General features: G+C 37.3%; 12 non-coding genes across 12 annotated transcripts; all 12 read right to left on the reverse strand.

Moving 5' to 3' along the window:
* Positions 1 to 5,691: 5,691 nt before the first annotated feature.
* Positions 5,692 to 5,773, reverse strand: Trnas-gcu (transfer RNA serine (anticodon GCU)). Its single transcript has one exon. It is a non-coding gene; the product is annotated as a tRNA-Ser (tRNA).
* A 2,017-nt stretch (positions 5,774 to 7,790) lies between these two features.
* Positions 7,791 to 7,872, reverse strand: Trnar-ccu (transfer RNA arginine (anticodon CCU)). Its single transcript has one exon. It is a non-coding gene; the product is annotated as a tRNA-Arg (tRNA).
* A 7,632-nt stretch (positions 7,873 to 15,504) lies between these two features.
* Positions 15,505 to 15,586, reverse strand: Trnas-gcu (transfer RNA serine (anticodon GCU)). The gene has a single exon. It is a non-coding gene; the product is annotated as a tRNA-Ser (tRNA).
* A 2,017-nt stretch (positions 15,587 to 17,603) lies between these two features.
* Trnar-ccu (transfer RNA arginine (anticodon CCU)) lies at positions 17,604 to 17,685 on the reverse strand. The gene has a single exon. It is a non-coding gene; the product is annotated as a tRNA-Arg (tRNA).
* A 3,425-nt stretch (positions 17,686 to 21,110) lies between these two features.
* Trnas-gcu (transfer RNA serine (anticodon GCU)) lies at positions 21,111 to 21,192 on the reverse strand. Its single transcript has one exon. It is a non-coding gene; the product is annotated as a tRNA-Ser (tRNA).
* A 4,127-nt stretch (positions 21,193 to 25,319) lies between these two features.
* Positions 25,320 to 25,401, reverse strand: Trnas-gcu (transfer RNA serine (anticodon GCU)). The gene has a single exon. It is a non-coding gene; the product is annotated as a tRNA-Ser (tRNA).
* A 3,424-nt stretch (positions 25,402 to 28,825) lies between these two features.
* Trnas-gcu (transfer RNA serine (anticodon GCU)) lies at positions 28,826 to 28,907 on the reverse strand. Its single transcript has one exon. It is a non-coding gene; the product is annotated as a tRNA-Ser (tRNA).
* Positions 28,908 to 33,034: 4,127 nt separating this feature from the next.
* Trnas-gcu (transfer RNA serine (anticodon GCU)) lies at positions 33,035 to 33,116 on the reverse strand. Its single transcript has one exon. It is a non-coding gene; the product is annotated as a tRNA-Ser (tRNA).
* Positions 33,117 to 36,540: 3,424 nt separating this feature from the next.
* Positions 36,541 to 36,622, reverse strand: Trnas-gcu (transfer RNA serine (anticodon GCU)). Its single transcript has one exon. It is a non-coding gene; the product is annotated as a tRNA-Ser (tRNA).
* Positions 36,623 to 42,491: 5,869 nt separating this feature from the next.
* Trnas-gcu (transfer RNA serine (anticodon GCU)) lies at positions 42,492 to 42,573 on the reverse strand. Its single transcript has one exon. It is a non-coding gene; the product is annotated as a tRNA-Ser (tRNA).
* A 5,870-nt stretch (positions 42,574 to 48,443) lies between these two features.
* On the reverse strand, positions 48,444 to 48,525 carry Trnas-gcu (transfer RNA serine (anticodon GCU)). Its single transcript has one exon. It is a non-coding gene; the product is annotated as a tRNA-Ser (tRNA).
* A 3,745-nt stretch (positions 48,526 to 52,270) lies between these two features.
* On the reverse strand, positions 52,271 to 52,352 carry Trnas-gcu (transfer RNA serine (anticodon GCU)). The gene has a single exon. It is a non-coding gene; the product is annotated as a tRNA-Ser (tRNA).
* Between the last annotated feature and the right edge of the window lie 19,737 nt (positions 52,353 to 72,089).

A 72,089-nucleotide genomic window follows, 5' to 3' on the forward strand; every position in this document is an offset into this window, starting at 1 on the left:
TTTCATATATATGGACAAAATATCCATTCACAAGTGTTGATGAATGAGTTTTGCAGTGAATATTATGTAAAAGTTATCGACGAGGATGGGACTCGAACCCACGCGGGGAGACCCCAATGGATTAGCAGATTATTTACACAACAACTGAATCTATCGCAAACATAATATCCTTTGAAATCAAATTATCTTGATTTATTAAAAAGACATATTCAGACGGTGAAGACAATCCAAAGATTTTTACACACCTGTCCCCTACATCCACCACAACCTTTATCCTCGTACACACGAGACAAATATAAAACATGGTCGGCCCTCATATTCCTGTTAAATATTATGCGGGAGGAATATTTGCTTCGAATCAATCGTTCTAAATAGAAATCACCCAAATATTGACCCAGATGGGTGAATAACAGTTCCAGTTAAAACTGATTGAAATGAGTTGTCCTTCATAAGAGCAGAGTGGCGCAGTGGAAGCGTGCTGGGCCCATAACCCTGAGGACTTCCGGTTATGACATCAGATGGAAAACACGTTTGATGATCGCTCCGTGAATTTTCAAGTTTTCTTCCTTTAATAGACATTTTTTCTGTTTTAAGTTGTTACAGGTACGTTTATTAGATTCGTGTGATCGCATTCATATAAAAGTTAGATATATTTTGTGTGTGGATAACTTTATTCACCACACAAAATACTATTTTCTGTGACAATGAATTCAAAGCCTGGTCGTGCTGCACGTGCAGCACAGGGAGCGGACTCAAATTCTAATGACATCAGTGGAATAGCTAGCAATAAGAATGGCATGTCGAGTAACATCGATAGACAGACAGGAGCTTCTCGTCGTTTTGGGAAAGAATGTACCGTGGTGATTGATGTAAAGGATGTGAAGAAAATAAAGGCAAGTGATATTATTAGAGGTGTAGAAGAATTAACCGGAGATATGTCGGTCTATGCAGTTGTGCCCAAAGGTGCAAATTTGTATGAGGTCACACTACCGAGCAAAGAAGTAGCATATAATGTCTTGTGTGGAATTGATATTGGAAGTGAACACTTTGATTGTACTCTCTTATATTCAGACACTATTATTGTGTCAATTCTTCATTTACCAGCATACATCACCGATGATGATATAAGTATGAAGCTCGGTGAATACGGAGTAGAACTTCTTTCTCCCATTCAACGCAGATATTATCCTGGGACTAGTGTGGCTCATGGGACTCGTTATGTCAAATGTAAATTTCCACAGCAGGTAAAATCCTTGCCTTACAGTCTGAAATTATATTTTGTTTCCGATCTCAGCAAATATTGTAGCTACATGGAGTGCATGATTTACTTCGAAATCTCTCAGAAACTTGTGCTGGATAGTGAAAAGAGATTATGTTTGTAGATGTGTGATCTTTCTGGTGTTCATTTCTTATATATAGACAAAATATCCATTCACAAGTGTTGATTAATGAGTTTTGCAGTGAATATTATGTTAAAGTTATCGTCGACGATGGGACTCGAACCCACGCGGGGAGACCCCAATGGATTAGCAGTTCATCGCCTTAACCACTCGACCACCTCGTCTGCATTACAGTGTGGTATACACAATTTATATACCCAGTAATATCTAAACCACATACATTATTTTTGTCACTCATTATTCAGTACCTTTGTGAAGAAAACCATTGTCATCAGATGGGGTAAGAAAGTTATTTTGCTCTTATTTACACAACAACTGAATCTATCGCAAACATATTATCCTTTGAAATCAAATTATCTTGATTTATTAAAAAGACATATTCGGACGGCGAAGACAATCCAAAGATTTTTACACACCTGTCCGCTACAGCCACCACAACCTTTATCCTCGTACACACAATACAAATATAAAACATGGTCGGTCCTCATATTCCTGTTAAATATTATGCGGGAGGAATATTTGCTTCGAATCATTCGTTCTGGATAGAAATCACCCAAATATTGACCCAGATGGGTGAATATCAGTTCCAATTAAAACTGATTGAAATTAGTTGTCCTTCATAACAGCAGAGTGGCGCAGTGGAAGCGTGCTGGGCCCATAACCCAGAGGTCCGTGGATCGAAACCACGCTCTGCTAATTCTTTTATTTCTTTATTTTTAAATTTAAAATATCATAACAGTAAATTATTATTTGCATTCAAGCCCGAAAATATCAAACCCATGTGCACTTTAGCGATATACTATATTTAGCTACAATGTAAATGCAACTAACGTAGAATTACTTTTATACTAATGGGTCAAAAGTAGGTCACTGTAACTTCACACTCTTCGAAAGACGTGATTTGTAGCACGACTTTGGATCCCCTATACTGCTATAGTAATAAGGGAACCCAAATCTGCAAATTGAATATGTGACGATATATTATGTTCCTCATTGTCACAAAGGGTTCAATATTAGATATCATTTTCAGTTAACTTAAAACAAATTGTCCCTCGGAATAGGTGTGTGACACAGTGCAAGCTTACTGGACCCATAACCAGAGGTACGTGGATCGATACCACCATCTGCTAATTCATTTCTCCGTTTATTTTTAAATTTAAGAATTCAGAACAGTAAATTATCTGCATTAAAGCACGAAAATATCAAACCCATGTACAATTAAGTTATATCCATAATTTAGGCACACAGTGAATTCAACTAAAGCAGCATTAGAAAATGGGTGCAACGTAACGTACTATAATTTTCCACTCTTCAAAGGACGTGTTTGTTCGTTTGCAATTGGATGCCTTACACTATTCAAGGAATAACGAAACGCAAATCAACATGCAGGAAATGTGACGATATACTAGGTCCCTCGTTGTCACAAAGGGTCAATGTAATCATTATTTCATCCTCTCTATATGTAATTGTAAAGATGAATTTTGGAACTCGAGCCATGCATACATTTGATTTTTTATGGCATTGTACCAAAATTAGAAGACTGTAGTCAGTGAGAGTACATATGTAAATGTAAAAGAAAAATAATTGTCAAGAAGGACAAGATGCAATCGTCGAAGGTTGATCTCTGAATAAATGTTTGATAAAATGACGTAGAAGTGAACCCTTGGAAGGTATGGTATCCAGGAAGAAGACCTTCATGCGTCCCACCACGACCACCACACACATCCTCCTTCTCAGCCCGCAACGAAATCAGCTTCAGAATAACTGATAGGTTTCAACGTTTTCTTAAGTTTGATTACTAAAAGTGTGATCCTGAAAGGTTTAAGATACAGACGTAATCTTGAATTAGGTTTCATGTAACAATGCCCATCCTTGCATTGCACAGATCCCTTGCCTACCTCTGTAAGTTCGACGTGAACGAAATTGTCAGCCTCACTTGCGATCCCATCCAATGGTGCAGATACGTTTTGACGCTAGACATGGTCCTACTATATTAAATACAGAAACATTATATTTTGTTTCCGATCTCAGCAAATATTGTAGCTGCATGGAGTACATGATTTACTTCGGAATCTCTCAGAAACTTGTGCTGGATAGTGAAAAGAGATTATGTTTGTAGATGTGTGATCTTTCTGGTGTTCTTTTCTTATATATAGACAAAATATCCATTCACAAGTGTTGATGAATGAGTTTTGCAGTGAATATTATGTAAAAGTTATCGACGAGGATGGGACTCGAACCCACGCGGCGATTAGCAGTCCATGGCCTTAACCACTCGGCCACCTCGTCTGCATTACAGTGTTGTATACACAATTTATATACCCAGTAATATCTAAACCACATGCATTATTTTTGTCACTCATTCTTCAGTGCCTTTGTGAAGAAAACCATTGTCATCAGATGGGGTAAGACAGTGCTTTTGCTCTTATTTACACAACAAGTGAATCTATCGCAAACATAATATCCTTTGAAATCAAATTATCTTGATTTATTAAAAAGACATATTCAGACGGCGAAGACAATCCAAAGATTTTTACACACCTGTCCCCTACAGCCACCACAACCTTTATCCTCGTACACACAATACAAATATAAAACATGGTCGGTCCTCATATTCCTGTTAAATATTATGCGGGAGGAATATTTGCTTCGAATCATTCGTTCTGGATAGAAATCACCCAAATATTGACCCAGATGGGTGAATATCAGTTCCAATTAAAACTGATTGAAATCAGTTGTCCTTCATAACAGCAGAGTGGCGCAGTGGAAGCGTGCTGGGCCCATAACGCAGAGGTCCGTGGATCGAAACCACGCACTGCTAATTCTTTTATTTCTTTATTTTTAAATTTAAAATATCATAACAGTAAATTATTATTTGCATTCAAGCCCGAAAATATCAAACCCATGTTCACTTTACCTATATACTATATTTAGCTACAATGTAAATGCAACCAACGTATAATTACATTTATACTAATGGGTCAAAAGTAGGTCACTGTAACTTCACACTCTTCGAAAGACGTGATTTGTAGCACGACTTTGGATCCCCTACACTGCTTTAGTAATAAGGGATCCCAAATCGGCTAATTGAATATGTGACGACAGATTATGTTCCTCATTGTCACAAAGGGTTATATATTAGATATCATTTTCAGTTAACTTAAAACAAATTCTCCTTCGGAATAGGTTTGTGACACAGTGCAAGTTTACTGGACCCATAACCAGAGGTACGTAATCGATATCACAATCTGCTAATTCTTTTCTCCGTTTATTTTTAAATTTAAGAATTCAGAACAGTAAATTGTTATCTGCATTAAAGCACGAAAATATCAAACCCATGTACAATTAAGTTATATCCATAATTTAGGCACACAGTGAATTCAACTAAAGAGGCATTACAAAATGGGTACAACGTAACGTACTATAATTTTCCACACTTCAAAGGACGTGTTTATTCGTTTGCAATTGGACGCCTTTCACTGTTCTAGGAATAACGAAACCCAAATCAACTTGCAGGAAATGTGACGATATACTAGGTCCCTCGTTGTCACAAAGGGTCAATGTAACCATTATTTCATTAACTCAATATGTAATTGTAAAGATGAATTTTGGAACTCGAGCCATGTATACCTTTGATTTTTATGGCACTGTACCAAAATTACAATACTGTAGTCAGTGAGAGTTCATATGTACATGTAAAAGAAAAATAAGTGTCAAGAAGGACATGGTATAATCGTCGAAGGTATGATATCTAGGAAGAAGACCTTAATGCGTCCCACCACGACCACCACACACATCCTCCTTCTCAGCCCGCAACGAAATCAGCTTCAGAATGACTGATAGGTTTCAACGTTTTCTTAAGTTTGATGACTAAAAATGTGATCCTGAAAGGTATAAGATACAGACGTAATCTTGAATTAGGCTTCATGGAACAATGCCCATCCTTGCATGGCGCAGATCCCTTCCCTAACTCTATAAGTTCGACGTGAACGAAATTGTCAGCCTTAGTTGCGATCCCATCCAATGGTGCAGATACGTTTTGACGTTAGACATGGTCCTATTATATTAAATACAGAAACATTATATTTTGTTTCCGATCTCAGCAAATATTGTAGCTGCATGGAGTACATGATTTACTTCGAAATCTCTCAGAAACTTGTCCTGGATAGTGAAAAGAGATTATGTTTGTAGATGTGTGATCTTTCTGGTTTTCTTTTCTTATATATAGACAAAATATCCATTCACAAGTGTTGATTAATGAGTTTTGCAGTGAATATTATGTAAAAGTTATCGACGAGGATGGGACTCGAACCCACGCGGGGAGACCCCAATGGATTAGCAGTTCATCGCCTTAACCACTCGGCCACCTCGTCTGCATTACAGTGTGGTATACACAATTTATATACCCAGTAATATGTTCTCAATTACTGTAAACCACATGCATTATTTTTGTCACTCATTATTCAGTACCTTTGTGAAGAAAACCATTGTCATCAGATGGGGTAAGAAAGTGCTTTTGCTCTTATTTACACAACAACTGAATCTATTGCAAACATAATATCCTTTGAAATCAAATTATCTTGATTTATCAAAAAGACATATTCAGACGGCGAAGACAATCCAAAGATTTTTACACACCTGTCCGCTACAGCCACCACAACCTTTATCCTCGTACACACAATACAAATATAAAACATGGTCGGTCCTCATATTCCTGTTAAATATTATGCGGGAGGAATATTTGCTTCGAATCATTCGTTCTGGATAGAAATCACCCAAATATTGACCCAGATGGGTGAATATCAGTTCCAATTAAAACTGATTGAAATCAGTTGTCCTTCATAATAGCAGAGTGGCGCAGTGGAAGCGTGCTGGGCCCATAACCCAGAGGTCCGTGGATCGAAACCACGCTCTGCTAATTCTTTTATTTCTTTATTTTTAAATTTGAAATATCATAACAGTAAATTATTATTTGCATTCAAGCCCGAAAATATCAAACCCATGTTCACTTTAGCTATATAATATATTTAGCTACAATGTAAATGCAACCAACGTAGAATTACATTTATACTAATGGGTCAAAAGTAGGTTACTGTAACTTCACACTCTTCGAAAGACGTAATTTGTAGCACGACTTTGGATCCCCTATACTGCTATAGTAATAAGGGAACCCAAATCTGCAAATTGAATATGTGACGACAGATTATGTTCCTCATTGTCACAAAGGGTTAAATATTAGATATCATTTTCAGTTAACTTAAAACAAATTGTCCTTCAGAACAGGTGTGTGACACAGTGCAAGCTTACTGGACCCATAACCAGAGGTACGTGAATCGATACCACCATCGGCTAATTCTTTTCTCCTTTTAGTTTTAAATTTACGAATTCAGAACAGTAAATAGTTATCTGCATTAAAGCACGAAAATATCAAACCCATGTACAATTAAGTTATATCCATAATTTAGGCACACAGTGAATTCAACTAAAGCAGCATTAGAAAATGGGTGCAACGTAACGTACTATAATTTTCCACTCTTCAAAGGACGTGTTTGTTCGTTTGCAATTGGATGCCTTACACTGTTCTAGGAATAACGAAACCCAAATCAACATGCAGGAAATGTGACGATATACTAGGTCCCTCGTTGTCACAAAGGGTCAATGTAACCATTATTTCATCCTCTCTATATGTAATTGTAAAGATGAATTTTGGAACTCGAGCCATGCATACATTTGATTTTTTATGGCATTGTACCAAAATTACAAAACTGTAGCCAGTGAGAGTACATATGTACATGTAAAAGAAAAATAATTATCAAGAAGGACATGATACAATCGTCGAAGGTATGATATCCAGGGAGAAGGCCCTAATGCGTCCCACCACGACCACCACACGCATCCTCCTTCTCAGCCCGCAACGAAATCAGCTTCAGAATAACTGGTAGGTTCCAACGTTTTCTTAAGTTTGATGACTAAAAATGTGATCCTGAAAGGTTTAAGATACAGACGTAATCTTGAATTAGGTTTCATGGAAGAATGCCCATCCTTGCATGTCGCAGATACCTTCCCTAACTCTATAAGTTCGACGTGAACGAAATTGTCAGCCTCACTTGCGATCACATTCAATGGTGCAGATACGTTTTGACGCTAGACATGGTCCTACTATATTAAATACAGAAACATTATATTTTGTTTCCGATCTCAGCACATATTGTAGCTGCATGGAGTGCATGATTTACTTCGAAATCTCTCAGAAACTTGTGCTGGATAGTGAAAAGAGATTATGTTTGTAGATGTGTGATCTTTCTGGTGTTCATTTCTTATATATAGACAAAATATCCATTCACAAGTGTTGATTAATGAGTTTTGCAGTGAATATTATGTAAAAGTTATCGTCGACGATGGGACTCGAACCCACGCGGGGAGACCCCAATGGATTAGGAGTCCATGGCCTTAACCACTCGGCCACCTCGTCTGCATTACAGTGTGGTATACACAATTTATATACCCAGTAATATCTAAACCACATACATTATTTTTGTCACTCATTATTCAGTACCTTTGTGAAGAAAACCATTGTCATCAGATGGGGTAAGAAAGTTATTTTGCTCTTATTTACACAACAACTGAATCTATCGCAAACATAATATCCTTTGAAATCAAATTATCTTGATTTATCAAAAAGACATATTCAGACGGCGAAGACAATCCAAAGATTTTTACACACCTGTCCGCTACAGCCACCACAACCTTTATCCTCGTACACACAATACAAATATAAAACATGGTCGGTCCTCATATTCCTGTTAAATATTATGCGGGAGGAATATTTGCTTCGAATCATTCGTTCTAAATAGAAATCACCCAAATATTGACCCAGATGGGTGAATATCAGTTCCAATTAAAACTGATTGAAATTAGTTGTCCTTCATAACAGCAGAGTGGCGCAGTGGAAGCGTGCTGGGCCCATAACGCAGAGGTCCGTGGATCGAAACCACGCTCTGCTAATTCTTTTATTTCTTTTTTTTAAAATTTAAAATATCATAACAGTAAATTATTATTTGCATTCAAGCCCGAAAATATCAAACCCATGTGCTCTTTATCGATATACTATATTTTGCTACAATGTAAATGCAACTAAAGTAGAATAACTTTTATACTAATGGGTCAAAAGTAGGTCACTGTAACTTCACACTCTTCGAAAGACACTCTTCGAAAGACGTGATTTGTAGCACGACTTTGGATCCCCTATACTGCTATAGTAAGAAGGGAACCCAAATCTGCAAATTGAATATGTGACGACAGATTATGTTCCTCATTGTCACAAAGGGTTAAATATTAGATATCATTTTCAGTTAACTTAAAACAAATTGTCCTTCAGAACAGGTGTGTGACACAGTGGAAGCTTACTGGACCCATAACCAGAGGTACGTGAATCGATACCACCATCGGCTAATTCTTTTCTCCTTTTAGTTTTAAATTTACGAATTCAGAACAGTAAATAGTTATCTGCATTAAAGCACGAAAATATCAAACCCATGTACAATTAAGTTATATCCATAATTTAGGCACACAGTGAATTCAACTAAAGCAGCATTAGAAAATGGGTGCAACGTAACGTACTATAATTTTCCACTCTTCAAAGGACGTGTTTGTTCGTTTGCAATTGGATGCCTTACACTGTTCTAGGAATAACGAAACCCAAATCAACATGCAGGAAATGTGACGATATACTAGGTCCCTCGTTGTCACAAAGGGTCAATGTAACCATTATTTCATCCTCTCTATATGTAATTGTAAAGATGAATTTTGGAACTCGAGCCATGCATACATTTGATTTTTTATGGCATTGTACCAAAATTACAAAACTGTAGCCAGTGAGAGTACATATGTACATGTAAAAGAAAAATAATTATCAAGAAGGACATGATACAATCGTCGAAGGTATGATATCCAGGGAGAAGGCCTTAATGCGTCCCACCACGACCACCACACGCATCCTCCTTCTCAGCCCGCAACGAAATCAGCTTCAGAATAACTGATAGGTTTCAACGTTTTCTTCAGTGTGATGACTAAAAGTGTGATCCTGAAAGGTTTAAGATACAGACGTAATCTTGAATTAGGCTTCATGGAACAATGCCCATCCTTGCATTGCGCAGATCCCTTGCCTTCCTCTATAAGTTCGACGTGAACGAAATTGTCAGCCTCACTTGCGATCCCATCTAATGGTGCAGATACGTTTTGACGTTAGACATGGTCCTACTATATTAAATACAGAAACATTATATTTTGTTTCCGATCTCAGCAAATATTGTAGCTGCATGGAGTACATGATTTAGTTCGAAATCTCTCAGAAGCTTGTGCTGGATAGTGAAAAGAGATTATATGTGTAGATGTGTGATCTTTCTGGTGTTCTTTTCATATATATGGACAAAATATCCATTCACAAGTGTTGATGAATGAGTTTTGCAGTGAATATTATGTAAAAGTTATCGACGAGGATGGGACTCGAACCCACGCGGGGAGACCCCAATGGATTAGCAGATTATTTACACAACAACTGAATCTATCGCAAACATAATATCCTTTGAAATCAAATTATCTTGATTTATTAAAAAGACATATTCAGACGGTGAAGACAATCCAAAGATTTTTACACACCTGTCCCCTACATCCACCACAACCTTTATCCTCGTACACACGAGACAAATATAAAACATGGTCGGCCCTCATATTCCTGTTAAATATTATGCGGGAGGAATATTTGCTTCGAATCAATCGTTCTAAATAGAAATCACCCAAATATTGACCCAGATGGGTGAATAACAGTTCCAGTTAAAACTGATTGAAATGAGTTGTCCTTCATAAGAGCAGAGTGGCGCAGTGGAAGCGTGCTGGGCCCATAACCCTGAGGACTTCCGGTTATGACATCAGATGGAAAACACGTTTGATGATCGCTCCGTGAATTTTCAAGTTTTCTTCCTTTAATAGACATTTTTTCTGTTTTAAGTTGTTACAGGTACGTTTATTAGATTCGTGTGATCGCATTCATATAAAAGTTAGATATATTTTGTGTGTGGATAACTTTATTCACCACACAAAATACTATTTTCTGTGACAATGAATTCAAAGCCTGGTCGTGCTGCACGTGCAGCACAGGGAGCGGACTCAAATTCTAATGACATCAGTGGAATAGCTAGCAATAAGAATGGCATGTCGAGTAACATCGATAGACAGACAGGAGCTTCTCGTCGTTTTGGGAAAGAATGTACCGTGGTGATTGATGTAAAGGATGTGAAGAAAATAAAGGCAAGTGATATTATTAGAGGTGTAGAAGAATTAACCGGAGATATGTCGGTCTATGCAGTTGTGCCCAAAGGTGCAAATTTGTATGAGGTCACACTACCGAGCAAAGAAGTAGCATATAATGTCTTGTGTGGAATTGATATTGGAAGTGAACACTTTGATTGTACTCTCTTATATTCAGACACTATTATTGTGTCAATTCTTCATTTACCAGCATACATCACCGATGATGATATAAGTATGAAGCTCGGTGAATACGGAGTAGAACTTCTTTCTCCCATTCAACGCAGATATTATCCTGGGACTAGTGTGGCTCATGGGACTCGTTATGTCAAATGTAAATTTCCACAGCAGGTAAAATCCTTGCCTTACAGTCTGAAATTATATTTTGTTTCCGATCTCAGCAAATATTGTAGCTACATGGAGTGCATGATTTACTTCGAAATCTCTCAGAAACTTGTGCTGGATAGTGAAAAGAGATTATGTTTGTAGATGTGTGATCTTTCTGGTGTTCATTTCTTATATATAGACAAAATATCCATTCACAAGTGTTGATTAATGAGTTTTGCAGTGAATATTATGTTAAAGTTATCGTCGACGATGGGACTCGAACCCACGCGGGGAGACCCCAATGGATTAGCAGTTCATCGCCTTAACCACTCGACCACCTCGTCTGCATTACAGTGTGGTATACACAATTTATATACCCAGTAATATCTAAACCACATACATTATTTTTGTCACTCATTATTCAGTACCTTTGTGAAGAAAACCATTGTCATCAGATGGGGTAAGAAAGTTATTTTGCTCTTATTTACACAACAACTGAATCTATCGCAAACATATTATCCTTTGAAATCAAATTATCTTGATTTATTAAAAAGACATATTCGGACGGCGAAGACAATCCAAAGATTTTTACACACCTGTCCGCTACAGCCACCACAACCTTTATCCTCGTACACACAATACAAATATAAAACATGGTCGGTCCTCATATTCCTGTTAAATATTATGCGGGAGGAATATTTGCTTCGAATCATTCGTTCTGGATAGAAATCACCCAAATATTGACCCAGATGGGTGAATATCAGTTCCAATTAAAACTGATTGAAATTAGTTGTCCTTCATAACAGCAGAGTGGCGCAGTGGAAGCGTGCTGGGCCCATAACCCAGAGGTCCGTGGATCGAAACCACGCTCTGCTAATTCTTTTATTTCTTTATTTTTAAATTTAAAATATCATAACAGTAAATTATTATTTGCATTCAAGCCCGAAAATATCAAACCCATGTGCACTTTAGCGATATACTATATTTAGCTACAATGTAAATGCAACTAACGTAGAATTACTTTTATACTAATGGGTCAAAAGTAGGTCACTGTAACTTCACACTCTTCGAAAGACGTGATTTGTAGCACGACTTTGGATCCCCTATACTGCTATAGTAATAAGGGAACCCAAATCTGCAAATTGAATATGTGACGATATATTATGTTCCTCATTGTCACAAAGGGTTCAATATTAGATATCATTTTCAGTTAACTTAAAACAAATTGTCCCTCGGAATAGGTGTGTGACACAGTGCAAGCTTACTGGACCCATAACCAGAGGTACGTGGATCGATACCACCATCTGCTAATTCATTTCTCCGTTTATTTTTAAATTTAAGAATTCAGAACAGTAAATTATCTGCATTAAAGCACGAAAATATCAAACCCATGTACAATTAAGTTATATCCATAATTTAGGCACACAGTGAATTCAACTAAAGCAGCATTAGAAAATGGGTGCAACGTAACGTACTATAATTTTCCACTCTTCAAAGGACGTGTTTGTTCGTTTGCAATTGGATGCCTTACACTATTCAAGGAATAACGAAACGCAAATCAACATGCAGGAAATGTGACGATATACTAGGTCCCTCGTTGTCACAAAGGGTCAATGTAATCATTATTTCATCCTCTCTATATGTAATTGTAAAGATGAATTTTGGAACTCGAGCCATGCATACATTTGATTTTTTATGGCATTGTACCAAAATTAGAAGACTGTAGTCAGTGAGAGTACATATGTAAATGTAAAAGAAAAATAATTGTCAAGAAGGACAAGATGCAATCGTCGAAGGTTGATCTCTGAATAAATGTTTGATAAAATGACGTAGAAGTGAACCCTTGGAAGGTATGGTATCCAGGAAGAAGACCTTCATGCGTCCCACCACGACCACCACACACATCCTCCTTCTCAGCCCGCAACGAAATCAGCTTCAGAATAACTGATAGGTTTCAACGTTTTCTTAAGTTTGATTACTAAAAGTGTGATCCTGAAAGGTTTAAGATACAGACGTAATCTTGAATTAGGTTTCATGTAACAATGCCCATCCTTGCATTGCACAGATCCCTTGCCTACCTCTGTAAGTTCGACGTGAACGAAATTGTCAGCCTCACTTGCGATCCCATCCAATGGTGCAGATACGTTTTGACGCTAGACATGGTCCTACTATATTAAATACAGAAACATTATATTTTGTTTCCGATCTCAGCAAATATTGTAGCTGCATGGAGTACATGATTTACTTCGGAATCTCTCAGAAACTTGTGCTGGATAGTGAAAAGAGATTATGTTTGTAGATGTGTGATCTTTCTGGTGTTCTTTTCTTATATATAGACAAAATATCCATTCACAAGTGTTGATGAATGAGTTTTGCAGTGAATATTATGTAAAAGTTATCGACGAGGATGGGACTCGAACCCACGCGGCGATTAGCAGTCCATGGCCTTAACCACTCGGCCACCTCGTCTGCATTACAGTGTTGTATACACAATTTATATACCCAGTAATATCTAAACCACATGCATTATTTTTGTCACTCATTCTTCAGTGCCTTTGTGAAGAAAACCATTGTCATCAGATGGGGTAAGACAGTGCTTTTGCTCTTATTTAGACAACAAGTGAATCTATCGCAAACATAATATCCTTTGAAATCAAATTATCTTGATTTATTAAAAAGACATATTCAGACGGCGAAGACAATCCAAAGATTTTTACACACCTGTCCCCTACAGCCACCACAACCTTTATCCTCGTACACACAATACAAATATAAAACATGGTCGGTCCTCATATTCCTGTTAAATATTATGCGGGAGGAATATTTGCTTCGAATCATTCGTTCTGGATAGAAATCACCCAAATATTGACCCAGATGGGTGAATATCAGTTCCAATTAAAACTGATTGAAATCAGTTGTCCTTCATAACAGCAGAGTGGCGCAGTGGAAGCGTGCTGGGCCCATAACGCAGAGGTCCGTGGATCGAAACCACGCACTGCTAATTCTTTTATTTCTTTATTTTTAAATTTAAAATATCATAACAGTAAATTATTATTTGCATTCAAGCCCGAAAATATCAAACCCATGTTCACTTTACCTATATACTATATTTAGCTACAATGTAAATGCAACCAACGTATAATTACATTTATACTAATGGGTCAAAAGTAGGTCACTGTAACTTCACACTCTTCGAAAGACGTGATTTGTAGCACGACTTTGGATCCCCTACACTGCTTTAGTAATAAGGGATCCCAAATCGGCTAATTGAATATGTGACGACAGATTATGTTCCTCATTGTCACAAAGGGTTATATATTAGATATCATTTTCAGTTAACTTAAAACAAATTCTCCTTCGGAATAGGTTTGTGACACAGTGCAAGTTTACTGGACCCATAACCAGAGGTACGTAATCGATATCACAATCTGCTAATTCTTTTCTCCGTTTATTTTTAAATTTAAGAATTCAGAACAGTAAATTGTTATCTGCATTAAAGCACGAAAATATCAAACCCATGTACAATTAAGTTATATCCATAATTTAGGCACACAGTGAATTCAACTAAAGAGGCATTACAAAATGGGTACAACGTAACGTACTATAATTTTCCACACTTCAAAGGACGTGTTTATTCGTTTGCAATTGGACGCCTTTCACTGTTCTAGGAATAACGAAACCCAAATCAACTTGCAGGAAATGTGACGATATACTAGGTCCCTCGTTGTCACAAAGGGTCAATGTAACCATTATTTCATTAACTCAATATGTAATTGTAAAGATGAATTTTGGAACTCGAGCCATGTATACCTTTGATTTTTATGGCACTGTACCAAAATTACAATACTGTAGTCAGTGAGAGTTCATATGTACATGTAAAAGAAAAATAAGTGTCAAGAAGGACATGGTATAATCGTCGAAGGTATGATATCTAGGAAGAAGACCTTAATGCGTCCCACCACGACCACCACACACATCCTCCTTCTCAGCCCGCAACGAAATCAGCTTCAGAATGACTGATAGGTTTCAACGTTTTCTTAAGTTTGATGACTAAAAATGTGATCCTGAAAGGTATAAGATACAGACGTAATCTTGAATTAGGCTTCATGGAACAATGCCCATCCTTGCATAGCGCAGATCCCTTCCCTAACTCTATAAGTTCGACGTGAACGAAATTGTCAGCCTTAGTTGCGATCCCATCCAATGGTGCAGATACGTCTTGACGTTAGACATGGTCCTATTATATTAAATACAGAAACATTATATTTTGTTTCCGATCTCAGCAAATATTGTAGCTGCATGGAGTACATGATTTACTTCGAAATCTCTCAGAAACTTGTCCTGGATAGTGAAAAGAGATTATGTTTGTAGATGTGTGATCTTTCTGGTTTTCTTTTCTTATATATAGACAAAATATCCATTCACAAGTGTTGATTAATGAGTTTTGCAGTGAATATTATGTAAAAGTTATCGACGAGGATGGGACTCGAACCCACGCGGGGAGACCCCAATGGATTAGCAGTTCATCGCCTTAACCACTCGGCCACCTCGTCTGCATTACAGTGTGGTATACACAATTTATATACCCAGTAATATGTTCTCAATTACTGTAAACCACATGCATTATTTTTGTCACTCATTATTCAGTACCTTTGTGAAGAAAACCATTGTCATCAGATGGGGTAAGAAAGTGCTTTTGCTCTTATTTACACAACAACTGAATCTATTGCAAACATAATATCCTTTGAAATCAAATTATCTTGATTTATCAAAAAGACATATTCAGACGGCGAAGACAATCCAAAGATTTTTACACACCTGTCCGCTACAGCCACCACAACCTTTATCCTCGTACACACAATACAAATATAAAACATGGTCGGTCCTCATATTCCTGTTAAATATTATGCGGGAGGAATATTTGCTTCGAATCATTCGTTCTGGATAGAAATCACCCAAATATTGACCCAGATGGGTGAATATCAGTTCCAATTAAAACTGATTGAAATCAGTTGTCCTTCATAACAGCAGAGTGGCGCAGTGGAAGCGTGCTGGGCCCATAACCCAGAGGTCCGTGGATCGAAACCACGCTCTGCTAATTCTTTTATTTCTTTATTTTTAAATTTGAAATATCATAACAGTAAATTATTATTTGCATTCAAGCCCGAAAATATCAAACCCATGTTCACTTTAGCTATATAATATATTTAGCTACAATGTAAATGCAACCAACGTAGAATTACATTTATACTAATGGGTCAAAAGTAGGTTACTGTAACTTCACACTCTTCGAAAGACGTAATTTGTAGCACGACTTTGGATCCCCTATACTGCTATAGTAATAAGGGAACCCAAATCTGCAAATTGAATATGTGACGACAGATTATGTTCCTCATTGTCACAAAGGGTTAAATATTAGATATCATTTTCAGTTAACTTAAAACAAATTGTCCTTCAGAACAGGTGTGTGACACAGTGGAAGCTTACTGGACCCATAACCAGAGGTACGTGAATCGATACCACCATCGGCTAATTCTTTTCTCCTTTTAGTTTTAAATTTACGAATTCAGAACAGTAAATAGTTATCTGCATTAAAGCACGAAAATATCAAACCCATGTACAATTAAGTTATATCCATAATTTAGGCACACAGTGAATTCAGCTAAAGCAGCATTAGAAAATGGGTGCAACGTAACGTACTATAATTTTCCACTCTTCAAAGGACGTGTTTGTTCGTTTGCAATTGGATGCCTTACACTGTTCTAGGAATAACGAAACCCAAATCAACATGCAGGAAATGTGACGATATACTAGGTCCCTCGTTGTCACAAAGGGTCAATGTAACCATTATTTCATCCTCTCTATATGTAATTGTAAAGATGAATTTTGGAACTCGAGCCATGCATACATTTGATTTTTTATGGCATTGTACCAAAATTACAAAACTGTAGCCAGTGAGAGTACATATGTACATGTAAAAGAAAAATAATTATCAAGAAGGACATGATACAATCGTCGAAGGTATGATATCCAGGGAGAAGGCCCTAATGCGTCCCACCACGACCACCACACGCATCCTCCTTCTCAGCCCGCAACGAAATCAGCTTCAGAATAACTGGTAGGTTCCAACGTTTTCTTAAGTTTGATGACTAAAAATGTGATCCTGAAAGGTTTAAGATACAGACGTAATCTTGAATTAGGTTTCATGGAAGAATGCCCATCCTTGCATGTCGCAGATACCTTCCCTAACTCTATAAGTTCGACGTGAACGAAATTGTCAGCCTCACTTGCGATCACATTCAATGGTGCAGATACGTTTTGACGCTAGACATGGTCCTACTATATTAAATACAGAAACATTATATTTTGTTTCCGATCTCAGCACATATTGTAGCTGCATGGAGTGCATGATTTACTTCGAAATCTCTCAGAAACTTGTGCTGGATAGTGAAAAGAGATTATGTTTGTAGATGTGTGATCTTTCTGGTGTTCATTTCTTATATATAGACAAAATATCCATTCACAAGTGTTGATTAATGAGTTTTGCAGTGAATATTATGTAAAAGTTATCGTCGACGATGGGACTCGAACCCACGCGGGGAGACCCCAATGGATTAGGAGTCCATGGCCTTAACCACTCGGCCACCTCGTCTGCATTACAGTGTGGTATACACAATTTATATACCCAGTAATATCTAAACCACATACATTATTTTTGTCACTCATTATTCAGTACCTTTGTGAAGAAAACCATTGTCATCAGATGGGGTAAGAAAGTTATTTTGCTCTTATTTACACAACAACTGAATCTATCGCAAACATAATATCCTTTGAAATCAAATTATCTTGATTTATCAAAAAGACATATTCAGACGGCGAAGACAATCCAAAGATTTTTACACACCTGTCCGCTACAGCCACCACAACCTTTATCCTCGTACACACAATACAAATATAAAACATGGTCGGTCCTCATATTCCTGTTAAATATTATGCGGGAGGAATATTTGCTTCGAATCATTCGTTCTAAATAGAAATCACCCAAATATTGACCCAGATGGGTGAATATCAGTTCCAATTAAAACTGATTGAAATTAGTTGTCCTTCATAACAGCAGAGTGGCGCAGTGGAAGCGTGCTGGGCCCATAACGCAGAGGTCCGTGGATCGAAACCACGCTCTGCTAATTCTTTTATTTCTTTTTTTTTAAATTTAAAATATCATAAAAGTAAATTATTATTTGCATTCAAGCCCGAAAATATCAAACCCATGTGCTCTTTAGCGATATACTATATTTAGCTACAATGTAAATGCAACTAAAGTAGAATAACTTTTATACTAATGGGTCAAAAGTAGGTCACTGTAACTTCACACTCTTCGAAAGACACTCTTCGAAAGACGTGATTTGTAGCACGACTTTGGATCCCCTATACTGCTATAGTAAGAAGGGAACCCAAATCTGCAAATTGAATATGTGACGACAGATTATGTTCCTCATTGTCACAAAGGGTTAAATATTAGATATCATTTTCAGTTAACTTAAAACAAATTGTCCTTCAGAACAGGTGTGTGACACAGTGGAAGCTTACTGGACCCATAACCAGAGGTACGTGAATCGATACCACCATCGGCTAATTCTTTTCTCCTTTTAGTTTTAAATTTACGAATTCAGAACAGTAAATAGTTATCTGCATTAAAGCACGAAAATATCAAACCCATGTACAATTAAGTTATATCCATAATTTAGGCACACAGTGAATTCAACTAAAGCAGCATTAGAAAATGGGTGCAACGTAACGTACTATAATTTTCCACTCTTCAAAGGACGTGTTTGTTCGTTTGCAATTGGATGCCTTACACTGTTCTAGGAATAACGAAACCCAAATCAACATGCAGGAAATGTGACGATATACTAGGTCCCTCGTTGTCACAAAGGGTCAATGTAACCATTATTTCATCCTCTCTATATGTAATTGTAAAGATGAACTTTGGAACTCGAGCCATGCATACATTTGATTTTTTATGGCATTGTACCAAAATTACAAAACTGTAGCCAGTGAGAGTACATATGTACATGTAAAAGAAAAATAATTATCAAGAAGGACATGATACAATCGTCGAAGGTATGATATCCAGGGAGAAGGCCTTAATGCGTCCCACCACGACCACCACACGCATCCTCCTTCTCAGCCCGCAACGAAATTAGCTTCAGAATAACTGATAGGTTTCAACGTTTTCTTCAGTGTGATGACTAAAAGTGTGATCCTGAAAGGTTTAAGATACAGACGTAATCTTGAATTAGGCTTCATGGAACAATGCCCATCCTTGCATTGCGCAGATCCCTTGCCTTCCTCTATAAGTTCGACGTGAACGAAATTGTCAGCCTCACTTGCGATCCCATCTAATGGTGCAGATACGTTTTGACGTTAGACATGGTCCTACTATATTAAATACAGAAACATTATATTTTGTTTCCGATCTCAGCAAATATTGTAGCTGCATGGAGTACATGATTTAGTTCGAAATCTCTCAGAAACTTGTGCTGGATAGTGAAAAGAGATTATGTTTGTAGATGTGTGATCTTTCTGGTGTTCTTTTCATATATATGGACAAAATATCCATTCACAAGTGTTGATGAATGAGTTTTGCAGTGAATATTATGTAAAAGTTATCGACGAGGATGGGACTCGAACCCACGCGGGGAGACCCCAATGGATTAGCAGATTATTTACACAACAACTGAATCTATCGCAAACATAATATCCTTTGAAATCAAATTATCTTGATTTATTAAAAAGACATATTCAGACGGTGAAGACAATCCAAAGATTTTTACACACCTGTCCCCTACATCCACCACAACCTTTATCCTCGTACACACGAGACAAATATAAAACATGGTCGGCCCTCATATTCCTGTTAAATATTATGCGGGAGGAATATTTGCTTCGAATCAATCGTTCTAAATAGAAATCACCCAAATATTGACCCAGATGGGTGAATAACAGTTCCAGTTAAAACTGATTGAAATGAGTTGTCCTTCATAAGAGCAGAGTGGCGCAGTGGAAGCGTGCTGGGCCCATAACCCTGAGGACTTCCGGTTATGACATCAGATGGAAAACACGTTTGATGATCGCTCCGTGAATTTTCAAGTTTTCTTCCTTTAATAGACATTTTTTCTGTTTTAAGTTGTTACAGGTACGTTTATTAGATTCGTGTGATCGCATTCATATAAAAGTTAGATATATTTTGTGTGTGTGGATAACTTTATTCACCACACAAAATACTATTTTCTGTGACAATGAATTCAAAGCCTGGTCGTGCTGCACGTGCAGCACAGGGAGCGGACTCAAATTCTAATGACATCAGTGGAATAGCTAGCAAGAAGAATGGCATGTCGAGTAACATCGATAGACAGACAGGAGCTTCTCGTCGTTTTGGGAAAGAATGTACCGTGGTGATTGATGTAAAGGATGTGAAGAAAATAAAGGCAAGTGATATTATTAGAGGTGTAGAAGAATTAACCGGAGATATGTCGGTCTATGCAGTTGTGCCCAAAGGTGCAAATTTGTATGAGGTCACACTACCGAGCAAAGAAGTAGCATATAATGTCTTGTGTGGAATTGATATTGGAAGTGAACACTTTGATTGTACTCTCTTATATTCAGACACTATTATTGTGTCAATTCTTCATTTACCAGCATACATCACCGATGATGATATAAGTATGAAGCTCGGTGAATACGGAGTAGAACTTCTTTCTCCCATTCAACGCAGATATTATCCTGGGACTAGTGTGGCTCATGGGACTCGTTATGTCAAATGTAAATTTCCACAGCAGGTAAAATCCTTGCCTTACAGTCTGAAATTATATTTTGTTTCCGATCTCAGCAAATATTGTAGCTACATGGAGTGCATGATTTACTTCGAAATCACTCAGAAACTTGTGCTGGATAGTGAAAAGAGATTATGTTTGTAGATGTGTGATCTTTCTGGTGTTCATTTCTTATATATAGACAAAATATCCATTCACAAGTGTTGATTAATGAGTTTTGCAGTGAATATTATGTTAAAGTTATCGTCGACGATGGGACTCGAACCCACGCGGGGAGACCCCAATGGATTAGCAGTTCATCGCCTTAACCACTCGGCCACCTCGTCTGCATTACAGTGTGGTATACACAATTTATATACCCAGTAATATCTAAACCACATACATTATTTTTGTCACTCATTATTCAGTACCTTTGTGAAGAAAACCATTGTCATCAGATGGGGTAAGAAAGTTATTTTGCTCTTATTTACACAACAACTGAATCTATCGCAAACATATTATCCTTTGAAATCAAATTATCTTGATTTATTAAAAAGACATATTCGGACGGCGAAGACAATCCAAAGATTTTTACACACCTGTCCGCTACAGCCACCACAACCTTTATCCTCGTACACACAATACAAATATAAAACATGGTCGGTCCTCATATTCCTGTTAAATATTATGCGGGAGGAATATTTGCTTCGAATCATTCGTTCTGGATAGAAATCACCCAAATATTGACCCAGATGGGTGAATATCAGTTCCAATTAAAACTGATTGAAATTAGTTGTCCTTCATAACAGCAGAGTGGCGCAGTGGAAGCGTGCTGGGCCCATAACCCAGAGGTCCGTGGATCGAAACCACGCTCTGCTAATTCTTTTATTTCTTTATTTTTAAATTTAAAATATCATAACAGTAAATTATTATTTGCATTCAAGCCCGAAAATATCAAACCCATGTGCACTTTAGCGATATACTATATTTAGCTACAATGTAAATGCAACTAACGTAGAATTACTTTTATACTAATGGGTCAAAAGTAGGTCACTGTAACTTCACACTCTTCGAAAGACGTGATTTGTAGCACGACTTTGGATCCCCTATACTGCTATAGTAATAAGGGAACCCAAATCTGCAAATTGAATATGTGACGATATATTATGTTCCTCATTGTCACAAAGGGTTCAATATTAGATATCATTTTCAGTTAACTTAAAACAAATTGTCCCTCGGAATAGGTGTGTGACACAGTGCAAGCTTACTGGACCCATAACCAGAGGTACGTGGATCGATACCACCATCTGCTAATTCATTTCTCCGTTTATTTTTAAATTTAAGAATTCAGAACAGTAAATTATCTGCATTAAAGCACGAAAATATCAAACCCATGTACAATTAAGTTATATCCATAATTTAGGCACACAGTGAATTCAACTAAAGCAGCATTAGAAAATGGGTGCAACGTAACGTACTATAATTTTCCACTCTTCAAAGGACGTGTTTGTTCGTTTGCAATTGGATGCCTTACACTATTCAAGGAATAACGAAACGCAAATCAACATGCAGGAAATGTGACGATATACTAGGTCCCTCGTTGTCACAAAGGGTCAATGTAATCATTATTTCATCCTCTCTATATGTAATTGTAAAGATGAATTTTGGAACTCGAGCCATGCATACATTTGATTTTTTATGGCATTGTACCAAAATTAGAAGACTGTAGTCAGTGAGAGTACATATGTAAATGTAAAAGAAAAATAATTGTCAAGAAGGACAAGATGCAATCGTCGAAGGTTGATCTCTGAATAAATGTTTGATAAAATGACGTAGAAGTGAACCCTTGGAAGGTATGGTATCCAGGAAGAAGACCTTCATGCGTCCCACCACGACCACCACACACATCCTCCTTCTCAGCCCGCAACGAAATCAGCTTCAGAATAACTGATAGGTTTCAACGTTTTCTTAAGTTTGATTACTAAAAGTGTGATCCTGAAAGGTTTAAGATACAGACGTAATCTTGAATTAGGTTTCATGTAACAATGCCCATCCTTGCATTGCACAGATCCCTTGCCTACCTCTGTAAGTTCGACGTGAACGAAATTGTCAGCCTCACTTGCGATCCCATCCAATGGTGCAGATACGTTTTGACGCTAGACATGGTCCTACTATATTAAATACAGAAACATTATATTTTGTTTCCGATCTCAGCAAATATTGTAGCTGCATGGAGTACATGATTTACTTCGGAATCTCTCAGAAACTTGTGCTGGATAGTGAAAAGAGATTATGTTTGTAGATGTGTGATCTTTCTGGTGTTCTTTTCTTATATATAGACAAAATATCCATTCACAAGTGTTGATGAATGAGTTTTGCAGTGAATATTATGTAAAAGTTATCGACGAGGATGGGACTCGAACCCACGCGGCGATTAGCAGTCCATGGCCTTAACCACTCGGCCACCTCGTCTGCATTACAGTGTTGTATACACAATTTATATACCCAGTAATATCTAAACCACATGCATTATTTTTGTCACTCATTCTTCAGTGCCTTTGTGAAGAAAACCATTGTCATCAGATGGGGTAAGACAGTGCTTTTGCTCTTATTTACACAACAAGTGAATCTATCGCAAACATAATATCCTTTGAAATCAAATTATCTTGATTTATTAAAAAGACATATTCAGACGGCGAAGACAATCCAAAGATTTTTACACACCTGTCCCCTACAGCCACCACAACCTTTATCCTCGTACACACAATACAAATATAAAACATGGTCGGTCCTCATATTCCTGTTAAATATTATGCGGGAGGAATATTTGCTTCGAATCATTCGTTCTGGATAGAAATCACCCAAATATTGACCCAGATGGGTGAATATCAGTTCCAATTAAAACTGATTGAAATCAGTTGTCCTTCATAACAGCAGAGTGGCGCAGTGGAAGCGTGCTGGGCCCATAACGCAGAGGTCCGTGGATCGAAACCACGCACTGCTAATTCTTTTATTTCTTTATTTTTAAATTTAAAATATCATAACAGTAAATTATTATTTGCATTCAAGCCCGAAAATATCAAACCCATGTTCACTTTACCTATATACTATATTTAGCTACAATGTAAATGCAACCAACGTATAATTACATTTATACTAATGGGTCAAAAGTAGGTCACTGTAACTTCACACTCTTCGAAAGACGTGATTTGTAGCACGACTTTGGATCCCCTACACTGCTTTAGTAATAAGGGATCCCAAATCGGCTAATTGAATATGTGACGACAGATTATGTTCCTCATTGTCACAAAGGGTTATATATTAGATATCATTTTCAGTTAACTTAAAACAAATTCTCCTTCGGAATAGGTTTGTGACACAGTGCAAGTTTACTGGACCCATAACCAGAGGTACGTAATCGATATCACAATCTGCTAATTCTTTACTCCGTTTATTTTTAAATTTAAGAATTCAGAACAGTAAATTGTTATCTGCATTAAAGCACGAAAATATCAAACCCATGTACAATTAAGTTATATCCATAATTTAGGCACACAGTGAATTCAACTAAAGAGGCATTACAAAATGGGTACAACGTAACGTACTATAATTTTCCACACTTCAAAGGACGTGTTTATTCGTTTGCAATTGGACGCCTTTCACTGTTCTAGGAATAACGAAACCCAAATCAACTTGCAGGAAATGTGACGATATACTAGGTCCCTCGTTGTCACAAAGGGTCAATGTAACCATTATTTCATTAACTCAATATGTAATTGTAAAGATGAATTTTGGAACTCGAGCCATGTATACCTTTGATTTTTATGGCACTGTACCAAAATTACAATACTGTAGTCAGTGAGAGTTCATATGTACATGTAAAAGAAAAATAAGTGTCAAGAAGGACATGGTATAATCGTCGAAGGTATGATATCTAGGAAGAAGACCTTAATGCGTCCCACCACGACCACCACACACATCCTCCTTCTCAGCCCGCAACGAAATCAGCTTCAGAATGACTGATAGGTTTCAACGTTTTCTTAAGTTTGATGACTAAAAATGTGATCCTGAAAGGTATAAGATACAGACGTAATCTTGAATTAGGCTTCATGGAACAATGCCCATCCTTGCATAGCGCAGATCCCTTCCCTAACTCTATAAGTTCGACGTGAACGAAATTGTCAGCCTTAGTTGCGATCCCATCCAATGGTGCAGATACGTTTTGACGTTAGACATGGTCCTATTATATTAAATACAGAAACATTATATTTTGTTTCCGATCTCAGCAAATATTGTAGCTGCATGGAGTACATGATTTACTTCGAAATCTCTCAGAAACTTGTCCTGGATAGTGAAAAGAGATTATGTTTGTAGATGTGTGATCTTTCTGGTTTTCTTTTCTTATATATAGACAAAATATCCATTCACAAGTGTTGATTAATGAGTTTTGCAGTGAATATTATGTAAAAGTTATCGACGAGGATGGGACTCGAACCCACGCGGGGAGACCCCAATGGATTAGCAGTTCATCGCCTTAACCACTCGGCCACCTCGTCTGCATTACAGTGTGGTATACACAATTTATATACCCAGTAATATGTTCTCAATTACTGTAAACCACATGCATTATTTTTGTCACTCATTATTCAGTACCTTTGTGAAGAAAACCATTGTCATCAGATGGGGTAAGAAAGTGCTTTTGCTCTTATTTACACAACAACTGAATCTATTGCAAACATAATATCCTTTGAAATCAAATTATCTTGATTTATCAAAAAGACATATTCAGACGGCGAAGACAATCCAAAGATTTTTACACACCTGTCCGCTACAGCCACCACAACCTTTATCCTCGTACACACAATACAAATATAAAACATGGTCGGTCCTCATATTCCTGTTAAATATTATGCGGGAGGAATATTTGCTTCGAATCATTCGTTCTGGATAGAAATCACCCAAATATTGACCCAGATGGGTGAATATCAGTTCCAATTAAAACTGATTGAAATCAGTTGTCCTTCATAATAGCAGAGTGGCGCAGTGGAAGCGTGCTGGGCCCATAACGCAGAGGTCCGTGGATCGAAACCACGCTCTGTTAATTCTTTTATTGCTTTATTTTTAAATTTAAAACATCATAACAGTAAATTATTATTTGCATTCAAGCCCGAAAATATCAAACCCATGTTCACTTTAGCTATATAATATATTTAGCTACAATGTAAATGCAACCAACATAGAATTACATTTATACTAATGGGTCAAAAGTAGGTCACTGTAACTTCACACTCTTCGAAAGACGTGATTTGTAGCACGACTTTGGATCCCCTATACTGCTATAGTAAGAAGGGAACCCAAATCTGCAAATTGAATATGTGACGACAGATTATGTTCCTCATTGTCACAAAGGGTCAAAAATTAGATATCATTTTCAGTTAACTTAAAACAAATTGTCCTTCAGAACAGGTGTGTGACACAGTGGAAGCTTACTGGACCCATAACCAGAGGTACGTGAATCGATACCACCATCGGCTAATTCTTTTCTCCTTTTAGTTTTAAATTTACGAATTCAGAACAGTAAATAGTTATCTGCATTAAAGCACGAAAATATCAAACCCATGTACAATTAAGTTATATCCATAATTTAGGCACACAGTGAATTCAACTAAAGCAGCATTAGAAAATGGGTGCAACGTAACGTACTATAATTTTCCACTCTTCAAAGGACGTGTTTGTTCGTTTGCAATTGGATGCCTTACACTGTTCTAGGAATAACGAAACCCAAATCAACATGCAGGAAATGTGACGATATACTAGGTCCCTCGTTGTCACAAAGGGTCAATGTAACCATTATTTCATCCTCTCTATATGTAATTGTAAAGATGAATTTTGGAACTCGAGCCATGCATACATTTGATTTTTTATGGCATTGTACCAAAATTACAAAACTGTAGCCAGTGAGAGTACATATGTACATGTAAAAGAAAAATAATTATCAAGAAGGACATGATACAATCGTCGAAGGTATGATATCCAGGGAGAAGGCCTTAATGCGTCCCACCACGACCACCACACGCATCCTCCTTCTCAGCCCGCAACGAAATCAGCTTCAGAATAACTGATAGGTTTCAACGTTTTCTTCAGTGTGATGACTAAAAGTGTGATCCTGAAAGGTTTAAGATACAGACGTAATCTTGAATTAGGCTTCATGGAACAATGCCCATCCTTGCATTGCGCAGATCCCTTGCCTTCCTCTATAAGTTCGACGTGAACGAAATTGTCAGCCTCACTTGCGATCCCATCTAATGGTGCAGATACGTTTTGACGTTAGACATGGTCCTACTATATTAAATACAGAAACATTATATTTTGTTTCCGATCTCAGCAAATATTGTAGCTGCATGGAGTACATGATTTAGTTCGAAATCTCTCAGAAGCTTGTGCTGGATAGTGAAAAGAGATTATGTGTGTAGATGTGTGATCTTTCTGGTGTTCTTTTCATATATATGGACAAAATATCCATTCACAAGTGTTGATGAATGAGTTTTGCAGTGAATATTATGTAAAAGTTATCGACGAGGATGGGACTCGAACCCACGCGGGGAGACCCCAATGGATTAGCAGATTATTTACACAACAACTGAATCTATCGCAAACATAATATCCTTTGAAATCAAATTATCTTGATTTATTAAAAAGACATATTCAGACGGTGAAGACAATCCAAAGATTTTTACACACCTGTCCCCTACATCCACCACAACCTTTATCCTCGTACACACGAGACAAATATAAAACATGGTCGGCCCTCATATTCCTGTTAAATATTATGCGGGAGGAATATTTGCTTCGAATCAATCGTTCTAAATAGAAATCACCCAAATATTGACCCAGATGGGTGAATAACAGTTCCAGTTAAAACTGATTGAAATGAGTTGTCCTTCATAAGAGCAGAGTGGCGCAGTGGAAGCGTGCTGGGCCCATAACCCTGAGGACTTCCGGTTATGACATCAGATGGAAAACACGTTTGATGATCGCTCCGTGAATTTTCAAGTTTTCTTCCTTTAATAGACATTTTTTCTGTTTTAAGTTGTTACAGGTACGTTTATTAGATTCGTGTGATCGCATTCATATAAAAGTTAGATATATTTTGTGTGTGTGGATAACTTTATCCACCACACAAAATACTATTTTCTGTGACAATGAATTCAAAGCCTGGTCGTGCTGCACGTGCAGCACAAGGAGCGGACTCAAATTCTAACGACATCAGTGGAATAGCTAGCAATAAGAATGGCATGTCGAGTAACATCGATAGACAGACAGGAGCTTCTCGTCGTTTTGGGAAAGAATGTACCGTGGTGATTGATGTAAAGGATGTGAAGAAAATAAAGGCAAGTGATATTATTAGAGGTGTAGAAGAATTAACCGGAGATATGTCGGTCTATGCAGTTGTGCCCAAAGGTGCAAATTTGTATGAGGTCACACTACCGAGCAAAGAAGTAGCATATAATGTCTTGTGTGGAATTGATATTGGAAGTGAACACTTTGATTGTACTCTCTTATATTCAGACACTATTATTGTGTCAATTCTTCATTTACCAGCATACATCACCGATGATGATATAAGTATGAAGCTCGGTGAATACGGAGTAGAACTTCTTTCTCCCATTCAACGCAGATATTATCCTGGGACTAGTGTGGCTCATGGGACTCGTTATGTCAAATGTAAATTTCCACAGCAGGTAAAATCCTTGCCTTACAGTCTGAAATTATATTTTGTTTCCGATCTCAGCAAATATTGTAGCTACATGGAGTGCATGATTTACTTCGAAATCTCTCAGAAACTTGTGCTGGATAGTGAAAAGAGATTATGTTTGTAGATGTGTGATCTTTCTGGTGTTCATTTCTTATATATAGACAAAATATCCATTCACAAGTGTTGATTAATGAGTTTTGCAGTGAATATTATGTTAAAGTTATCGTCGACGATGGGACTCGAACCCACGCGGGGAGACCCCAATGGATTAGCAGTTCATCGCCTTAACCACTCGGCCACCTCGTCTGCATTACAGTGTGGTATACACAATTTATATACCCAGTAATATCTAAACCACATACATTATTTTTGTCACTCATTATTCAGTACCTTTGTGAAGAAAACCATTGTCATCAGATGGGGTAAGAAAGTTATTTTGCTCTTATTTACACAACAACTGAATCTATCGCAAACATATTATCCTTTGAAATCAAATTATCTTGATTTATTAAAAAGACATATTCGGACGGCGAAGACAATCCAAAGATTTTTACACACCTGTCCGCTACAGCCACCACAACCTTTATCCTCGTACACACAATACAAATATAAAACATGGTCGGTCCTCATATTCCTGTTAAATATTATGCGGGAGGAATATTTGCTTCGAATCATTCGTTCTGGATAGAAATCACCCAAATATTGACCCAGATGGGTGAATATCAGTTCCAATTAAAACTGATTGAAATTAGTTGTCCTTCATAACAGCAGAGTGGCGCAGTGGAAGCGTGCTGGGCCCATAACCCAGAGGTCCGTGGATCGAAACCACGCTCTGTTAATTCTTTTATTTCTTTATTTTTAAATTTAAAATATCATAACAGTAAATTATTATTTGCATTCAAGCCCGAAAATATCAAACCCATGTGCACTTTAGCGATATACTATATTTAGCTACAATGTAAATGCAACTAACGTAGAATTACTTTTATACTAATGGGTCAAAAGTAGGTCACTGTAACTTCACACTCTTCGAAAGACGTGATTTGTAGCACGACTTTGGATCCCCTATACTGCTATAGTAATAAGGGAACCCAAATCTGCAAATTGAATATGTGACGATATATTATGTTCCTCATTGTCACAAAGGGTTCAATATTAGATATCATTTTCAGTTAACTTAAAACAAATTGTCCCTCGGAATAGGTGTGTGACACAGTGCAAGCTTACTGGACCCATAACCAGAGGTACGTGGATCGATACCACCATCTGCTAATTCATTTCTCCGTTTATTTTTAAATTTAAGAATTCAGAACAGTAAATTATCTGCATTAAAGCACGAAAATATCAAACCCATGTACAATTAAGTTATATCCATAATTTAGGCACACAGTGAATTCAACTAAAGCAGCATTAGAAAATGGGTGCAACGTAACGTACTATAATTTTCCACTCTTCAAAGGACGTGTTTGTTCGTTTGCAATTGGATGCCTTACACTGTTCTAGGAATAACGAAACCCAAATCAACATGCAGGAAATGTGACGATATACTAGGTCCCTCGTTGTCACAAAGGGTCAATGTAACCATTATTTCATCCTCTCTATATGTAATTGTAAAGATGAATTTTGGAACTCGAGCCATGCATACATTTGATTTTTTATGGCATTGTACCAAAATTACAAAACTGTAGCCAGTGAGAGTACATATGTACATGTAAAAGAAAAATAATTGTCAAGAAGGACAAGATGCAATCGTCGAAGGTTGATCTCTGAATAAATGTTTGATAAAATGACGTAGAAGTGAACCCTTGGAAGGTATGGTATCCAGGAAGAAGACCTTCATGCGTCCCACCACGACCACCACACACATCCTCCTTCTCAGCCCGCAACGAAATCAGCTTCAGAATAACTGATAGGTTTCAACGTTTTCTTAAGTTTGATTACTAAAAGTGTGATCCTGAAAGGTTTAAGATACAGACGTAATCTTGAATTAGGTTTCATGTAACAATGCCCATCCTTGCATTGCACAGATCCCTTGCCTACCTCTGTAAGTTCGACGTGAACGAAATTGTCAGCCTCACTTGCGATCCCATCCAATGGTGCAGATACGTTTTGACGCTAGACATGGTCCTACTATATTAAATACAGAAACATTATATTTTGTTTCCGATCTCAGCAAATATTGTAGCTGCATGGAGTACATGATTTACTTCGGAATCTCTCAGAAACTTGTGCTGGATAGTGAAAAGAGATTATGTTTGTAGATGTGTGATCTTTCTGGTGTTCTTTTCTTATATATAGACAAAATATCCATTCACAAGTGTTGATGAATGAGTTTTGCAGTGAATATTATGTAAAAGTTATCGACGAGGATGGGACTCGAACCCACGCGGCGATTAGCAGTCCATGGCCTTAACCACTCGGCCACCTCGTCTGCATTACAGTGTTGTATACACAATTTATATACCCAGTAATATCTAAACCACATGCATTATTTTTGTCACTCATTCTTCAGTGCCTTTGTGAAGAAAACCATTGTCATCAGATGGGGTAAGACAGTGCTTTTGCTCTTATTTACACAACAAGTGAATCTATCGCAAACATAATATCCTTTGAAATCAAATTATCTTGATTTATTAAAAAGACATATTCAGACGGCGAAGACAATCCAAAGATTTTTACACACCTGTCCCCTACAGCCACCACAACCTTTATCCTCGTACACACAATACAAATATAAAACATGGTCGGTCCTCATATTCCTGTTAAATATTATGCGGGAGGAATATTTGCTTCGAATCATTCGTTCTGGATAGAAATCACCCAAATATTGACCCAGATGGGTGAATATCAGTTCCAATTAAAACTGATTGAAATCAGTTGTCCTTCATAACAGCAGAGTGGCGCAGTGGAAGCGTGCTGGGCCCATAACGCAGAGGTCCGTGGATCGAAACCACGCACTGCTAATTCTTTTATTTCTTTATTTTTAAATTTAAAATATCATAACAGTAAATTATTATTTGCATTCAAGCCCGAAAATATCAAACCCATGTTCACTTTACCTATATACTATATTTAGCTACAATGTAAATGCAACCAACGTATAATTACATTTATACTAATGGGTCAAAAGTAGGTCACTGTAACTTCACACTCTTCGAAAGACGTGATTTGTAGCACGACTTTGGATCCCCTACACTGCTTTAGTAATAAGGGATCCCAAATCGGCTAATTGAATATGTGACGACAGATTATGTTCCTCATTGTCACAAAGGGTTATATATTAGATATCATTTTCAGTTAACTTAAAACAAATTCTCCTTCGGAATAGGTTTGTGACACAGTGCAAGTTTACTGGACCCATAACCAGAGGTACGTAATCGATATCACAATCTGCTAATTCTTTACTCCGTTTATTTTTAAATTTAAGAATTCAGAACAGTAAATTGTTATCTGCATTAAAGCACGAAAATATCAAACCCATGTACAATTAAGTTATATCCATAATTTAGGCACACAGTGAATTCAACTAAAGAGGCATTACAAAATGGGTACAACGTAACGTACTATAATTTTCCACACTTCAAAGGACGTGTTTATTCGTTTGCAATTGGACGCCTTTCACTGTTCTAGGAATAACGAAACCCAAATCAACTTGCAGGAAATGTGACGATATACTAGGTCCCTCGTTGTCACAAAGGGTCAATGTAACCATTATTTCATTAACTCAATATGTAATTGTAAAGATGAATTTTGGAACTCGAGCCATGTATACCTTTGATTTTTATGGCACTGTACCAAAATTACAATACTGTAGTCAGTGAGAGTTCATATGTACATGTAAAAGAAAAATAAGTGTCAAGAAGGACATGGTATAATCGTCGAAGGTATGATATCTAGGAAGAAGACCTTAATGCGTCCCACCACGACCACCACACACATCCTCCTTCTCAGCCCGCAACGAAATCAGCTTCAGAATGACTGATAGGTTTCAACGTTTTCTTAAGTTTGATGACTAAAAATGTGATCCTGAAAGGTATAAGATACAGACGTAATCTTGAATTAGGCTTCATGGAACAATGCCCATCCTTGCATAGCGCAGATCCCTTCCCTAACTCTATAAGTTCGACGTGAACGAAATTGTCAGCCTTAGTTGCGATCCCATCCAATGGTGCAGATACGTTTTGACGTTAGACATGGTCCTATTATATTAAATACAGAAACATTATATTTTGTTTCCGATCTCAGCAAATATTGTAGCTGCATGGAGTACATGATTTACTTCGAAATCTCTCAGAAACTTGTCCTGGATAGTGAAAAGAGATTATGTTTGTAGATGTGTGATCTTTCTGGTTTTCTTTTCTTATATATAGACAAAATATCCATTCACAAGTGTTGATTAATGAGTTTTGCAGTGAATATTATGTAAAAGTTATCGACGAGGATGGGACTCGAACCCACGCGGGGAGACCCCAATGGATTAGCAGTTCATCGCCTTAACCACTCGGCCACCTCGTCTGCATTACAGTGTGGTATACACAATTTATATACCCAGTAATATGTTCTCAATTACTGTAAACCACATGCATTATTTTTGTCACTCATTATTCAGTACCTTTGTGAAGAAAACCATTGTCATCAGATGGGGTAAGAAAGTGCTTTTGCTCTTATTTACACAACAACTGAATCTATTGCAAACATAATATCCTTTGAAATCAAATTATCTTGATTTATCAAAAAGACATATTCAGACGGCGAAGACAATCCAAAGATTTTTACACACCTGTCCGCTACAGCCACCACAACCTTTATCCTCGTACACACAATACAAATATAAAACATGGTCGGTCCTCATATTCCTGTTAAATATTATGCGGGAGGAATATTTGCTTCGAATCATTCGTTCTGGATAGAAATCACCCAAATATTGACCCAGATGGGTGAATATCAGTTCCAATTAAAACTGATTGAAATCAGTTGTCCTTCATAATAGCAGAGTGGCGCAGTGGAAGCGTGCTGGGCCCATAACGCAGAGGTCCGTGGATCGAAACCACGCTCTGTTAATTCTTTTATTGCTTTATTTTTAAATTTAAAACATCATAACAGTAAATTATTATTTGCATTCAAGCCCGAAAATATCAAACCCATGTTCACTTTAGCTATATAATATATTTAGCTACAATGTAAATGCAACCAACATAGAATTACATTTATACTAATGGGTCAAAAGTAGGTCACTGTAACTTCACACTCTTCGAAAGACGTGATTTGTAGCACGACTTTGGATCCCCTATACTGCTATAGTAAGAAGGGAACCCAAATCTGCAAATTGAATATGTGACGACAGATTATGTTCCTCATTGTCACAAAGGGTCAAAAATTAGATATCATTTTCAGTTAACTTAAAACAAATTGTCCTTCAGAACAGGTGTGTGACACAGTGGAAGCTTACTGGACCCATAACCAGAGGTACGTGAATCGATACCACCATCGGCTAATTCTTTTCTCCTTTTAGTTTTAAATTTACGAATTCAGAACAGTAAATAGTTATCTGCATTAAAGCACGAAAATATCAAACCCATGTACAATTAAGTTATATCCATAATTTAGGCACACAGTGAATTCAACTAAAGCAGCATTAGAAAATGGGTGCAACGTAACGTACTATAATTTTCCACTCTTCAAAGGACGTGTTTGTTCGTTTGCAATTGGATGCCTTACACTGTTCTAGGAATAACGAAACCCAAATCAACATGCAGGAAATGTGACGATATACTAGGTCCCTCGTTGTCACAAAGGGTCAATGTAACCATTATTTCATCCTCTCTATATGTAATTGTAAAGATGAATTTTGGAACTCGAGCCATGCATACATTTGATTTTTTATGGCATTGTACCAAAATTACAAAACTGTAGCCAGTGAGAGTACATATGTACATGTAAAAGAAAAATAATTATCAAGAAGGACATGATACAATCGTCGAAGGTATGATATCCAGGGAGAAGGCCTTAATGCGTCCCACCACGACCACCACACGCATCCTCCTTCTCAGCCCGCAACGAAATCAGCTTCAGAATAACTGATAGGTTTCAACGTTTTCTTCAGTGTGATGACTAAAAGTGTGATCCTGAAAGGTTTAAGATACAGACGTAATCTTGAATTAGGCTTCATGGAACAATGCCCATCCTTGCATTGCGCAGATCCCTTGCCTTCCTCTATAAGTTCGACGTGAACGAAATTGTCAGCCTCACTTGCGATCCCATCTAATGGTGCAGATACGTTTTGACGTTAGACATGGTCCTACTATATTAAATACAGAAACATTATATTTTGTTTCCGATCTCAGCAAATATTGTAGCTGCATGGAGTACATGATTTAGTTCGAAATCTCTCAGAAGCTTGTGCTGGATAGTGAAAAGAGATTATGTGTGTAGATGTGTGATCTTTCTGGTGTTCTTTTCATATATATGGACAAAATATCCATTCACAAGTGTTGATGAATGAGTTTTGCAGTGAATATTATGTAAAAGTTATCGACGAGGATGGGACTCGAACCCACGCGGGGAGACCCCAATGGATTAGCAGATTATTTACACAACAACTGAATCTATCGCAAACATAATATCATTTGAAATCAAATTATCTTGATTTATTAAAAAGACATATTCAGACGGTGAAGACAATCCAAAGATTTTTACACACCTGTCCCCTACATCCACCACAACCTTTATCCTCGTACACACGAGACAAATATAAAACATGGTCGGCCCTCATATTCCTGTTAAATATTATGCGGGAGGAATATTTGCTTCGAATCAATCGTTCTAAATAGAAATCACCCAAATATTGACCCAGATGGGTGAATAACAGTTCCAGTTAAAACTGATTGAAATGAGTTGTCCTTCATAAGAGCAGAGTGGCGCAGTGGAAGCGTGCTGGGCCCATAACCCTGAGGACTTCCGGTTATGACATCAGATGGAAAACACGTTTGATGATCGCTCCGTGAATTTTCAAGTTTTCTTCCTTTAATAGACATTTTTTCTGTTTTAAGTTGTTACAGGTACGTTTATTAGATTCGTGTGATCGCATTCATATAAAAGTTAGATATATTTTGTGTGTGTGGATAACTTTATCCACCACACAAAATACTATTTTCTGTGACAATGAATTCAAAGCCTGGTCGTGCTGCACGTGCAGCACAGGGAGCGGACTCAAATTCTAACGACATCAGTGGAATAGCTAGCAATAAGAATGGCATGTCGAGTAACATCGATAGACAGACAGGAGCTTCTCGTCGTTTTGGGAAAGAATGTACCGTGGTGATTGATGTAAAGGATGTGAAGAAAATAAAGGCAAGTGATATTATTAGAGGTGTAGAAGAATTAACCGGAGATATGTCGGTCTATGCAGTTGTGCCCAAAGGTGCAAATTTGTATGAGGTCACACTACCGAGCAAAGAAGTAGCATATAATGTCTTGTGTGGAATTGATATTGGAAGTGAACACTTTGATTGTACTCTCTTATATTCAGACACTATTATTGTGTCAATTCTTCATTTACCAGCATACATCACCGATGATGATATAAGTATGAAGCTCGGTGAATACGGAGTAGAACTTCTTTCTCCCATTCAACGCAGATATTATCCTGGGACTAGTGTGGCTCATGGGACTCGTTATGTCAAATGTAAATTTCCACAGCAGGTAAAATCCTTGCCTTACAGTCTGAAATTATATTTTGTTTCCGATCTCAGCAAATATTGTAGCTACATGGAGTGCATGATTTACTTCGAAATCTCTCAGAAACTTGTGCTGGATAGTGAAAAGAGATTATGTTTGTAGATGTGTGATCTTTCTGGTGTTCATTTCTTATATATAGACAAAATATCCATTCACAAGTGTTGATTAATGAGTTTTGCAGTGAATATTATGTTAAAGTTATCGTCGACGATGGGACTCGAACCCACGCGGGGAGACCCCAATGGATTAGCAGTTCATCGCCTTAACCACTCGGCCACCTCGTCTGCATTACAGTGTGGTATACACAATTTATATACCCAGTAATATCTAAACCACATACATTATTTTTGTCACTCATTATTCAGTACCTTTGTGAAGAAAACCATTGTCATCAGATGGGGTAAGAAAGTTATTTTGCTCTTATTTACACAACAACTGAATCTATCGCAAACATATTATCCTTTGAAATCAAATTATCTTGATTTATTAAAAAGACATTCGGACGGCGAAGACAATCCAAAGATTTTTACACACCTGTCCGCTACAGCCACCACAACCTTTATCCTCGTACACACAATACAAATATAAAACATGGTCGGTCCTCATATTCCTGTTAAATATTATGCGGGAGGAATATTTGCTTCGAATCATTCGTTCTGGATAGAAATCACCCAAATATTGACCCAGATGGGTGAATATCAGTTCCAATTAAAACTGATTGAAATTAGTTGTCCTTCATAACAGCAGAGTGGCGCAGTGGAAGCGTGCTGGGCCCATAACCCAGAGGTCCGTGGATCGAAACCACGCTCTGTTAATTCTTTTATTTCTTTATTTTTAAATTTAAAATATCATAACAGTAAATTATTATTTGCATTCAAGCCCGAAAATATCAAACCCATGTGCACTTTAGCGATATACTATATTTAGCTACAATGTAAATGCAACTAACGTAGAATTACTTTTATACTAATGGGTCAAAAGTAGGTCACTGTAACTTCACACTCTTCGAAAGACGTGATTTGTAGCACGACTTTGGATCCCCTATACTGCTATAGTAATAAGGGAACCCAAATCTGCAAATTGAATATGTGACGATATATTATGTTCCTCATTGTCACAAAGGGTTCAATATTAGATATCATTTTCAGTTAACTTAAAACAAATTGTCCCTCGGAATAGGTGTGTGACACAGTGCAAGCTTACTGGACCCATAACCAGAGGTACGTGGATCGATACCACCATCTGCTAATTCATTTCTCCGTTTATTTTTAAATTTAAGAATTCAGAACAGTAAATTATCTGCATTAAAGCACGAAAATATCAAACCCATGTACAATTAAGTTATATCCATAATTTAGGCACACAGTGAATTCAACTAAAGCAGCATTAGAAAATGGGTGCAACGTAACGTACTATAATTTTCCACTCTTCAAAGGACGTGTTTGTTCGTTTGCAATTGGATGCCTTACACTGTTCTAGGAATAACGAAACCCAAATCAACATGCAGGAAATGTGACGATATACTAGGTCCCTCGTTGTCACAAAGGGTCAATGTAACCATTATTTCATCCTCTCTATATGTAATTGTAAAGATGAATTTTGGAACTCGAGCCATGCATACATTTGATTTTTTATGGCATTGTACCAAAATTACAAAACTGTAGCCAGTGAGAGTACATATGTACATGTAAAAGAAAAATAATTGTCAAGAAGGACAAGATGCAATCGTCGAAGGTTGATCTCTGAATAAATGTTTGATAAAATGACGTAGAAGTGAACCCTTGGAAGGTATGGTATCCAGGAAGAAGACCTTCATGCGTCCCACCACGACCACCACACACATCCTCCTTCTCAGCCCGCAACGAAATCAGCTTCAGAATAACTGATAGGTTTCAACGTTTTCTTAAGTTTGATTACTAAAAGTGTGATCCTGAAAGGTTTAAGATACAGACGTAATCTTGAATTAGGTTTCATGTAACAATGCCCATCCTTGCATTGCACAGATCCCTTGCCTACCTCTGTAAGTTCGACGTGAACGAAATTGTCAGCCTCACTTGCGATCCCATCCAATGGTGCAGATACGTTTTGACGCTAGACATGGTCCTACTATATTAAATACAGAAACATTATATTTTGTTTCCGATCTCAGCAAATATTGTAGCTGCATGGAGTACATGATTTACTTCGGAATCTCTCAGAAACTTGTGCTGGATAGTGAAAAGAGATTATGTTTGTAGATGTGTGATCTTTCTGGTGTTCTTTTCTTATATATAGACAAAATATCCATTCACAAGTGTTGATGAATGAGTTTTGCAGTGAATATTATGTAAAAGTTATCGACGAGGATGGGACTCGAACCCACGCGGCGATTAGCAGTCCATGGCCTTAACCACTCGGCCACCTCGTCTGCATTACAGTGTTGTATACACAATTTATATACCCAGTAATATCTAAACCACATGCATTATTTTTGTCACTCATTCTTCAGTGCCTTTGTGAAGAAAACCATTGTCATCAGATGGGGTAAGACAGTGCTTTTGCTCTTATTTACACAACAAGTGAATCTATCGCAAACATAATATCCTTTGAAATCAAATTATCTTGATTTATTAAAAAGACATATTCAGACGGCGAAGACAATCCAAAGATTTTTACACACCTGTCCCCTACAGCCACCACAACCTTTATCCTCGTACACACAATACAAATATAAAACATGGTCGGTCCTCATATTCCTGTTAAATATTATGCGGGAGGAATATTTGCTTCGAATCATTCGTTCTGGATAGAAATCACCCAAATATTGACCCAGATGGGTGAATATCAGTTCCAATTAAAACTGATTGAAATCAGTTGTCCTTCATAACAGCAGAGTGGCGCAGTGGAAGCGTGCTGGGCCCATAACGCAGAGGTCCGTGGATCGAAACCACGCACTGCTAATTCTTTTATTTCTTTATTTTTAAATTTAAAATATCATAACAGTAAATTATTATTTGCATTCAAGCCCGAAAATATCAAACCCATGTTCACTTTACCTATATACTATATTTAGCTACAATGTAAATGCAACCAACGTATAATTACATTTATACTAATGGGTCAAAAGTAGGTCACTGTAACTTCACACTCTTCCAAAGACGTGATTTGTAGCACGACTTTGGATCCCCTACACTGCTTTAGTAATAAGGGATCCCAAATCGGCTAATTGAATATGTGACGACAGATTATGTTCCTCATTGTCACAAAGGGTTAAATATTAGATATCATTTTCAGTTAACTTAAAACAAAAGCACGAAAATATCAAACCCATGTACAATTAAGTTATATCCATAATTTAGGCACAGTGAATTCAACTAAAGAGGCATTACAAAATGGGTACAACGTAACGTACTATAATTTTCCACACTTCAAAGGACGTGTTTATTCGTTTGCAATTGGACGCCTTTCACTGTAACTTCACACTCTTCGAAAGACGTGATTTGTAGCACGACTTTGGATCCCCTATACTGCTATAGTAAGAAGGGAACCCAAATCTGCAAATTGAATATGTGACGACAGATTATGTTCCTCATTGTCACAAAGGGTTAAATATTAGATATCATTTTCAGTTAACTTAAAACAAATTGTCCTTCAGAACAGGTGTGTGACACAGTGGAAGCTTACTGGACCCATAACCAGAGGTACGTGAATCGATACCACCATCGGCTAATTCTTTTCTCCTTTTAGTTTTAAATTTACGAATTCAGAACAGTAAATAGTTATCTGCATTAAAGCACGAAAATATCAAACCCATGTACAATTAAGTTATATCCATAATTTAGGCACACAGTGAATTCAACTAAAGCAGCATTAGAAAATGGGTGCAACGTAACGTACTATAATTTTCCACTCTTCAAAGGACGTGTTTGTTCGTTTGCAATTGGATGCCTTACACTGTTCTAGGAATAACGAAACCCAAATCAACATGCAGGAAATGTGACGATATACTAGGTCCCTCGTTGTCACAAAGGGTCAATGTAACCATTATTTCATCCTCTCTATATGTAATTGTAAAGATGAATTTTGGAACTCGAGCCATGCATACATTTGATTTTTTATGGCATTGTACCAAAATTACAAAACTGTAGCCAGTGAGAGTACATATGTACATGTAAAAGAAAAATAATTATCAAGAAGGACATGATACAATCGTCGAAGGTATGATATCCAGGGAGAAGGCCTTAATGCGTCCCACCACGACCACCACACGCATCCTCCTTCTCAGCCCGCAACGAAATTAGCTTCAGAATAACTGATAGGTTTCAACGTTTTCTTCAGTGTGATGACTAAAAGTGTGATCCTGAAAGGTTTAAGATACAGACGTAATCTTGAATTAGGCTTCATGGAACAATGCCCATCCTTGCATTGCGCAGATCCCTTGCCTTCCTCTATAAGTTCGACGTGAACGAAATTGTCAGCCTCACTTGCGATCCCATCTAATGGTGCAGATACGTTTTGACGTTAGACATGGTCCTACTATATTAAATACAGAAACATTATATTTTGTTTCCGATCTCAGCAAATATTGTAGCTGCATGGAGTACATGATTTAGTTCGAAATCTCTCAGAAACTTGTGCTGGATAGTGAAAAGAGATTATGTTTGTAGATGTGTGTTCTTTCTGGTGTTCTTTTCATATATATGGACAAAATATCCATTCACAAGTGTTGATGAATGAGTTTTGCAGTGAATATTATGTAAAAGTTATCGACGAGGATGGGACTCGAACCCACGCGGGGAGACCCCAATGGATTAGCAGATTAATTACACAACAACTGAATCTATCGCAAACATAATATCCTTTGAAATCAAATTATCTTGATTTATTAAAAAGACATATTCAGACGGTGAAGACAATCCAAAGATTTTTACACACCTGTCCCCTACATCCACCACAACCTTTATCCTCGTACACACGAGACAAATATAAAACATGGTCGGCCCTCAAATTCCTGTTAAATATTATGCGGGAGGAATATTTGCTTCGAATCAATCGTTCTAAATAGAAATCACCCAAATATTGACCCAGATGGGTGAATAACAGTTCCAGTTAAAACTGATTGAAATGAGTTGTCCTTCATAAGAGCAGAGTGGCGCAGTGGAAGCGTGCTGGGCCCATAACCCTGAGGACTTCCGGTTATGACATCAGATGGAAAACACGTTTGATGATCGCTCCGTGAATTTTCAAGTTTTCTTCCTTTAATAGACATTTTTTCTGTTTTAAGTTGTTACAGGTACGTTTATTAGATTCGTGTGATCGCATTCATATTAAAGTTAGATATATTTTGTGTGTGTGGATAACTTTATCCACCACACAAAATACTATTTTCTGTGACAATGAATTCAAAGCCTGGTCGTGCTGCACGTGCAGCACAGGGAGCGGACTCAAATTCTAATGACATCAGTGGAATAGCTAGCAATAAGAATGGCATGTCGAGTAACATCGATAGACAGACAGGAGCTTCTCGTCGTTTTGGGAAAGAATGTACCGTGGTGATTGATGTAAAGGATGTGAAGAAAATAAAGGCAAGTGATATTATTAGAGGTGTAGAAGAATTAACCGGAGATATGTCGGTCTATGCAGTTGTGCCCAAAGGTGCAAATTTGTATGAGGTCACACTACCGAGCAAAGAAGTAGCATATAATGTCTTGTGTGGAATTGATATTGGAAGTGAACACTTTGATTGTACTCTCTTATATTCAGACACTATTATTGTGTCAATTCTTCATTTACCAGCATACATCACCGATGATGATATAAGTATGAAGCTCGGTGAATACGGAGTAGAACTTCTTTCTCCCATTCAACGCAGATATTATCCTGGGACTAGTGTGGCTCATGGGACTCGTTATGTCAAATGTAAATTTCCACAGCAGGTAAAATCCTTGCCTTACAGTCTGAAATTATATTTTGTTTCCGATCTCAGCAAATATTGTAGCTACATGGAGTGCATGATTTACTTCGAAATCTCTCAGAAACTTGTGCTGGATAGTGAAAAGAGATTATGTTTGTAGATGTGTGATCTTTCTGGTGTTCATTTCTTATATATAGACAAAATATCCATTCACAAGTGTTGATTAATGAGTTTTGCAGTGAATATTATGTTAAAGTTATCGTCGACGATGGGACTCGAACCCACGCGGGGAGACCCCAATGGATTAGCAGTTCATCGCCTTAACCACTCGGCCACCTCGTCTGCATTACAGTGTGGTATACACAATTTATATACCCAGTAATATCTAAACCACATACATTATTTTTGTCACTCATTATTCAGTACCTTTGTGAAGAAAACCATTGTCATCAGATGGGGTAAGAAAGTTATTTTGCTCTTATTTACACAACAACTGAATCTATCGCAAACATATTATCCTTTGAAATCAAATTATCTTGATTTATTAAAAAGACATATTCAGACGGCGAAGACAATCCAAAGATTTTTACACACCTGTCCGCTACAGCCACCACAACCTTTATCCTCGTACACACAATACAAATATAAAACATGGTCGGTCCTCATATTCCTGTTAAATATTATGCGGGAGGAATATTTGCTTCGAATCATTCGTTCTGGATAGAAATCACCCAAATATTGACCCAGATGGGTGAATATCAGTTCCAATTAAAACTGATTGAAATTAGTTGTCCTTCATAACAGCAGAGTGGCGCAGTGGAAGCGTGCTGGGCCCATAACCCAGAGGTCCGTGGATCGAAACCACGCTCTGCTAATTCTTTTATTTCTTTATTTTTAAATTTAAAATATCATAACAGTAAATTATTTGCATTCAAGCCCGAAAATATCAAACCCATGTGCACTTTAGCGATATACTATATTTAGCTACAATGTAAATGCAACTAACGTAGAATTACTTTTATACTAATGGGTCAAAAGTAGGTCACTGTAACTTCACACTCTTCGAAAGACGTGATTTGTAGCACGACTTTGGATCCCCTATACTGCTATAGTAATAAGGGAACCCAAATCTGCAAATTGAATATGTGACGATATATTATGTTCCTCATTGTCACAAAGGGTTCAATATTAGATATCATTTTCAGTTAACTTAAAACAAATTGTCCCTCGGAATAGGTGTGTGACACAGTGCAAGCTTACTGGACCCATAACCAGAGGTACGTGGATCGATACCACCATCTGCTAATTCATTTCTCCGTTTATTTTTAAATTTAAGAATTCAGAACAGTAAATTATCTGCATTAAAGCACGAAAATATCAAACCCATGTACAATTAAGTTATATCCATAATTTAGGCACACAGTGAATTCAACTAAAGCAGCATTAGAAAATGGGTGCAACGTAACGTACTATAATTTTCCACTCTTCAAAGGACGTGTTTGTTCGTTTGCAATTGGATGCCTTACACTATTCAAGGAATAACGAAACGCAAATCAACATGCAGGAAATGTGACGATATACTAGGTCCCTCGTTGTCACAAAGGGTCAATGTAATCATTATTTCATCCTCTCTATATGTAATTGTAAAGATGAATTTTGAAACTCGAGCCATGCATACATTTGATTTTTTATGGCATTGTACCAAAATTAGAAGACTGTAGTCAGTGAGAGTACATATGTAAATGTAAAAGAAAAATAATTGTCAAGAAGGACAAGATGCAATCGTCGAAGGTTGATCTCTGAATAAATGTTTGATAAAATGACGTAGAAGTGAACCCTTGGAAGGTATGGTATCCAGGAAGAAGACCTTCATGCGTCCCACCACGACCACCACACACATCCTCCTTCTCAGCCCGCAACGAAATCAGCTTCAGAATAACTGATAGGTTTCAACGTTTTCTTAAGTTTGATTACTAAAAGTGTGATCCTGAAAGGTTTAAGATACAGACGTAATCTTGAATTAGGTTTCATGTAACAATGCCCATCCTTGCATTGCACAGATCCCTTGCCTACCTCTGTAAGTTCGACGTGAACGAAATTGTCAGCCTCACTTGCGATCCCATCCAATGGTGCAGATACGTTTTGACGCTAGACATGGTCCTACTATATTAAATACAGAAACATTATATTTTGTTTCCGATCTCAGCAAATATTGTAGCTGCATGGAGTACATGATTTACTTCGGAATCTCTCAGAAACTTGTGCTGGATAGTGAAAAGAGATTATGTTTGTAGATGTGTGATCTTTCTGGTGTTCTTTTCTTATATATAGACAAAATATCCATTCACAAGTGTTGATGAATGAGTTTTGCAGTGAATATTATGTAAAAGTTATCGACGAGGATGGGACTCGAACCCACGCGGCGATTAGCAGTCCATGGCCTTAACCACTCGGCCACCTCGTCTGCATTACAGTGTTGTATACACAATTTATATACCCAGTAATATCTAAACCACATGCATTATTTTTGTCACTCATTCTTCAGTGCCTTTGTGAAGAAAACCATTGTCATCAGATGGGGTAAGACAGTGCTTTTGCTCTTATTTACACAACAAGTGAATCTATCGCAAACATAATATCCTTTGAAATCAAATTATCTTGATTTATTAAAAAGACATATTCAGACGGCGAAGACAATCCAAAGATTTTTACACACCTGTCCCCTACAGCCACCACAACCTTTATCCTCGTACACACAATACAAATATAAAACATGGTCGGTCCTCATATTCCTGTTAAATATTATGCGGGAGGAATATTTGCTTCGAATCATTCGTTCTGGATAGAAATCACCCAAATATTGACCCAGATGGGTGAATATCAGTTCCAATTAAAACTGATTGAAATCAGTTGTCCTTCATAACAGCAGAGTGGCGCAGTGGAAGCGTGCTGGGCCCATAACGCAGAGGTCCGTGGATCGAAACCACGCACTGCTAATTCTTTTATTTCTTTATTTTTAAATTTAAAATATCATAACAGTAAATTATTATTTGCATTCAAGCCCGAAAATATCAAACCCATGTTCACTTTACCTATATACTATATTTAGCTACAATGTAAATGCAACCAACGTATAATTACATTTATACTAATGGGTCAAAAGTAGGTCACTGTAACTTCACACTCTTCCAAAGACGTGATTTGTAGCACGACTTTGGATCCCCTACACTGCTTTAGTAATAAGGGATCCCAAATCGGCTAATTGAATATGTGACGACAGATTATGTTCCTCATTGTCACAAAGGGTTAAATATTAGATATCATTTTCAGTTAACTTAAAACAAAAGCACGAAAATATCAAACCCATGTACAATTAAGTTATATCCATAATTTAGGCACACAGTGAATTCAACTAAAGAGGCATTACAAAATGGGTACAACGTAACGTACTATAATTTTCCACACTTCAAAGGACGTGTTTATTCGTTTGCAATTGGACGCCTTTCACTGTAACTTCACACTCTTCGAAAGACGTGATTTGTAGCACGACTTTGGATCCCCTATACTGCTATAGTAAGAAGGGAACCCAAATCTGCAAATTGAATATGTGACGACAGATTATGTTCCTGATTGTCACAAAGGGTTAAATATTAGATATCATTTTCAGTTAACTTAAAACAAATTGTCCTTCAGAACAGGTGTGTGACACAGTGGAAGCTTACTGGACCCATAACCAGAGGTACGTGAATCGATACCACCATCGGCTAATTCTTTTCTCCTTTTAGTTTTAAATTTACGAATTCAGAACAGTAAAGAGTTATCTGCATTAAAGCACGAAAATATCAAACCCATGTACAATTAAGTTATATCCATAATTTAGGCACACAGTGAATTCAACTAAAGCAGCATTAGAAAATGGGTGCAACGTAACGTACTATAATTTTCCACTCTTCAAAGGACGTGTTTGTTCGTTTGCAATTGGATGCCTTACACTGTTCTAGGAATAACGAAACCCAAATCAACATGCAGGAAATGTGACGATATACTAGGTCCCTCGTTGTCACAAAGGGTCAATGTAACCATTATTTCATCCTCTCTATATGTAATTGTAAAGATGAATTTTGGAACTCGAGCCATGCATACATTTGATTTTTTATGGCATTGTACCAAAATTACAAAACTGTAGCCAGTGAGAGTACATATGTACATGTAAAAGAAAAATAATTATCAAGAAGGACATGATACAATCGTCGAAGGTATGATATCCAGGGAGAAGGCCTTAATGCGTCCCACCACGACCACCACACGCATCCTCCTTCTCAGCCCGCAACGAAATTAGCTTCAGAATAACTGATAGGTTTCAACGTTTTCTTCAGTGTGATGACTAAAAGTGTGATCCTGAAAGGTTTAAGATACAGACGTAATCTTGAATTAGGCTTCATGGAACAATGCCCATCCTTGCATTGCGCAGATCCCTTGCCTTCCTCTATAAGTTCGACGTGAACGAAATTGTCAGCCTCACTTGCGATCCCATCTAATGGTGCAGATACGTTTTGACGTTAGACATGGTCCTACTATATTAAATACAGAAACATTATATTTTGTTTCCGATCTCAGCAAATATTGTAGCTGCATGGAGTACATGATTTAGTTCGAAATCTCTCAGAAACTTGTGCTGGATAGTGAAAAGAGATTATGTTTGTAGATGTGTGTTCTTTCTGGTGTTCTTTTCATATATATGGACAAAATATCCATTCACAAGTGTTGATGAATGAGTTTTGCAGTGAATATTATGTAAAAGTTATCGACGAGGATGGGACTCGAACCCACGCGGGGAGACCCCAATGGATTAGCAGATTAATTACACAACAACTGAATCTATCGCAAACATAATATCCTTTGAAATCAAATTATCTTGATTTATTAAAAAGACATATTCAGACGGTGAAGACAATCCAAAGATTTTTACACACCTGTCCCCTACATCCACCACAACCTTTATCCTCGTACACACGAGACAAATATAAAACATGGTCGGCCCTCAAATTCCTGTTAAATATTATGCGGGAGGAATATTTGCTTCGAATCAATCGTTCTAAATAGAAATCACCCAAATATTGACCCAGATGGGTGAATAACAGTTCCAGTTAAAACTGATTGAAATGAGTTGTCCTTCATAAGAGCAGAGTGGCGCAGTGGAAGCGTGCTGGGCCCATAACACTGAGGACTTCCGGTTATGACATCAGATGGAAAACACGTTTGATGATCGCTCCGTGAATTTTCAAGTTTTCTTCCTTTAATAGACATTTTTTCTGTTTTAAGTTGTTACAGGTACGTTTATTAGATTCGTGTGATCGCATTCATATAAAAGTTAGATATATTTTGTGTGTGTGGATAACTTTATCCACCACACAAAATACTATTTTCTGTGACAATGAATTCAAAGCCTGGTCGTGCTGCACGTGCAGCACAGGGAGCGGACTCAAATTCTAATGACATCAGTGGAATAGCTAGCAATAAGAATGGCATGTCGAGTAACATCGATAGACAGACAGGAGCTTCTCGTCGTTTTGGGAAAGAATGTACCGTGGTGATTGATGTAAAGGATGTGAAGAAAATAAAGGCAAGTGATATTATTAGAGGTGTAGAAGAATTAACCGGAGATATGTCGGTCTATGCAGTTGTGCCCAAAGGTGCAAATTTGTATGAGGTCACACTACCGAGCAAAGAAGTAGCATATAATGTCTTGTGTGGAATTGATATTGGAAGTGAACACTTTGATTGTACTCTCTTATATTCAGACACTATTATTGTGTCAATTCTTCATTTACCAGCATACATCACCGATGATGATATAAGTATGAAGCTCGGTGAATACGGAGTAGAACTTCTTTCTCCCATTCAACGCAGATATTATCCTGGGACTAGTGTGGCTCATGGGACTCGTTATGTCAAATGTAAATTTCCACAGCAGGTAAAATCCTTGCCTTACAGTCTGAAATTATATTTTGTTTCCGATCTCAGCAAATATTGTAGCTACATGGAGTGCATGATTTACTTCGAAATCTCTCAGAAACTTGTGCTGGATAGTGAAAAGAGATTATGTTTGTAGATGTGTGATCTTTCTGGTGTTCATTTCTTATATATAGACAAAATATCCATTCACAAGTGTTGATTAATGAGTTTTGCAGTGAATATTATGTTAAAGTTATCGTCGACGATGGGACTCGAACCCACGCGGGGAGACCCCAATGGATTAGCAGTTCATCGCCTTAACCACTCGGCCACCTCGTCTGCATTACAGTGTGGTATACACAATTTATATACCCAGTAATATCTAAACCACATACATTATTTTTGTCACTCATTATTCAGTACCTTTGTGAAGAAAACCATTGTCATCAGATGGGGTAAGAAAGTTATTTTGCTCTTATTTACACAACAACTGAATCTATCGCAAACATATTATCCTTTGAAATCAAATTATCTTGATTTATTAAAAAGACATATTCAGACGGCGAAGACAATCCAAAGATTTTTACACACCTGTCCGCTACAGCCACCACAACCTTTATCCTCGTACACACAATACAAATATAAAACATGGTCGGTCCTCATATTCCTGTTAAATATTATGCGGGAGGAATATTTGCTTCGAATCATTCGTTCTGGATAGAAATCACCCAAATATTGACCCAGATGGGTGAATATCAGTTCCAATTAAAACTGATTGAAATTAGTTGTCCTTCATAACAGCAGAGTGGCGCAGTGGAAGCGTGCTGGGCCCATAACCCAGAGGTCCGTGGATCGAAACCACGCTCTGCTAATTCTTTTATTTCTTTATTTTTAAATTTAAAATATCATAACAGTAAATTATTTGCATTCAAGCCCGAAAATATCAAACCCATGTGCACTTTACCTATATACTATATTTAGCTACAATGTAAATGCAACCAACGTATAATTACATTTATACTAATGGGTCAAAAGTAGGTCACTGTAACTTCACACTCTTCCAAAGACGTGATTTGTAGCACGACTTTGGATCCCCTACACTGCTTTAGTAATAAGGGATCCCAAATCGGCTAATTGAATATGTGACGACAGATTATGTTCCTCATTGTCACAAAGGGTTAAATATTAGATATCATTTTCAGTTAACTTAAAACAAAAGCACGAAAATATCAAACCCATGTACAATTAAGTTATATCCATAATTTAGGCACACAGTGAATTCAACTAAAGAGGCATTACAAAATGGGTACAACGTAACGTACTATAATTTTCCACACTTCAAAGGACGTGTTTATTCGTTTGCAATTGGACGCCTTTCACTGTAACTTCACACTCTTCGAAAGACGTGATTTGTAGCACGACTTTGGATCCCCTATACTGCTATAGTAAGAAGGGAACCCAAATCTGCAAATTGAATATGTGACGACAGATTATGTTCCTGATTGTCACAAAGGGTTAAATATTAGATATCATTTTCAGTTAACTTAAAACAAATTGTCCTTCAGAACAGGTGTGTGACACAGTGGAAGCTTACTGGACCCATAACCAGAGGTACGTGAATCGATACCACCATCGGCTAATTCTTTTCTCCTTTTAGTTTTAAATTTACGAATTCAGAACAGTAAAGAGTTATCTGCATTAAAGCACGAAAATATCAAACCCATGTACAATTAAGTTATATCCATAATTTAGGCACACAGTGAATTCAACTAAAGCAGCATTAGAAAATGGGTGCAACGTAACGTACTATAATTTTCCACTCTTCAAAGGACGTGTTTGTTCGTTTGCAATTGGATGCCTTACACTGTTCTAGGAATAACGAAACCCAAATCAACATGCAGGAAATGTGACGATATACTAGGTCCCTCGTTGTCACAAAGGGTCAATGTAACCATTATTTCATCCTCTCTATATGTAATTGTAAAGATGAATTTTGGAACTCGAGCCATGCATACATTTGATTTTTTATGGCATTGTACCAAAATTACAAAACTGTAGCCAGTGAGAGTACATATGTACATGTAAAAGAAAAATAATTATCAAGAAGGACATGATACAATCGTCGAAGGTATGATATCCAGGGAGAAGGCCTTAATGCGTCCCACCACGACCACCACACGCATCCTCCTTCTCAGCCCGCAACGAAATTAGCTTCAGAATAACTGATAGGTTTCAACGTTTTCTTCAGTGTGATGACTAAAAGTGTGATCCTGAAAGGTTTAAGATACAGACGTAATCTTGAATTAGGCTTCATGGAACAATGCCCATCCTTGCATTGCGCAGATCCCTTGCCTTCCTCTATAAGTTCGACGTGAACGAAATTGTCAGCCTCACTTGCGATCCCATCTAATGGTGCAGATACGTTTTGACGTTAGACATGGTCCTACTATATTAAATACAGAAACATTATATTTTGTTTCCGATCTCAGCAAATATTGTAGCTGCATGGAGTACATGATTTAGTTCGAAATCTCTCAGAAACTTGTGCTGGATAGTGAAAAGAGATTATGTTTGTAGATGTGTGTTCTTTCTGGTGTTCTTTTCATATATATGGACAAAATATCCATTCACAAGTGTTGATGAATGAGTTTTGCAGTGAATATTATGTAAAAGTTATCGACGAGGATGGGACTCGAACCCACGCGGGGAGACCCCAATGGATTAGCAGATTAATTACACAACAACTGAATCTATCGCAAACATAATATCCTTTGAAATCAAATTATCTTGATTTATTAAAAAGACATATTCAGACGGTGAAGACAATCCAAAGATTTTTACACACCTGTCCCCTACATCCACCACAACCTTTATCCTCGTACACACGAGACAAATATAAAACATGGTCGGCCCTCAAATTCCTGTTAAATATTATGCGGGAGGAATATTTGCTTCGAATCAATCGTTCTAAATAGAAATCACCCAAATATTGACCCAGATGGGTGAATAACAGTTCCAGTTAAAACTGATTGAAATGAGTTGTCCTTCATAAGAGCAGAGTGGCGCAGTGGAAGCGTGCTGGGCCCATAACACTGAGGACTTCCGGTTATGACATCAGATGGAAAACACGTTTGATGATCGCTCCGTGAATTTTCAAGTTTTCTTCCTTTAATAGACATTTTTTCTGTTTTAAGTTGTTACAGGTACGTTTATTAGATTCGTGTGATCGCATTCATATAAAAGTTAGATATATTTTGTGTGTGTGGATAACTTTATCCACCACACAAAATACTATTTTCTGTGACAATGAATTCAAAGCCTGGTCGTGCTGCACGTGCAGCACAGGGAGCGGACTCAAATTCTAATGACATCAGTGGAATAGCTAGCAATAAGAATGGCATGTCGAGTAACATCGATAGACAGACAGGAGCTTCTCGTCGTTTTGGGAAAGAATGTACCGTGGTGATTGATGTAAAGGATGTGAAGAAAATAAAGGCAAGTGATATTATTAGAGGTGTAGAAGAATTAACCGGAGATATGTCGGTCTATGCAGTTGTGCCCAAAGGTGCAAATTTGTATGAGGTCACACTACCGAGCAAAGAAGTAGCATATAATGTCTTGTGTGGAATTGATATTGGAAGTGAACACTTTGATTGTACTCTCTTATATTCAGACACTATTATTGTGTCAATTCTTCATTTACCAGCATACATCACCGATGATGATATAAGTATGAAGCTCGGTGAATACGGAGTAGAACTTCTTTCTCCCATTCAACGCAGATATTATCCTGGGACTAGTGTGGCTCATGGGACTCGTTATGTCAAATGTAAATTTCCACAGCAGGTAAAATCCTTGCCTTACAGTCTGAAATTATATTTTGTTTCCGATCTCAGCAAATATTGTAGCTACATGGAGTGCATGATTTACTTCGAAATCTCTCAGAAACTTGTGCTGGATAGTGAAAAGAGATTATGTTTGTAGATGTGTGATCTTTCTGGTGTTCATTTCTTATATATAGACAAAATATCCATTCACAAGTGTTGATTAATGAGTTTTGCAGTGAATATTATGTTAAAGTTATCGTCGACGATGGGACTCGAACCCACGCGGGGAGACCCCAATGGATTAGCAGTTCATCGCCTTAACCACTCGGCCACCTCGTCTGCATTACAGTGTGGTATACACAATTTATATACCCAGTAATATCTAAACCACATACATTATTTTTGTCACTCATTATTCAGTACCTTTGTGAAGAAAACCATTGTCATCAGATGGGGTAAGAAAGTTATTTTGCTCTTATTTACACAACAACTGAATCTATCGCAAACATATTATCCTTTGAAATCAAATTATCTTGATTTATTAAAAAGACATATTCAGACGGCGAAGACAATCCAAAGATTTTTACACACCTGTCCGCTACAGCCACCACAACCTTTATCCTCGTACACACAATACAAATATAAAACATGGTCGGTCCTCATATTCCTGTTAAATATTATGCGGGAGGAATATTTGCTTCGAATCATTCGTTCTGGATAGAAATCACCCAAATATTGACCCAGATGGGTGAATATCAGTTCCAATTAAAACTGATTGAAATTAGTTGTCCTTCATAACAGCAGAGTGGCGCAGTGGAAGCGTGCTGGGCCCATAACCCAGAGGTCCGTGGATCGAAACCACGCTCTGCTAATTCTTTTATTTCTTTATTTTTAAATTTAAAATATCATAACAGTAAATTATTTGCATTCAAGCCCGAAAATATCAAACCCATGTGCACTTTAGCGATATACTATATTTAGCTACAATGTAAATGCAACTAACGTAGAATTACTTTTATACTAATGGGTCAAAAGTAGGTCACTGTAACTTCACACTCTTCGAAAGACGTGATTTGTAGCACGACTTTGGATCCCCTATACTGCTATAGTAATAAGGGAACCCAAATCTGCAAATTGAATATGTGACGATATATTATGTTCCTCATTGTCACAAAGGGTTCAATATTAGATATCATTTTCAGTTAACTTAAAACAAATTGTCCCTCGGAATAGGTGTGTGACACAGTGCAAGCTTACTGGACCCATAACCAGAGGTACGTGGATCGATACCACCATCTGCTAATTCATTTCTCCGTTTATTTTTAAATTTAAGAATTCAGAACAGTAAATTATCTGCATTAAAGCACGAAAATATCAAACCCATGTACAATTAAGTTATATCCATAATTTAGGCACACAGTGAATTCAACTAAAGCAGCATTAGAAAATGGGTGCAACGTAACGTACTATAATTTTCCACTCTTCAAAGGACGTGTTTGTTCGTTTGCAATTGGATGCCTTACACTATTCAAGGAATAACGAAACGCAAATCAACATGCAGGAAATGTGACGATATACTAGGTCCCTCGTTGTCACAAAGGGTCAATGTAATCATTATTTCATCCTCTCTATATGTAATTGTAAAGATGAATTTTGAAACTCGAGCCATGCATACATTTGATTTTTTATGGCATTGTACCAAAATTAGAAGACTGTAGTCAGTGAGAGTACATATGTAAATGTAAAAGAAAAATAATTGTCAAGAAGGACAAGATGCAATCGTCGAAGGTTGATCTCTGAATAAATGTTTGATAAAATGACGTAGAAGTGAACCCTTGGAAGGTATGGTATCCAGGAAGAAGACCTTCATGCGTCCCACCACGACCACCACACACATCCTCCTTCTCAGCCCGCAACGAAATCAGCTTCAGAATAACTGATAGGTTTCAACGTTTTCTTAAGTTTGATTACTAAAAGTGTGATCCTGAAAGGTTTAAGATACAGACGTAATCTTGAATTAGGTTTCATGTAACAATGCCCATCCTTGCATTGCACAGATCCCTTGCCTACCTCTGTAAGTTCGACGTGAACGAAATTGTCAGCCTCACTTGCGATCCCATCCAATGGTGCAGATACGTTTTGACGCTAGACATGGTCCTACTATATTAAATACAGAAACATTATATTTTGTTTCCGATCTCAGCAAATATTGTAGCTGCATGGAGTACATGATTTACTTCGGAATCTCTCAGAAACTTGTGCTGGATAGTGAAAAGAGATTATGTTTGTAGATGTGTGATCTTTCTGGTGTTCTTTTCTTATATATAGACAAAATATCCATTCACAAGTGTTGATGAATGAGTTTTGCAGTGAATATTATGTAAAAGTTATCGACGAGGATGGGACTCGAACCCACGCGGCGATTAGCAGTCCATGGCCTTAACCACTCGGCCACCTCGTCTGCATTACAGTGTTGTATACACAATTTATATACCCAGTAATATCTAAACCACATGCATTATTTTTGTCACTCATTCTTCAGTGCCTTTGTGAAGAAAACCATTGTCATCAGATGGGGTAAGACAGTGCTTTTGCTCTTATTTACACAACAAGTGAATCTATCGCAAACATAATATCCTTTGAAATCAAATTATCTTGATTTATTAAAAAGACATATTCAGACGGCGAAGACAATCCAAAGATTTTTACACACCTGTCCCCTACAGCCACCACAACCTTTATCCTCGTACACACAATACAAATATAAAACATGGTCGGTCCTCATATTCCTGTTAAATATTATGCGGGAGGAATATTTGCTTCGAATCATTCGTTCTGGATAGAAATCACCCAAATATTGACCCAGATGGGTGAATATCAGTTCCAATTAAAACTGATTGAAATCAGTTGTCCTTCATAACAGCAGAGTGGCGCAGTGGAAGCGTGCTGGGCCCATAACGCAGAGGTCCGTGGATCGAAACCACGCACTGCTAATTCTTTTATTTCTTTATTTTTAAATTTAAAATATCATAACAGTAAATTATTATTTGCATTCAAGCCCGAAAATATCAAACCCATGTTCACTTTACCTATATACTATATTTAGCTACAATGTAAATGCAACCAACGTATAATTACATTTATACTAATGGGTCAAAAGTAGGTCACTGTAACTTCACACTCTTCCAAAGACGTGATTTGTAGCACGACTTTGGATCCCCTACACTGCTTTAGTAATAAGGGATCCCAAATCGGCTAATTGAATATGTGACGACAGATTATGTTCCTCATTGTCACAAAGGGTTAAATATTAGATATCATTTTCAGTTAACTTAAAACAAAAGCACGAAAATATCAAACCCATGTACAATTAAGTTATATCCATAATTTAGGCACACAGTGAATTCAACTAAAGAGGCATTACAAAATGGGTACAACGTAACGTACTATAATTTTCCACACTTCAAAGGACGTGTTTATTCGTTTGCAATTGGACGCCTTTCACTGTAACTTCACACTCTTCGAAAGACGTGATTTGTAGCACGACTTTGGATCCCCTATACTGCTATAGTAAGAAGGGAACCCAAATCTGCAAATTGAATATGTGACGACAGATTATGTTCCTGATTGTCACAAAGGGTTAAATATTAGATATCATTTTCAGTTAACTTAAAACAAATTGTCCTTCAGAACAGGTGTGTGACACAGTGGAAGCTTACTGGACCCATAACCAGAGGTACGTGAATCGATACCACCATCGGCTAATTCTTTTCTCCTTTTAGTTTTAAATTTACGAATTCAGAACAGTAAATAGTTATCTGCATTAAAGCACGAAAATATCAAACCCATGTACAATTAAGTTATATCCATAATTTAGGCACACAGTGAATTCAACTAAAGCAGCATTAGAAAATGGGTGCAACGTAACGTACTATAATTTTCCACTCTTCAAAGGACGTGTTTGTTCGTTTGCAATTGGATGCCTTACACTGTTCTAGGAATAACGAAACCCAAATCAACATGCAGGAAATGTGACGATATACTAGGTCCCTCGTTGTCACAAAGGGTCAATGTAACCATTATTTCATCCTCTCTATATGTAATTGTAAAGATGAATTTTGGAACTCGAGCCATGCATACATTTGATTTTTTATGGCATTGTACCAAAATTACAAAACTGTAGCCAGTGAGAGTACATATGTACATGTAAAAGAAAAATAATTATCAAGAAGGACATGATACAATCGTCGAAGGTATGATATCCAGGGAGAAGGCCTTAATGCGTCCCACCACGACCACCACACGCATCCTCCTTCTCAGCCCGCAACGAAATTAGCTTCAGAATAACTGATAGGTTTCAACGTTTTCTTCAGTGTGATGACTAAAAGTGTGATCCTGAAAGGTTTAAGATACAGACGTAATCTTGAATTAGGCTTCATGGAACAATGCCCATCCTTGCATTGCGCAGATCCCTTGCCTTCCTCTATAAGTTCGACGTGAACGAAATTGTCAGCCTCACTTGCGATCCCATCTAATGGTGCAGATACGTTTTAACGTTAGACATGGTCCTACTATATTAAATACAGAAACATTATATTTTGTTTCCGATCTCAGCAAATATTGTAGCTGCATGGAGTACATGATTTAGTTCGAAATCTCTCAGAAACTTGTGCTGGATAGTGAAAAGAGATTATGTTTGTAGATGTGTGTTCTTTCTGGTGTTCTTTTCATATATATGGACAAAATATCCATTCACAAGTGTTGATGAATGAGTTTTGCAGTGAATATTATGTAAAAGTTATCGACGAGGATGGGACTCGAACCCACGCGGGGAGACCCCAATGGATTAGCAGATTATTTACACAACAACTGAATCTATCGCAAACATAATATCCTTTGAAATCAAATTATCTTGATTTATTAAAAAGACATATTCAGACGGTGAAGACAATCCAAAGATTTTTACACACCTGTCCCCTACATCCACCACAACCTTTATCCTCGTACACACGAGACAAATATAAAACATGGTCGGCCCTCAAATTCCTGTTAAATATTATGCGGGAGGAATATTTGCTTCGAATCAATCGTTCTAAATAGAAATCACCCAAATATTGACCCAGATGGGTGAATAACAGTTCCAGTTAAAACTGATTGAAATGAGTTGTCCTTCATAAGAGCAGAGTGGCGCAGTGGAAGCGTGCTGGGCCCATAACCCTGAGGACTTCCGGTTATGACATCAGATGGAAAACACGTTTGATGATCGCTCCGTGAATTTTCAAGTTTTCTTCCTTTAATAGACATTTTTTCTGTTTTAAGTTGTTACAGGTACGTTTATTAGATTCGTGTGATCGCATTCATATAAAAGTTAGATATATTTTGTGTGTGTGGATAACTTTATCCACCACACAAAATACTATTTTCTGTGACAATGAATTCAAAGCCTGGTCGTGCTGCACGTGCAGCACAGGGAGCGGACTCAAATTCTAATGACATCAGTGGAATAGCTAGCAATAAGAATGGCATGTCGAGTAACATCGATAGACAGACAGGAGCTTCTCGTCGTTTTGGGAAAGAATGTACCGTGGTGATTGATGTAAAGGATGTGAAGAAAATAAAGGCAAGTGATATTATTAGAGGTGTAGAAGAATTAACCGGAGATATGTCGGTCTATGCAGTTGTGCCCAAAGGTGCAAATTTGTATGAGGTCACACTACCGAGCAAAGAAGTAGCATATAATGTCTTGTGTGGAATTGATATTGGAAGTGAACACTTTGATTGTACTCTCTTATATTCAGACACTATTATTGTGTCAATTCTTCATTTACCAGCATACATCACCGATGATGATATAAGTATGAAGCTCGGTGAATACGGAGTAGAACTTCTTTCTCCCATTCAACGCAGATATTATCCTGGGACTAGTGTGGCTCATGGGACTCGTTATGTCAAATGTAAATTTCCACAGCAGGTAAAATCCTTGCCTTACAGTCTGAAATTATATTTTGTTTCCGATCTCAGCAAATATTGTAGCTACATGGAGTGCATGATTTACTTCGAAATCTCTCAGAAACTTGTGCTGGATAGTGAAAAGAGATTATGTTTGTAGATGTGTGATCTTTCTGGTGTTCATTTCTTATATATAGACAAAATATCCATTCACAAGTGTTGATTAATGAGTTTTGCAGTGAATATTATGTTAAAGTTATCGTCGACGATGGGACTCGAACCCACGCGGGGAGACCCCAATGGATTAGCAGTTCATCGCCTTAACCACTCGGCCACCTCGTCTGCATTACAGTGTGGTATACACAATTTATATACCCAGTAATATCTAAACCACATACATTATTTTTGTCACTCATTATTCAGTACCTTTGTGAAGAAAACCATTGTCATCAGATGGGGTAAGAAAGTTATTTTGCTCTTATTTACACAACAACTGAATCTATCGCAAACATATTATCCTTTGAAATCAAATTATCTTGATTTATTAAAAAGACATATTCAGACGGCGAAGACAATCCAAAGATTTTTACACACCTGTCCGCTACAGCCACCACAACCTTTATCCTCGTACACACAATACAAATATAAAACATGGTCGGTCCTCATATTCCTGTTAAATATTATGCGGGAGGAATATTTGCTTCGAATCATTCGTTCTGGATAGAAATCACCCAAATATTGACCCAGATGGGTGAATATCAGTTCCAATTAAAACTGATTGAAATTAGTTGTCCTTCATAACAGCAGAGTGGCGCAGTGGAAGCGTGCTGGGCCCATAACCCAGAGGTCCGTGGATCGAAACCACGCTCTGCTAATTCTTTTATTTCTTTATTTTTAAATTTAAAATATCATAACAGTAAATTATTTGCATTCAAGCCCGAAAATATCAAACCCATGTGCACTTTAGCGATATACTATATTTAGCTACAATGTAAATGCAACTAACGTAGAATTACTTTTATACTAATGGGTCAAAAGTAGGTCACTGTAACTTCACACTCTTCGAAAGACGTGATTTGTAGCACGACTTTGGATCCCCTATACTGCTATAGTAATAAGGGAACCCAAATCTGCAAATTGAATATGTGACGATATATTATGTTCCTCATTGTCACAAAGGGTTCAATATTAGATATCATTTTCAGTTAACTTAAAACAAATTGTCCCTCGGAATAGGTGTGTGACACAGTGCAAGCTTACTGGACCCATAACCAGAGGTACGTGGATCGATACCACCATCTGCTAATTCATTTCTCCGTTTATTTTTAAATTTAAGAATTCAGAACAGTAAATTATCTGCATTAAAGCACGAAAATATCAAACCCATGTACAATTAAGTTATATCCATAATTTAGGCACACAGTGAATTCAACTAAAGCAGCATTAGAAAATGGGTGCAACGTAACGTACTATAATTTTCCACTCTTCAAAGGACGTGTTTGTTCGTTTGCAATTGGATGCCTTACACTATTCAAGGAATAACGAAACGCAAATCAACATGCAGGAAATGTGACGATATACTAGGTCCCTCGTTGTCACAAAGGGTCAATGTAATCATTATTTCATCCTCTCTATATGTAATTGTAAAGATGAATTTTGAAACTCGAGCCATGCATACATTTGATTTTTTATGGCATTGTACCAAAATTAGAAGACTGTAGTCAGTGAGAGTACATATGTAAATGTAAAAGAAAAATAATTGTCAAGAAGGACAAGATGCAATCGTCGAAGGTTGATCTCTGAATAAATGTTTGATAAAATGACGTAGAAGTGAACCCTTGGAAGGTATGGTATCCAGGAAGAAGACCTTCATGCGTCCCACCACGACCACCACACACATCCTCCTTCTCAGCCCGCAACGAAATCAGCTTCAGAATAACTGATAGGTTTCAACGTTTTCTTAAGTTTGATTACTAAAAGTGTGATCCTGAAAGGTTTAAGATACAGACGTAATCTTGAATTAGGTTTCATGTAACAATGCCCATCCTTGCATTGCACAGATCCCTTGCCTACCTCTGTAAGTTCGACGTGAACGAAATTGTCAGCCTCACTTGCGATCCCATCCAATGGTGCAGATACGTTTTGACGCTAGACATGGTCCTACTATATTAAATACAGAAACATTATATTTTGTTTCCGATCTCAGCAAATATTGTAGCTGCATGGAGTACATGATTTACTTCGGAATCTCTCAGAAACTTGTGCTGGATAGTGAAAAGAGATTATGTTTGTAGATGTGTGATCTTTCTGGTGTTCTTTTCTTATATATAGACAAAATATCCATTCACAAGTGTTGATGAATGAGTTTTGCAGTGAATATTATGTAAAAGTTATCGACGAGGATGGGACTCGAACCCACGCGGCGATTAGCAGTCCATGGCCTTAACCACTCGGCCACCTCGTCTGCATTACAGTGTTGTATACACAATTTATATACCCAGTAATATCTAAACCACATGCATTATTTTTGTCACTCATTCTTCAGTGCCTTTGTGAAGAAAACCATTGTCATCAGATGGGGTAAGACAGTGCTTTTGCTCTTATTTACACAACAAGTGAATCTATCGCAAACATAATATCCTTTGAAATCAAATTATCTTGATTTATTAAAAAGACATATTCAGACGGCGAAGACAATCCAAAGATTTTTACACACCTGTCCCCTACAGCCACCACAACCTTTATCCTCGTACACACAATACAAATATAAAACATGGTCGGTCCTCATATTCCTGTTAAATATTATGCGGGAGGAATATTTGCTTCGAATCATTCGTTCTGGATAGAAATCACCCAAATATTGACCCAGATGGGTGAATATCAGTTCCAATTAAAACTGATTGAAATCAGTTGTCCTTCATAACAGCAGAGTGGCGCAGTGGAAGCGTGCTGGGCCCATAACGCAGAGGTCCGTGGATCGAAACCACGCACTGCTAATTCTTTTATTTCTTTATTTTTAAATTTAAAATATCATAACAGTAAATTATTATTTGCATTCAAGCCCGAAAATATCAAACCCATGTTCACTTTACCTATATACTATATTTAGCTACAATGTAAATGCAACCAACGTATAATTACATTTATACTAATGGGTCAAAAGTAGGTCACTGTAACTTCACACTCTTCCAAAGACGTGATTTGTAGCACGACTTTGGATCCCCTACACTGCTTTAGTAATAAGGGATCCCAAATCGGCTAATTGAATATGTGACGACAGATTATGTTCCTCATTGTCACAAAGGGTTAAATATTAGATATCATTTTCAGTTAACTTAAAACAAAAGCACGAAAATATCAAACCCATGTACAATTAAGTTATATCCATAATTTAGGCACACAGTGAATTCAACTAAAGAGGCATTACAAAATGGGTACAACGTAACGTACTATAATTTTCCACACTTCAAAGGACGTGTTTATTCGTTTGCAATTGGACGCCTTTCACTGTAACTTCACACTCTTCGAAAGACGTGATTTGTAGCACGACTTTGGATCCCCTATACTGCTATAGTAAGAAGGGAACCCAAATCTGCAAATTGAATATGTGACGACAGATTATGTTCCTGATTGTCACAAAGGGTTAAATATTAGATATCATTTTCAGTTAACTTAAAACAAATTGTCCTTCAGAACAGGTGTGTGACACAGTGGAAGCTTACTGGACCCATAACCAGAGGTACGTGAATCGATACCACCATCGGCTAATTCTTTTCTCCTTTTAGTTTTAAATTTACGAATTCAGAACAGTAAATAGTTATCTGCATTAAAGCACGAAAATATCAAACCCATGTACAATTAAGTTATATCCATAATTTAGGCACACAGTGAATTCAACTAAAGCAGCATTAGAAAATGGGTGCAACGTAACGTACTATAATTTTCCACTCTTCAAAGGACGTGTTTGTTCGTTTGCAATTGGATGCCTTACACTGTTCTAGGAATAACGAAACCCAAATCAACATGCAGGAAATGTGACGATATACTAGGTCCCTCGTTGTCACAAAGGGTCAATGTAACCATTATTTCATCCTCTCTATATGTAATTGTAAAGATGAATTTTGGAACTCGAGCCATGCATACATTTGATTTTTTATGGCATTGTACCAAAATTACAAAACTGTAGCCAGTGAGAGTACATATGTACATGTAAAAGAAAAATAATTATCAAGAAGGACATGATACAATCGTCGAAGGTATGATATCCAGGGAGAAGGCCTTAATGCGTCCCACCACGACCACCACACGCATCCTCCTTCTCAGCCCGCAACGAAATTAGCTTCAGAATAACTGATAGGTTTCAACGTTTTCTTCAGTGTGATGACTAAAAGTGTGATCCTGAAAGGTTTAAGATACAGACGTAATCTTGAATTAGGCTTCATGGAACAATGCCCATCCTTGCATTGCGCAGATCCCTTGCCTTCCTCTATAAGTTCGACGTGAACGAAATTGTCAGCCTCACTTGCGATCCCATCTAATGGTGCAGATACGTTTTGACGTTAGACATGGTCCTACTATATTAAATACAGAAACATTATATTTTGTTTCCGATCTCAGCAAATATTGTAGCTGCATGGAGTACATGATTTAGTTCGAAATCTCTCAGAAACTTGTGCTGGATAGTGAAAAGAGATTATGTTTGTAGATGTGTGTTCTTTCTGGTGTTCTTTTCATATATATGGACAAAATATCCATTCACAAGTGTTGATGAATGAGTTTTGCAGTGAATATTATGTAAAAGTTATCGACGAGGATGGGACTCGAACCCACGCGGGGAGACCCCAATGGATTAGCAGATTAATTACACAACAACTGAATCTATCGCAAACATAATATCCTTTGAAATCAAATTATCTTGATTTATTAAAAAGACATATTCAGACGGTGAAGACAATCCAAAGATTTTTACACACCTGTCCCCTACATCCACCACAACCTTTATCCTCGTACACACGAGACAAATATAAAACATGGTCGGCCCTCAAATTCCTGTTAAATATTATGCGGGAGGAATATTTGCTTCGAATCAATCGTTCTAAATAGAAATCACCCAAATATTGACCCAGATGGGTGAATAACAGTTCCAGTTAAAACTGATTGAAATGAGTTGTCCTTCATAAGAGCAGAGTGGCGCAGTGGAAGCGTGCTGGGCCCATAACCCTGAGGACTTCCGGTTATGACATCAGATGGAAAACACGTTTGATGATCGCTCCGTGAATTTTCAAGTTTTCTTCCTTTAATAGACATTTTTTCTGTTTTAAGTTGTTACAGGTACGTTTATTAGATTCGTGTGATCGCATTCATATAAAAGTTAGATATATTTTGTGTGTGTGGATAACTTTATCCACCACACAAAATACTATTTTCTGTGACAATGAATTCAAAGCCTGGTCGTGCTGCACGTGCAGCACAGGGAGCGGACTCAAATTCTAATGACATCAGTGGAATAGCTAGCAATAAGAATGGCATGTCGAGTAACATCGATAGACAGACAGGAGCTTCTCGTCGTTTTGGGAAAGAATGTACCGTGGTGATTGATGTAAAGGATGTGAAGAAAATAAAGGCAAGTGATATTATTAGAGGTGTAGAAGAATTAACCGGAGATATGTCGGTCTATGCAGTTGTGCCCAAAGGTGCAAATTTGTATGAGGTCACACTACCGAGCAAAGAAGTAGCATATAATGTCTTGTGTGGAATTGATATTGGAAGTGAACACTTTGATTGTACTCTCTTATATTCAGACACTATTATTGTGTCAATTCTTCATTTACCAGCATACATCACCGATGATGATATAAGTATGAAGCTCGGTGAATACGGAGTAGAACTTCTTTCTCCCATTCAACGCAGATATTATCCTGGGACTAGTGTGGCTCATGGGACTCGTTATGTCAAATGTAAATTTCCACAGCAGGTAAAATCCTTGCCTTACAGTCTGAAATTATATTTTGTTTCCGATCTCAGCAAATATTGTAGCTACATGGAGTGCATGATTTACTTCGAAATCTCTCAGAAACTTGTGCTGGATAGTGAAAAGAGATTATGTTTGTAGATGTGTGATCTTTCTGGTGTTCATTTCTTATATATAGACAAAATATCCATTCACAAGTGTTGATTAATGAGTTTTGCAGTGAATATTATGTTAAAGTTATCGTCGACGATGGGACTCGAACCCACGCGGGGAGACCCCAATGGATTAGCAGTTCATCGCCTTAACCACTCGGCCACCTCGTCTGCATTACAGTGTGGTATACACAATTTATATACCCAGTAATATCTAAACCACATACATTATTTTTGTCACTCATTATTCAGTACCTTTGTGAAGAAAACCATTGTCATCAGATGGGGTAAGAAAGTTATTTTGCTCTTATTTACACAACAACTGAATCTATCGCAAACATATTATCCTTTGAAATCAAATTATCTTGATTTATTAAAAAGACATATTCAGACGGCGAAGACAATCCAAAGATTTTTACACACCTGTCCGCTACAGCCACCACAACCTTTATCCTCGTACACACAATACAAATATAAAACATGGTCGGTCCTCATATTCCTGTTAAATATTATGCGGGAGGAATATTTGCTTCGAATCATTCGTTCTGGATAGAAATCACCCAAATATTGACCCAGATGGGTGAATATCAGTTCCAATTAAAACTGATTGAAATTAGTTGTCCTTCATAACAGCAGAGTGGCGCAGTGGAAGCGTGCTGGGCCCATAACCCAGAGGTCCGTGGATCGAAACCACGCTCTGCTAATTCTTTTATTTCTTTATTTTTAAATTTAAAATATCATAACAGTAAATTATTATTTGCATTCAAGCCCGAAAATATCAAACCCATGTGCACTTTAGCGATATACTATATTTAGCTACAATGTAAATGCAACTAACGTAGAATTACTTTTATACTAATGGGTCAAAAGTAGGTCACTGTAACTTCACACTCTTCGAAAGACGTGATTTGTAGCACGACTTTGGATCCCCTATACTGCTATAGTAATAAGGGAACCCAAATCTGCAAATTGAATATGTGACGATATATTATGTTCCTCATTGTCACAAAGGGTTCAATATTAGATATCATTTTCAGTTAACTTAAAACAAATTGTCCCTCGGAATAGGTGTGTGACACAGTGCAAGCTTACTGGACCCATAACCAGAGGTACGTGGATCGATACCACCATCTGCTAATTCATTTCTCCGTTTATTTTTAAATTTAAGAATTCAGAACAGTAAATTATCTGCATTAAAGCACGAAAATATCAAACCCATGTACAATTAAGTTATATCCATAATTTAGGCACACAGTGAATTCAACTAAAGCAGCATTAGAAAATGGGTGCAACGTAACGTACTATAATTTTCCACTCTTCAAAGGACGTGTTTGTTCGTTTGCAATTGGATGCCTTACACTGTTCTAGGAATAACGAAACCCAAATCAACATGCAGGAAATGTGACGATATACTAGGTCCCTCGTTGTCACAAAGGGTCAATGTAACCATTATTTCATCCTCTCTATATGTAATTGTAAAGATGAATTTTGGAACTCGAGCCATGCATACATTTGATTTTTTATGGCATTGTACCAAAATTACAAAACTGTAGCCAGTGAGAGTACATATGTACATGTAAAAGAAAAATAATTATCAAGAAGGACATGATACAATCGTCGAAGGTATGATATCCAGGGAGAAGGCCTTAATGCGTCCCACCACGACCACCACACGCATCCTCCTTCTCAGCCCGCAACGAAATTAGCTTCAGAATAACTGATAGGTTTCAACGTTTTCTTCAGTGTGATGACTAAAAGTGTGATCCTGAAAGGTTTAAGATACAGACGTAATCTTGAATTAGGCTTCATGGAACAATGCCCATCCTTGCATTGCGCAGATCCCTTGCCTTCCTCTATAAGTTCGACGTGAACGAAATTGTCAGCCTCACTTGCGATCCCATCTAATGGTGCAGATACGTTTTGACGTTAGACATGGTCCTACTATATTAAATACAGAAACATTATATTTTGTTTCCGATCTCAGCAAATATTGTAGCTGCATGGAGTACATGATTTAGTTCGAAATCTCTCAGAAACTTGTGCTGGATAGTGAAAAGAGATTATGTTTGTAGATGTGTGTTCTTTCTGGTGTTCTTTTCATATATATGGACAAAATATCCATTCACAAGTGTTGATGAATGAGTTTTGCAGTGAATATTATGTAAAAGTTATCGACGAGGATGGGACTCGAACCCACGCGGGGAGACCCCAATGGATTAGCAGATTATTTACACAACAACTGAATCTATCGCAAACATAATATCCTTTGAAATCAAATTATCTTGATTTATTAAAAAGACATATTCAGACGGTGAAGACAATCCAAAGATTTTTACACACCTGTCCCCTACATCCACCACAACCTTTATCCTCGTACACACGAGACAAATATAAAACATGGTCGGCCCTCAAATTCCTGTTAAATATTATGCGGGAGGAATATTTGCTTCGAATCAATCGTTCTAAACAGAAATCACCCAAATATTGACCCAGATGGGTGAATAACAGTTCCAGTTAAAACTGATTGAAATGAGTTGTCCTTCATAAGAGCAGAGTGGCGCAGTGGAAGCGTGCTGGGCCCATAACCCTGAGGACTTCCGGTTATGACATCAGATGGAAAACACGTTTGATGATCGCTCCGTGAATTTTCAAGTTTTCTTCCTTTAATAGACATTTTTTCTGTTTTAAGTTGTTACAGGTACGTTTATTAGATTCGTGTGATCGCATTCATATAAAAGTTAGATATATTTTGTGTGTGTGGATAACTTTATCCACCACACAAAATACTATTTTCTGTGACAATGAATTCAAAGCCTGGTCGTGCTGCACGTGCAGCACAGGGAGCGGACTCAAATTCTAATGACATCAGTGGAATAGCTAGCAATAAGAATGGCATGTCGAGTAACATCGATAGACAGACAGGAGCTTCTCGTCGTTTTGGGAAAGAATGTACCGTGGTGATTGATGTAAAGGATGTGAAGAAAATAAAGGCAAGTGATATTATTAGAGGTGTAGAAGAATTAACCGGAGATATGTCGGTCTATGCAGTTGTGCCCAAAGGTGCAAATTTGTATGAGGTCACACTACCGAGCAAAGAAGTAGCATATAATGTCTTGTGTGGAATTGATATTGGAAGTGAACACTTTGATTGTACTCTCTTATATTCAGACACTATTATTGTGTCAATTCTTCATTTACCAGCATACATCACCGATGATGATATAAGTATGAAGCTCGGTGAATACGGAGTAGAACTTCTTTCTCCCATTCAACGCAGATATTATCCTGGGACTAGTGTGGCTCATGGGACTCGTTATGTCAAATGTAAATTTCCACAGCAGGTAAAATCCTTGCCTTACAGTCTGAAATTATATTTTGTTTCCGATCTCAGCAAATATTGTAGCTACATGGAGTGCATGATTTACTTCGAAATCTCTCAGAAACTTGTGCTGGATAGTGAAAAGAGATTATGTTTGTAGATGTGTGATCTTTCTGGTGTTCATTTCTTATATATAGACAAAATATCCATTCACAAGTGTTGATTAATGAGTTTTGCAGTGAATATTATGTTAAAGTTATCGTCGACGATGGGACTCGAACCCACGCGGGGAGACCCCAATGGATTAGCAGTTCATCGCCTTAACCACTCGGCCACCTCGTCTGCATTACAGTGTGGTATACACAATTTATATACCCAGTAATATCTAAACCACATACATTATTTTTGTCACTCATTATTCAGTACCTTTGTGAAGAAAACCATTGTCATCAGATGGGGTAAGAAAGTTATTTTGCTCTTATTTACACAACAACTGAATCTATCGCAAACATATTATCCTTTGAAATCAAATTATCTTGATTTATTAAAAAGACATATTCAGACGGCGAAGACAATCCAAAGATTTTTACACACCTGTCCGCTACAGCCACCACAACCTTTATCCTCGTACACACAATACAAATATAAAACATGGTCGGTCCTCATATTCCTGTGAAATATTATGCGGGAGGAATATTTGCTTCGAATCATTCGTTCTGGATAGAAATCACCCAAATATTGACCCAGATGGGTGAATATCAGTTCCAATTAAAACTGATTGAAATTAGTTGTCCTTCATAACAGCAGAGTGGCGCAGTGGAAGCGTGCTGGGCCCATAACCCAGAGGTCCGTGGATCGAAACCACGCTCTGCTAATTCTTTTATTTCTTTATTTTTAAATTTAAAATATCATAACAGTAAATTATTATTTGCATTCAAGCCCGAAAATATCAAACCCATGTGCACTTTAGCGATATACTATATTTAGCTACAATGTAAATGCAACTAACGTAGAATTACTTTTATACTAATGGGTCAAAAGTAGGTCACTGTAACTTCACACTCTTCGAAAGACGTGATTTGTAGCACGACTTTGGATCCCCTATACTGCTATAGTAATAAGGGAACCCAAATCTGCAAATTGAATATGTGACGATATATTATGTTCCTCATTGTCACAAAGGGTTCAATATTAGATATCATTTTCAGTTAACTTAAAACAAATTGTCCCTCGGAATAGGTGTGTGACACAGTGCAAGCTTACTGGACCCATAACCAGAGGTACGTGGATCGATACCACCATCTGCTAATTCATTTCTCCGTTTATTTTTAAATTTAAGAATTCAGAACAGTAAATTATCTGCATTAAAGCACGAAAATATCAAACCCATGTACAATTAAGTTATATCCATAATTTAGGCACACAGTGAATTCAACTAAAGCAGCATTAGAAAATGGGTGCAACGTAACGTACTATAATTTTCCACTCTTCAAAGGACGTGTTTGTTCGTTTGCAATTGGATGCCTTACACTATTCAAGGAATAACGAAACGCAAATCAACATGCAGGAAATGTGACGATATACTAGGTCCCTCGTTGTCACAAAGGGTCAATGTAATCATTATTTCATCCTCTCTATATGTAATTGTAAAGATGAATTTTGAAACTCGAGCCATGCATACATTTGATTTTTTATGGCATTGTACCAAAATTAGAAGACTGTAGTCAGTGAGAGTACATATGTAAATGTAAAAGAAAAATAATTGTCAAGAAGGACAAGATGCAATCGTCGAAGGTTGATCTCTGAATAAATGTTTGATAAAATGACGTAGAAGTGAACCCTTGGAAGGTATGGTATCCAGGAAGAAGACCTTCATGCGTCCCACCACGACCACCACACACATCCTCCTTCTCAGCCCGCAACGAAATCAGCTTCAGAATAACTGATAGGTTTCAACGTTTTCTTAAGTTTGATTACTAAAAGTGTGATCCTGAAAGGTTTAAGATACAGACGTAATCTTGAATTAGGTTTCATGTAACAATGCCCATCCTTGCATTGCACAGATCCCTTGCCTACCTCTGTAAGTTCGACGTGAACGAAATTGTCAGCCTCACTTGCGATCCCATCCAATGGTGCAGATACGTTTTGACGCTAGACATGGTCCTACTATATTAAATACAGAAACATTATATTTTGTTTCCGATCTCAGCAAATATTGTAGCTGCATGGAGTACATGATTTACTTCGGAATCTCTCAGAAACTTGTGCTGGATAGTGAAAAGAGATTATGTTTGTAGATGTGTGATCTTTCTGGTGTTCTTTTCTTATATATAGACAAAATATCCATTCACAAGTGTTGATGAATGAGTTTTGCAGTGAATATTATGTAAAAGTTATCGACGAGGATGGGACTCGAACCCACGCGGCGATTAGCAGTCCATGGCCTTAACCACTCGGCCACCTCGTCTGCATTACAGTGTTGTATACACAATTTATATACCCAGTAATATCTAAACCACATGCATTATTTTTGTCACCCATTCTTCAGTGCCTTTGTGAAGAAAACCATTGTCATCAGATGGGGTAAGACAGTGCTTTTGCTCTTATTTACACAACAAGTGAATCTATCGCAAACATAATATCCTTTGAAATCAAATTATCTTGATTTATTAAAAAGACATATTCAGACGGCGAAGACAATCCAAAGATTTTTACACACCTGTCCCCTACAGCCACCACAACCTTTATCCTCGTACACACAATACAAATATAAAACATGGTCGGTCCTCATATTCCTGTTAAATATTATGCGGGAGGAATATTTGCTTCGAATCATTCGTTCTGGATAGAAATCACCCAAATATTGACCCAGATGGGTGAATATCAGTTCCAATTAAAACTGATTGAAATCAGTTGTCCTTCATAACAGCAGAGTGGCGCAGTGGAAGCGTGCTGGGCCCATAACGCAGAGGTCCGTGGATCGAAACCACGCACTGCTAATTCTTTTATTTCTTTATTTTTAAATTTAAAATATCATAACAGTAAATTATTATTTGCATTCAAGCCCGAAAATATCAAACCCATGTTCACTTTACCTATATACTATATTTAGCTACAATGTAAATGCAACCAACGTATAATTACATTTATACTAATGGGTCAAAAGTAGGTCACTGTAACTTCACACTCTTCCAAAGACGTGATTTGTAGCACGACTTTGGATCCCCTACACTGCTTTAGTAATAAGGGATCCCAAATCGGCTAATTGAATATGTGACGACAGATTATGTTCCTCATTGTCACAAAGGGTTAAATATTAGATATCATTTTCAGTTAACTTAAAACAAAAGCACGAAAATATCAAACCCATGTACAATTAAGTTATATCCATAATTTAGGCACACAGTGAATTCAACTAAAGAGGCATTACAAAATGGGTACAACGTAACGTACTATAATTTTCCACACTTCAAAGGACGTGTTTATTCGTTTGCAATTGGACGCCTTTCACTGTAACTTCACACTCTTCGAAAGACGTGATTTGTAGCACGACTTTGGATCCCCTATACTGCTATAGTAAGAAGGGAACCCAAATCTGCAAATTGAATATGTGACGACAGATTATGTTCCTCATTGTCACAAAGGGTTAAATATTAGATATCATTTTCAGTTAACTTAAAACACATTGTCCTTCAGAACAGGTGTGTGACACAGTGGAAGCTTACTGGACCCATAACCAGAGGTACGTGAATCGATACCACCATCGGCTAATTCTTTTCTCCTTTTAGTTTTAAATTTACGAATTCAGAACAGTAAATAGTTATCTGCATTAAAGCACGAAAATATCAAACCCATGTACAATTAAGTTATATCCATAATTTAGGCACACAGTGAATTCAACTAAAGCAGCATTAGAAAATGGGTGCAACGTAACGTACTATAATTTTCCACTCTTCAAAGGACGTGTTTGTTCGTTTGCAATTGGATGCCTTACACTGTTCTAGGAATAACGAAACCCAAATCAACATGCAGGAAATGTGACGATATACTAGGTCCCTCGTTGTCACAAAGGGTCAATGTAACCATTATTTCATCCTCTCTATATGTAATTGTAAAGATGAATTTTGGAACTCGAGCCATGCATACATTTGATTTTTTATGGCATTGTACCAAAATTACAAAACTGTAGCCAGTGAGAGTACATATGTACATGTAAAAGAAAAATAATTATCAAGAAGGACATGATACAATCGTCGAAGGTATGATATCCAGGGAGAAGGCCTTAATGCGTCCCACCACGACCACCACACGCATCCTCCTTCTCAGCCCGCAACGAAATTAGCTTCAGAATAACTGATAGGTTTCAACGTTTTCTTCAGTGTGATGACTAAAAGTGTGATCCTGAAAGGTTTAAGATACAGACGTAATCTTGAATTAGGCTTCATGGAACAATGCCCATCCTTGCATTGCGCAGATCCCTTGCCTTCCTCTATAAGTTCGACGTGAACGAAATTGTCAGCCTCACTTGCGATCCCATCTAATGGTGCAGATACGTTTTAACGTTAGACATGGTCCTACTATATTAAATACAGAAACATTATATTTTGTTTCCGATCTCAGCAAATATTGTAGCTGCATGGAGTACATGATTTAGTTCGAAATCTCTCAGAAACTTGTGCTGGATA

The sequence above is a fragment of the Sinohyriopsis cumingii genome, unplaced genomic scaffold (assembly GCF_028554795.1).
Source record: "Sinohyriopsis cumingii isolate HCF-2022 unplaced genomic scaffold, ASM2855479v2 utg000646l, whole genome shotgun sequence".
Taxonomy (NCBI): Eukaryota; Metazoa; Mollusca; class Bivalvia; order Unionida; family Unionidae; genus Sinohyriopsis; species Sinohyriopsis cumingii.